General features: G+C 36.6%; 1 protein-coding gene and 2 pseudogenes across 2 annotated transcripts; 2 read left to right on the top strand and 1 right to left on the bottom strand.

Annotated features, from left to right (window-relative positions):
- Window positions 1-15647: 15647 nt before the first annotated feature.
- LOC149195876 (uncharacterized) lies at window positions 15648-25233 on the bottom strand. Of its 2 annotated transcripts, XR_016255190.1 has the most exons (4): window positions 25157-25233; window positions 16316-16402; window positions 16130-16222; window positions 15648-15957 (listed from the first exon to the last, which is right to left on the bottom strand). XR_016255190.1 is itself a non-coding variant. In XM_089408902.1 (3 exons), the coding sequence occupies exons 1-3, from the start codon at window positions 16442-16444 to the stop codon at window positions 15760-15762; spliced, it is 420 nt and encodes a 139-aa protein (XP_089265028.1). In that variant the 5' UTR covers window positions 16445-16777; the 3' UTR covers window positions 15648-15759. The 2 variants fall into 2 exon arrangements, 1 of the variants encoding a protein (XP_089265028.1); XM_089408902.1 differs by lacking the exon at window positions 25157-25233 and having other exon boundaries at window positions 16316-16777.
- On the top strand, window positions 21538-23160 carry LOC149195878 (putative potassium transporter 12 pseudogene; annotated as a pseudogene).
- Window positions 23892-24640, top strand: LOC149195877 (scarecrow-like protein 1 pseudogene; annotated as a pseudogene).
- Window positions 25234-72089: the final 46856 nt, after the last annotated feature.

The following is a 72089-nucleotide window of genomic DNA, read 5'->3' as shown; positions in this document are numbered from 1 at the left end:
TGCTCACATGATTTGTAAAGTCAGAAGACCATGATGAATTCACATATGAAAAGGAAGATTTCAAGAATTTGAATGATGATCATGTAGCAAAACAAGTTCATATATCATTCTAAAAAAAACAAATTGGAGACTCCCAATCATGTGAATGTTGAAGAGGTGGAGTCTAAGTAGCAACAATTACAAATTTTATCTTCGAGAAGCTTGATTTGGAATAACAGACTCACAGTGGTTTAATAGCAGACATGAAGAAGTTGTCAAAAAATTGATCAACAATATAGGTAGTTTAGTCAACATTGTGTATAATTGAGCATCATATTTGAAAAGAAAAATCATGGATTGTTTTGTGGCACTTCAAGATCAAGATTAGGGAGAATTGCAGAAGGACTTGTTGAAGCATATTGATAGGTGAAATCAAAATGGAAAGTTTTGAGAGGCACAACAAGATGGGGGGGAGAAACTATCAGGGGTAGAAAGGAAAATTGTACGAATATAGAGGGAGATATTTCGTCAGGGGGAATTACCCTTTTCCATTGATGTCAAAGAGAGAGAGAGAAATCGGGAGAGGAAGATCAGAAGCATGAAGATAGGGAGAGAAATAGTTGTAGGGGGAGTATGTGTGTTGCAATCAATTACAAAGGGGGAGATTGTTGAATGGTATTTTCATTGATGTCAATGTCAATATTGAACGCTTTTAATATACAACAATGGATTGCATTAGTTGGAAGTACTAATGGACAAGAATCCTGTGAAGAGAGGAAGGGAATCCCAACACCTAGAAGCCCTAGCGATGTGATCAAGATGCCCTGCATTTGTTGTGGTAAGTGAATGGGAAGATCAATGATTTTTCTTGCAAGACCATCATCATCAGATAACACCCCTCATGTCATTTCTAGCGTTAAGTGACACAACATGTAACTCCTCGCGGTTGAGGATATATGCCTTCTAAAACTTGAAGCCTCAAAAGTGTGGTCAAGGTGCCCCAAATGAATGGTAAAAGTAGCTCTTTGATTGGTCCAATCTTGGCTTTAAGAAAAAATAAAATTAAGTGATGGTTATGTTGATTTTTGGGAAAACATCATGAGTCTTGGTAGTTGCAAAAGGGTCTCCATCTCACCCTTTATGTTGATCAAATCAAACCCTAAAAAGAAGTAATATATAATTTGAAATGGCTTGAAAAATGGGTGTTAGGTGAGCTCCATAACTTAAGGATGTTTTAGGGAAGGTCAGCCCTCATTTGATGCCCCTCCTTCTAGTATATATAGGTAACTTAGTTTCCCTCTAAATGCGTCAATTTTATTTCTTTTTCTGATGTAAATCTCCCTGATTTTTGAGGCCATGGGAAACATTGATTGTCTAAAGAAGGAGGTTGAGTTTATAAGGGTTGTCGGCTTAAATGTTTTATATTTTTGTATTTGGTGATTCACTGGTTTCTGAGGCATGATATAAGGCATGGACAAAATTTGTTTGAGGACGAATTAGGCCATAGTCAAGGGACAAATTAGCCCCGAGGTAGATTGCAGTCAAGGGTCGAATAAGCCCTGAGGCAGATTGCAATCAAGGGATGAATTAGCGCTAAGGTAGGTTGCAGCGAAAGGCTAAATCTGAGGTTATTCTGAGGTAACTTCGGCTTTTTATAAGGCTCATTTTGAGACAGATTCTAATCTATTCTATGGAAAATTTTGGGGCCATATCAGAAGTTATTTTGGCTTAGTATGAGGACAGGCATGTGGAAAAATCCAAGGTTTACAGTCTAAGCTCCAAAAAATAATATTGATGTTGTTCAAATACCCTTTTAATGTGATTGAAGGGCTGAATTAAATTTGGGTATAAAGGCTGGTTAAAACTAAGTTCAAGCCTTAAGAAGAAGGCATGTTTCGATTGCATGAAGTAGGTAGGGGGAGGCATGTCTAGACCATAAGTTGAGGATAAGTCATATTATCTAAGGTTGAGTTCTAAAGATAGTTATAAAAAGCCATAAAGTTTTTATGGACTAAATTTTGATGCTATTCTAATTCTGTTATGAGGGTTAAATTATCAAATTGTTATGGAGACAAGATTTGGTATCATTGTGTACTAAATTTGTTGGCTAAAGTAACAATATAGTTCTTAGTTGAGGGTTATGTTGGACAAATTTGTTGACCTGAGAATTGTAAAGTTTATTTTTGTTGTATGGTGAGAACAGTTAGACTCATCTATATCTAATAGTTCTATGGAATGTCATATGCCTTAGATGTTGTCAGATGATTTATGCTAAAAGAGTTTCCCTCATAACTTGCTTGACTATGGCCTATAATTAACACCAAGTGTTAAAGATATGGTATACCTAAGAAGTAGAATAGAACATATATCTGAACTTGTTTGCAAAGTAAGTGTTTTTCAGAGTTATTTTGGAGTTCTTATTGAAGCATAGATCCACTATTTATCATTCATGGACTGAATTGTTGTTAAGGTTGTTGATGATTCTCTTAGGGCTCGATAACTGTTGATGTTGGAGATGAGGTTGTTTCTTGTTGAATCTTAGAGATGGATAAGTATAGCTGTAGCTGCCATACATTGCCATGAACCATGTAATATCTATGTTTTGTTGATGTATTGTCACAACTATAGTTGTTGTATTGTTTGGTATGATGCTAATTCTCTAGAAGTTAAGAGTATGCTAGAGTTGTTTGATGAACAAGTTATTGAGTCAGTAAGTGATATTGGGTAGAATTGTTTGATGAGGCGGGGTTTGTATGGACATTAATGAATTGCAGGGTTCAGTAAGTAGAGATATGAGTTGCTACTATTTCTAGGGTATGCTTGCTACAAAGAGCTTCTATTGATACTATGCATAGCTGAGAAAATAGTGTTCATATTGATGCTAATGTATCCACATTACTACTAGAATATTGATAATGTGCATTGACAATAGTGGTTGGAGTAGTTGTTATGAAGTGCAACGATAAGGTGTAGTGGCTAAGAAATGTGACTAGTGTAATCTATCTTACTCATTTATCTTTCTATCTTAAGGGTGGCAGGGTGGTGCAAGGCAAAGATTGAATTCACCTTTAGGTTGGATCCTGAGAACACTTCAGAGTGGCAGGGTGGTGCTAGCGCAGTAGATTGATGCTCGCAGAGTGTTGGAGCATGCTTCTAGTTGGATTGGAGCATCCTTTCAGTTGGAGCCTCCTTCCAGTCGTTGTTGGAGAATCTTGGAAGTTGAAGCTTAATATTGATGTAATCTTTAAGACATGTATTTAAAAACATTCGGTATTTTTTTTATCTCGGAAGGGTTTCCACATAAAAATCTCTTGTGTATTTTCTATGATGTTATGCATTGTTGAATGATGTTGTTAATCTTTAATGTTTAAATGATATGATTAAAATTGTTAAAAAATGCCTAAGACTGATTCACCCACCCTCTTAGCATTGGTATATTGTTATTATAAATGTGAAATATTTATAAATATTTGTTTACTTTTAAGAGTAAAAGAGTACTATATATAACTTTTTTTTATTATATTAGGTGTGTTTAATTTGTATTTATAGTTTATAAATAATTATTTCTTTTTATTATGAATGTAAAGGAATTATAACTAGTGTAATTATATGAATTAAATGGTTGGTAGATGTTTATAAGCATAGATTCGTGATAAGCATCAACACACTTATCTCATAATACATTTGGTATTATCAAAATGATAAAAATGATCTAAATTATAAATTTATTATTATTATTATTATACACACACTTAAAAAACATTTAATAAGATTCTTAATCATGGAAATTCTTAGTATGTAAATAGGATTTGTTACAATATCATGCCAATATCACGATTTATCTATACCACATGCCCAAAAAACTAGAATGTATATATATATATATATATATATATATATGTAATTTTTTTAATGAAATTGAAGAACAAAAATGACATAATTACTTTTGAAATAAATCTTAACTCTATATATCTCACTATTATTAAAAATATTCAATGAATATTCCATAAGATTAAATTTCTACCCACCTAATACTTATAGTTATTGATAATTATGTAGACAAAATGTAAATTATCAATAATTATTAGATGGATGGTAGGGATTTAACCCCACAAAATATTCTAGAACATCCTTAATAGTAGTCACAAATCAAAAAGTAAGATTTGTCTCCAAAGTAATTGTCCTTTTAATTAAATTGATTAATTATATCTACGTTTAAATTATGCAATATATATGTTTACGAAATAATAGATTCAAAATTTAAAAAGAAATAAGAATATCATATGTACACCTCCATAATTTTTTAGTAAGGAAATGGATGCTTGTGTTACAAATAAACTGATTTCGTAATCGAAGGGACATGTTTGGCCCTTTGTGTTTAAGACTCGAAGAATAAGTGACTCTTAGAAAATATTTCATTGCTATAGGGTTAAGACCTCTCAGCTCTTGCTAAATCATAAGTTATTAGTATAACTTTTATTAAATATTTTGAAATAGTAACAATTAGTCTTCTTATCCACTTAAACTTAATTCCAAAAAACATATTTAACACATTATAATAAAACTCAAAAAAATACATTTATTCATCATAGCTCCAAATCACATCACATGCTAGATTCAATATACTTGACTTCCCTTGTTGCTCTTTCCGTGCCCAATTTATGGAAGCATGTAATACATGTAAAGTGGTAGTTAAAAATCATGTATAAGGTTTGCTGTTTTTTTTTTTCCTTTTAATTACCAAAGGCCTGTTGATTTCAATGTGCGGGTCATTTCTAAACGATTTTACACAAGGATGAAGTTTGTGTAAATGATAGGTTCACACACGGCATTTTAGGTTGTCATATCAAAAGCTGGTTTGTTACATAAGAGTCGCTTAGGTTTTAAGATTTTGCAATTCCCAGAATTGCAGGGTTTATTTTCACCTCTGACAAGTAATTTTATGGTGGAAATGAATTAATTATTGTACCTTTAATATATTATACAATCTATTTTGTATCAACATAGCGTTCATGGCTCTACCTCCTTTCACAATGAAAGATGGGATATGAGATTTCAATCAAGTTAACTCTAAACTTAAGCCTGTGAGAATATGTCCATTGTGCATTCTTTGTATCTAAATAATCCTCTACTTACTTTATAATCCTTGATGATTGTTAGTTGATAGAATTTTCAAATATCAGTTAACTTTGTAGTAAATTAATTTAAATAATTAAGAAAGATGTGTTTTTTTTCAAAAATAGTAAGTGGAAATCTAGAAATAGGGTATTTATGCTTTATAGGTTTTAGAAAATGAGATTTTTGTTTTACAAATAGAGGTTTTGTATATCAATTTGATGTTTGGTTCGGTAGTAACCTTAAAATTTTATTAATATTATTATAAAAATTAAAGGAGAATTCAACTATCAATATTTTTTCCTTTTTTCATTTTATTTTGTGATAATGAGTATGTTGTATGATGAGTTGCTTCCTTACTATGATTGGGTATGTCACCTCTGGTTTCATTTACTTAGATTATCTTTGGCATCCCTACCATGACTCTATTTATTGTCTCTGGTTTCATTTAACTTAAAATTATTATTTTTTAATTGTATTCCATGCATATTTGAATTCATATTTATACATTTTAAGTAATTATGACCCAATCTTTTAAGCAAAGTTCTAAAAATGAAATTTCACTCAATCAAGTTTTCATATATATACATTGTAATTATGACCAAATCCTTTAAACAAAGTGTTAAGGATAAACTTCCAAGTAATCACTTTTCATTGTGAGAAAAAAATGATTGAACTTGACATGAAGTCAAAATAAAGTAATTTAAATGTTTTACATTTTTGTCTTATTGGTAGTATATTTTCTAATGAGTTGTTGGTTATAAATTGTTGGAATTATATACTTTAGTTGTTAAATTTGTATAGATTAAATGTCTAAAATGCTTTTCAAGTCTCTGAATTCATTTATGCATTTAAAAATGCATTTCAAATAAGAAAAATAGCAATTAAACTTTATTCATCAAACTTTTGAAACAACTACTATAAGCCTAATTGTTTTCATGCAAAGAGAGGTTCTTTTATTGGAAATTTAAATCTAAATGCAAATAATTACAACAGTTAAATTTGACTAATCAAACCTCCCACATTACTCATCAAACTTTTCAAAAAGTTACTATAACCCTAATTGTTATCAGACAAAGAAAAATTATTTTATTGGAAATTTAAATCTAAATGCAAAAATATACAACAGTTAAATTTGATTGATCAAACTTCCCACATTACCACTATACCTGTATTTTTCAAATAATAACTATATCATAAAATATTGAAATCCCATTAAACATCACCAATATAAATTATAACTTTTTTTTAACAAAAACAATTTTATAAAAAATTTAAATATCAATTAAAAAAAAAAAACTCCAAAAACACAAAGTCTATATCTTAGCAATTAAAGTCTCATCCCTTTGCACCACTTAAACTATATAACCAACCAAGCACATGAAATGGGATGGAAAAAATTACCATCTCATCCCTTTGGCCCACTTAAGCTATATAACCCACCAGGCCCAGGAATTGGAATGGGCAACAATTCCCCATATTCCCAAGGTAAGGTAATGGAAACACTTCGTTGCCCAAAGGTCTATATTATACTTTTAAGTTGATCGCAGATCTCATTCCAATTTTAGTTAAATAGACATCTCACAATTTTAAACCTAAGAACTAATTCTCTAGACAATTAGATTTCATCATGGTTTACAGAGATTAAGATGGGCCACCGAGAATTTTTTTCCTTATTTAGAGATCTACGTTTCTGTGGATCAACCTATTGCAGCATTGTCTCACGGTCTCTTTGTTAGTCTCTCTTGGATTTTGTAAAAACAATTACAGAAGCAAAACCGTGATATAGTTCGTTTTCATTTTTTCGATGATTGGGTTTTGTAAATGGCCTTTGTATTTAATGTTTTTCAAAGCTACATGAGATGTTAAATTTCATATACAATGTTACTGTGTAAAATGAAATTTGAAGCATATTTTCATGGAGTCCCGCCCATCCTGAAGTAGAACACAATAAGATTTGCAATGCCATTCAATTCATACAGAATACATGCAACAAAGTATTTTACTTATTATAAGATATCCATGGCTCCATCTCCTCTTATCATGAAATATGGGATATGAGTTTGCACTCAGGAGCATTGAGCTTTGCAAGCTACCAAACTTGCGAAATGGGTTCATACTTTCCAGAAGAACATTAAATGGTACATTATTTCAGATTGTACATCTTTCAATTGGTTGAGAATTCAATCACCAATGTCCTCTGCCATGAGCATTCACACAACACACAACATCCATACAGTCAAATGTCCTCTGGCAGCTGTTACGGATGTTTGTGAAATGTCAATCAATTACTGAACAAGAGTTCCAGAATGAACAACATTTTGTCGAAAACGATGGAACTGACAACAATACACAAATGCAAGCATAAAAAAAAAATCGCAGGCGGAGGAGTTGCCCTGAAAGTTATGGAATTCCGGTCATATTTAGAGAAAATCTGGCAAGGATTTTTGTAAATCCAAGTTATAGTTGTTAAACTTTAGAGAAAATCTGGCAAGGATTTTTGTAAATCCAAGTTATAGTTGTTAAACTTCAAAATTTTAGGTGTCCCAAAAGTTTTTAATGGTACTGAATCCATTTCCACCATCAAAAACACGATTCAAAAACTGAGTCTACAAGATTTTTTGGATTTTTTTGCCTGGATTTTGACCACTTTTGACCACTTTTGACCCTCAGAACAATTCCTCCACCTAATTAAACAACTCCAAACACAAATAGCATATATTTGATCAAATTTAATATTAAATTTAATTCAGAAACCTTTCTATCACATTTAAGTATTCTCGAGCTTCTCTTTTATGGATTATTATTAGTTTCGTGAATTTTAAAATATGTAATTTTTTTTGTATTTAAAAATTATAAATAAATCAATTTTTAACTTTGTTCTTTATTGTAGATTTTTTTTGTAGTGAAATCAATTTTTAACTTAACTTTATAATTGTAACTCTATAATTATTTGATATATAGAATTTTATGAACTTTAATACATATTTAGCGAAAATTTCAAATCAACTATTAACCTTTAATACATACTTAGTCCTATAATCATATATGAAAATTTCAAATCAACTGTTAACTTTATTCCATAATGCTGCACAAAATCTTTAATCTAGATAATTTAAGCTTGATATCCACTCCAGTTCCCTGCCATGGCTGTATGCATCATCTCTGGTTTGTTTCATTTAGTTAGAATTATTTTTCTCATGCCATGGTTATACGTATCACCTTTGGTTTTATTTAGCGAGGATTATTTTTTTATTAAAAAATTTCATTTTGATTTTTCTTATTAATATTTTATTTATATTTCAATTAATATTTATATATTTAATTATTACCCAAATTTTTAGGTAAAGTTTTAAAGATGAAATTATGATGTTAAAATGAGTCTTTTGAGTATTTTAACATTTTTGTGTGTTCAAAGATATATTTTCTAATGAATTTTTCTTAAAGTTTACAGATTAAATTTGGGTTGTTAAATCTATTTAAATTGAATGTTTTAGGGGATTTTCAAGATTATGAATCTCTTTATGCATTTAAAATTGCATTTTAAATAACATATATAGCATTTTCACCAATAATTGTATTGCCAGATACTACTCAAAAGGACAAAAATGTACAACATTTAAACCTTGTTGATAAAACCTTCCAAATTGTCATTATAACTCCATTTTTTTTCATTTAAAAGGACTACTTCATTGGAAATTTAAATCTAAGTCCAAAATTATACGACAGTGAGACTTCGTTGATCAAACCACCTACATTTCCATTGTAACCTCCATTTTTTTAAGAGAAACGAGCTACATTATGAAAATTTTAATCCAAGTGAAGAAAATACAAAACCTATCTCAAAAATTGCAAGCCCTACTTCTTTTTTTTTGTCAAATAAGAGTGGAGCCTTCTATTAACCACAAGAAAGATTACATAATTTACAAGGCCTTACAATGTAAGGACCAACACGCACTATCCCTATAAAGGGTAACCAACTACACTACCCGAAAAGGAAACCGAAAACCTCGACCTAAGGTTTACAAAAAAGTCTCCATCCAAGATCCTGTGAGATCTGATGGTCACGGAACTATCGTTTTGGCAACAAGCACCCCTTTTACCCGGTTCACGGACCCGATAAAGAATGTGAGTCAAAGTTAAATGAATGTTCGGGTCTGGTTTGAAACATAAGTTTTGATCACTTTTATAACCCGAAACCCATACGAAAAGGCCCCTAATGATCTGTCGTTCCTCCGAGATATCAGAGCGGAAACCTGCACAGTCTTTTATTTCCTTTTCGGACCCAATGAGGATTATAAACCACTTATCTATAAAGCATCGGGTCCGTTTTGGTGGTTATCCTCTGATTACTTTTCCACCCGATGGCCATTCGATTACAAAGGCAGTCGGGATCCATGGCCATCGACCTACTAAGAGGCCTGCTGTTTACCAAGTGCCTCTCCCTTGCGGAAAGCTCTGTTTTATGCATTTTTCTTATTTTTTTCCATTTTTTTTATTATTATTTTGAAAATAAAACAGTTAAGAATGGCTTACAGTCCCGCTTTCTCCGACTTCCATTAGTCTTCCTTCTTGTTCAGTCCTAACAGTATGGAAGTTTTCCATGTCTTTGTCTGCCTATCTTTGACAATCCTCACACAATTTCCCCAAGGGTGTTGAATCCCATGCATACCTGCTGTAACTTTCTTTGCAAAACACTCCTTCATTCACCAGACGATCAGCTAGCATATTGGCTTTTCTTCGCACATGAACAAAGTTGGTCGTTCTCAGGGTTTGTAGGTGGGAATGAATGCGCTGAAAGACCTGCAAAAGTCGCCAATGTTTTGATACTTTTCCAGGTGCTTTTCCATTGTAGATATGCTTGGCCGCATTACTAACCAATTCCCAGTCAGCTTCAATAATGGCATTATGAGAACTTGACTCAATTAGAATTTCCAGGCACTGCTCTAAGGCCATGAGCTCTGCCATGTTATTTGTAGTAGTTCCCAGATGACTATGAAAGATGTCCTTTATGCACCCCTGCTCATCTCTGATGACCCTACCAAAACCAGCCATCCCTGGGTTACCTTTAGAGGCTCCAACTATGTTAATTTTCAAGAAACCATGAGGAGGAGGTTGCCAAAAGTCTTTACCAACATTTATCTGGCTTACATCCTTGTGTATGCTCTGGGGAACTAGCGATTGGAGACCCAACTACAGCAGTATACGCTTGTCCTGGGGTAGAGTCGGCTTCTCAGGAGGTCTCCCTAACATGGCACCAACAGTATCTTTGAGCTATCGTAATATCTGTGCAATAGTGTTGTGGGTTGAACCAGTTTTGCTTTTGAAAATCCTACCATTGCATTCTTTCCAGATGTCCCAGATTAGGAAGCCTGGAACCAGAGTCCGAGCGTTGTTGATGAGCTCATTGCCTAAGAAGTTTCTTCTCCAATTCCTCAGAGTGTTGGTAATACTGAGGCCATCCCTGTCAGTTTGTCTGAAGACTGAGGCCACCCAATCCCACAAGGTTGAGGTGAAAAGGAAAAGGTTGAGTAAGTGTTCCATTGTCTCCTCTTGTGTACCACACAGATAACATTTGGATGGGCCAACAAAACCTTTCTTCAGAAGATTTTTCCAAGTTAGAATTTTCTTTTGTTGAACCAACCAAATGAACATCTTTATTTTCATCCAATGCGGGTTCTGCCAAAGGTCCTTCCATGCCTTATCAGGGTATTGATAATCACACCCTGTGGCTATCTACTTGGCTTATTTGAGGTTAAAGTTACCTTCTGTGTTTCTTCCCCATCTTAGTTGGTCAGACAAGGATGAAACCAAAATCTTCCTTTGTTCCAAGTCCATAGCAAGAGAGTTTGCCTGAGCTTTCAAAGGGCTCTCTTCCCTTGTAGCCTAGATCCTTCAAAGTTCTCTATTTGCCATTGTTCCTTACCTGATCCCAAAAATCAATTACCATGCATAAACCTTTGTTGTCAGTGTCATTCTTGAGATCAGTTAGTTCTTCCCTAAATAGGTTTGGTTCTTGCTGCCAGCTATCCTCCCAGAATCTTTCCAAGTTCCCATCTTGGATCTCCCAAAAGTTGTGTTGCTGGACAATGCCTCTATTTTCCCAAGCAAGATTACAAATGTGGGAGCCCTTGATAAGCCCAGACATTCAAATATGATCCCTCTCCTACCAATTTTGTGCATATTTCTGTTTCCAAAGCTTGGCCCATGGGGATGTTGATTCCTTGAGCCACCTCTACCAAAGCTTTGCACCTGAAACTCTACTGAGGGTTTCTGGGTCATGAAGCCCCAAACCTCCATGGGCCTTAGGTTTGCAGAGCTTATCCCAAGCTACCAAAGCCCATTTCTTTTTCTCTTCCCCTTTGCCCCAAGAAAATCTCTTTGAATGTTCCTGATCTGTTGCAAAACTCCTTTAGGAACAGGAAGAGCTGACATCATGAAAATGGGTATGGCCTGTAGGACAACTTTTGTGAGCACAAGGTGCCCTGCTAAATTCAAAGATCTGCATGTCCACTTCCGGATCCTATCCTAAATTTTGTTAATGACCGGCTCCCACACTCCCCTGCTTAGAGGTTTTTCTATAAGGGGCATTCCAAGGTACATAGAGGGTAACTGATCCCTTTGGAACCCTAGAATTCTGGTAAGGTTTCTTTGAATAGCAATATCAGTGTTAAAAAAGAAAACTTTTGATTTGTCAAGGCTTACCTCTGTACCAACGGCCATGGCAAAGTCATTCAGGATTTGTTTAAAAAAATTGGCTTCCTTGACCGTGGGAATACCCTGTAGCATATTTTCATCCACAAATTGTCGGTGAGTTGAAACCACGCCATTTGTGGTGAGTTTCAAACCCTGGATTCTTCCCTCAGCACTTGCCATTTTTATCGCTCTGCCTAGCCCTTCCATTATGAGCACAAAGAGGAAGGGGGAGAGCAGATCTCCTTGTCTTAGTCCCCTAGAAGGCATGAAGGTTCTTGAGGGCGATCCATTAAGCAGGGTTGAAAAATTGGCCAGGGATGTAAGGGCCATGACCCATCTGATCCAATTGTGGTCAAAACCATAAGCTTTCAGCATTTCTCTGATGTAAGACCAACTTAGCTTGTCATAAGCTTTCGCTAGGTCAAGCTGTATGATCATTCTAGCTTGCTTGTTGCTTTTCAAAGAGTGTACCATCTCATGAGCTTGTATGATATTGTTGAGAATCTATCTTCCTTCCACATAACCAGTTTTCTCCTCTGAGATAAGAGTTGGAAGAAGGGGCTTGAGTCTGTTAGCGATCACTTTGGAAATAATTTTGTACCCCACATTACATAAAGCTATGGGTCTGAAGCTATCCGGTGTGATGGATTTTTCCTGCTTTGGAATCAAAGTTATGAAAGAGGCATTGAGAGCCTTCAGGACTGATCTGGATCTTCTTGAGTCTTCAACTGCATCAAGGATGTCTTGTTTGACTATTTTCCAGCATGCTTTGAAAAAGTCCACATTGAAACCATCTAGGCCAGGAGCATTCCCATTTTGCATCTTGTTGATAACTTCCCTAGCCTCATCTTCAGATACTAACCTATTGATATTATGATTGTCTTCCCTTGTTACAAGCTTGGGAATGTACCTTGTGAATCTTTTAATAAACTGTGACCTGTCTAAGAGAGGCTCCTTTGCAATGCTAAGCAAGTGTTGAACTAAGACAAATTCCATTTCTTTGTGGGTGACGAGCTCTTTCCCTTGAGAATCTTTGAGTTTTAAAATTCTGTTATGTGACCTGTGACTCAAAGTTGACTTATGAAAAAACTTTGTGTTTCTTTCCCCTTCTCTAATCCATTGTACTCTCGATTTTTGTCTCCAGAAAATCTCCTCTTGCCTACACCTATCATCCCATTCCTTCTGAAGAACATCAACTTGAGTATTCCTTTCCTCGGTAAAGCCATCTGTGATCATAAGCTGATTAATCCCCTGAAGTTTTTGTTCAACTTCTTTTTTGGCTTTGAAAATGTTACCAAACTATTTTTTGTTCCAATCTTTGAGTCTGACTTTGATGTGTTTAAGTCTTTGTTGTAGCATGTACATTTTAGTGCCTTGAAAGGGCAACTCTTCCATCCACCATTTATCAATATTGCTGGTGAAGTCAGAGTGAGAGAGCCAGACATTTTCAAACTTGAAAGGTCTATTCCTCGTTGTACCCATAAAAGTGGCTTCAAGCTGGACAGGCCAGTGGTCTGAGCCTCGAAATGGACGGATAAAATATGACATGTCAGGGCCTGTGAGAAATAGGTACTCTGAGATGAAGAATCTATCTAGTTTAGAGGCAACTTGAGAAACCCCTACTCTCTTGTTGTTCCAGGTGAAAGTGTCATTTATTCTTTCAACATCCACTAATCTCATGTTATTTATGAAGTTCTGGAAGGTAGTGGAGTCTCTGTCTAGTGTTCTGTTGCCACCTTTTTTCTCTGTAAGAGATTTGATCATATTGAAATCTCCTACCAGAATCCAGGGTATATCAGGATATCTCTCTCTTAGCTCCTCAAGGGAAGTGAGAAGCTTGAATTTGTCTTCCAGTTTTTGAGGAACGTAGACGTTTGTAATCATGTAAATATCCTTATCACCCATAGGTTGTATTACCAGTGAAAGATAGTTCCTGGATGCTTCTGTGTCCAAGATTCCAAGTTTTTGGGGATCCCCACTACAACAAAACCAACGATTTGCGCCAGATTTAGTGCCAGATTTTAGTGCATTTTTTTTGTAATTGTGATGAGCAACCTGGCGCTAAATCTGGCTCTATTGTACAATTTTTAAAGCGTCCTTTTTTGCACTTGATTTTGCATCCTTTTTCACGCTAGATTTTGCATCATTTTTTACACCAAACTATGCATCATTTTTTGCGTCAAATTTTGAACCAAGATTTGCATCTTATTTTATGACAGGTTTTGCTTCTAGTTTTGTGTCATTTTTTGCATCTATTTTTCATTCTCTTTTGCTTCCTATTTTGTGTCATTCTTTGCTTCCATTTTTGCACCATCATTTGCATCAAGTTTACACTGTATTTTGAATCCAATTTAACATCTTTTTATGCATCCATTTTGTGTCAGTTTTTGCATCTAGTCTTATGCCAGGTTTTGTATCTAGTCTTACAGTGGTTTTTGCTTCTATTTTTGCACCAGCTTTGGTGCCTATCTTTGCACCATGTGTTGAATTCGATTTAGCACCAAATTTTGCATCCATTTTTGTGCCCATTTTTGCATATTTTTTTGGACCATTTTTTACATCCACATTTACGTTTGATTTGTCTCCATTTTTCCCATCTCATTTTGCACCATATTTTGCGTCATTTGTTTCATCCAATTTTGCATCATTTTTAACACCATCTCTTGCATCTAATGTTACATCATTTTGAGCATCCAAATTTGCATTTATATTTGCATCTTATGTTGAGTCATGTGTTGTGTCCACCTTTGCATCTTATTTTGTGTCTAATGGTACATTCAATGTAGAGCCATTTTTTACATCTAATTTTGTATTTGTTTTTGCACCAAGTTTTGCATCCAATTTTAAGCTATTTTATGCCCCTTTTTGCACCATTTTTTTGTGTCTACTTGTGTCCAATGTTGCACCATTATTTACACCGACTTTTTCATCCAATTTTTCATTTTTTTGGTGTCTAGTTTTACATCGTTTTCACCATCCAAATTTGCATCTTTTTTTGCCTCATTTTGTGTCCACATTTGCATATAATTTTGTGTTCGAGCCTAAATTTGCATGTGATTAGGAATCATTTTTTACATCCAATATGGCATCCTTGGTTTCACCTTTTTTCAGCCCCATTTTGCATCTTGTTTTATGTCTTTTCTTACATCTTTTTTTTTTCCTTTTTTGCACCCAAGTTTGCATCCCAAATTTACACCATTATTTGCATCATCATTTGTCATATTAATTTGTAACGTTTTTTGCTTCTTTTTAACGCTCAACTTTGCATCTTATTTTACATCTAATTGTTGTCTTTTTTTGCATCTAATTTGGTGCCCATTTATGTGTCCTTGGTTTTGCCCAATTTGATATCCTTTTGTATGCCATGTTTTGTTCCCTTCTTTGTGTCAACTATTGCACATTTCACTTCTAATTTAAAACACTTTGTATGTCAATTGTTTGCATTTTGTATTAATTCCTAGTTTAACATCCAATTTTACTTTCAATTTTGCATCCATGGTTACATCCGCATTTGACTTCTTATATAGAGTATATTTTTCTTTACATATATGACCCCCTTTATAGATTCATAGTGAAATATATGATAGTTTCTAAATATCATTAAAGCAGATATCACAATTCAAAATCATTTGTAAAGAAATTTAAGAGAAATTGACAACATCCATCCAAAAAAATAACAATGTGTCATTAACAATTTTCAAAACATGTATAAAATAGCAACATAATACTAATAAAATCAGTATTATTTTTAATCAAAACAACTAAAATTCAAATATGATTAACAAATCAAAATATTTCATGAATATCGTTATTCTACGATAAATTAACAACATACATAAATCAAACTCATCGTATGATTACAAAATCAAAATGTCTCATTGATATAGGGTAAATTCACAACACCCATCTAAACATAACAATGTCATTCTACACAATAATTTCTTCATAAAAAAAAATGCATGTGCATGCCTAGCTACCACCACCAAGATCATCCTCATGATCATCTTGACCATCCTCATTACTCTGATCCACATCATCACCAACACCGCAACTATCATCATCATCTCCTCCTTCACCACCATCATCCTCATCCTCATCCTCATCATCTCCTGATATATGTTGAACATAATTTGGATCATCATCTTGGCAATCATTACCTATAGCATTCTGACAAAAAAAATCAATATTACATGTTAGTATTAATTACATAACACAACGCATATTTTTTTTATACAATGTTAACCATAAAATGAGGTAAGATATAATATCTAATAGTACTAAAAAATAAAATGAAAATATGGTTTAAAAGTATATTGGAAATCCAACTAAGATTACATACCATAGAGTCCATCCAAACAACAAATTCAACCCATCTCTTTTGCTGCAGCACCTCCTTTTCCAAATGATTTGGAGGTCTTCCATATTTTAGTTCCTATCAATCAGTAAATAGGGAGAAATTAGATAACAATGACTTTCTTCTAGTACAAAATTTATTAAAAAAATATCACATGTTTAATATACTTACAAAGGTTGTTATCAGTGCTTTTAAACCTTTCTGGCCACTACGATGAGTGACTTTTGTCTTGGTTAACCTCGCCTTGGATGCCTTGTCCTTAAACATAAACCAATTCAATTTATTTTCACACAAATACATGTCTAAGATACTTATAAGTATTAATACATTCTAAATAATGTTTAATGAAAAATTCAATACCTGAATGCTCTCATTTCCGGCTTTTCTTTGTGCATCCAACTTCTCATATGATTTTACAAGTTCTTTCCATACTTTAAAAGGTATGTCAATAGGTCTTTGTTTCAGTCTTTGATCTTGAGGCATTTTTTTAATTTTTCTTGTTTGGTTGCAACGAAACCTCTTACAATTGAGCGACATTTGCAATTTTATCTTCTTAACCGACCAACCGGTACCAAATTCATTCTCTATGTCTTGTACCACCATCTTTTTTAGGTGAAGTGGAATCTTGGAGAATGTGAGGTAAAGATCTTAGAGGCTAGATCAGTGTGAAAGAGGGAGAGAGCCAACAAGTACCATGGATAGTGAGTAGGTTTCATATCTATAGTCTCTTTATTACAGGATGGTATAACATTACTAATCAATGAGGCACATAGACCAGTGTACATGTTTCCACCAAGAAAGCTCATAACACAAAGACTAATCGCCCGGTTGGATTCTTCCCTGCACCTGCTTTGGCTGGATCGAATCCCTATATCAGGAGTAGTGCCAGCGGGGAGGTGGGCCGACATCTAGCTAGTCCAAATCATCCATCCAGGCACATCAATCTCAATTTTATGTTTAAAGTGACAGGCAGGCCCCTGACTTATAAAGGGTTCATTCATGCGCTCGTTCTCGCTTATTGATCGGATTACCTTATGGATGCTCGACACCTTGATGAGGTCTGACCTAGATCGGATGCCCAGCTATATCAGATGGGCAGCGAGATGAGGGATGTTTCTGCTCAAGCATTGATTGACTAAGCCAATTTTTTCCTACAGGATTCCAATCGGGGCCAACAGGATAGATAGATTGGGCTGATTCCATCCATAGGTTCAAATTAGTGCGTCGCCCTACTTACTATTATTAGGCGACCCCTATTCTTATTTGAGCTCTTCCAACCTTTTCACAATGGCAAGCAATTAGCAAATCCACAATGGTTGGCAAGAGCTCCCCCAGCTTATTCCTATAGCTATGGCCAGATCTTCCAATCACCTGGGAAAGCCGAACAAAAGAAAGTCAGGGGCCCTACCGCTCCAGGAGCAATCAGCCAGCACACCGGTGCTCCACCTACTGGCCAATTTAGATATAAAAGGAGGACGTTAATACCAGTTCCCCATTCATCTCAGAATTCAGATCTTTTGACCGGGAATAAGAATCTCGCTTGACCAATCTTGCACATAAAGACTCGTTACGTAACGTATCCTCTCTCTTGCGACCGAAAGGAGCTAAGGAACCAGTAACTAAGATGGGTGGGGTTCATGAAAGCAGTAAAAGGAGCTAAAGAGGGATCTCCTAGTGTCCAAACAGGACTAACTGCTTAAAGACTGGGATCTGCTAATGACAGATTGCTCACCCGGGGTCTCAGGATCAACATGAAAATATTGAAACCATATTCCACAGAAGTGAGATCTTGAAACCATCCAGCATTCTCTCCCAAGTTCCCAGCATCTAGGAGATGAAGGTTGGTATTTCAAGTCCTTCACTTTCATACCTCCGATGAGTGGATTATCCAGAACGAGGTTTCGAGAAAGGCAGGCAAAAAAGAAAATGAGAGTGTTTTCTGTATTCGGTAGCATCTGAAGTTCTGGTCTCCAACAAGCTAATCACTCCCACTAGAAAGCCATTATGAAATTTCCATATGTGATCTGTATGTTTCTACACTCAACATCTGCATTGCACTCCTTATAATCCATCTCATAAAACCACTGTATCAATGCACACTAAGCTCACCAGAAATCTTTCTAATAATGACCATAGCTCCTGTAGGGATGGTATCGCCATAATGCATGCCACAGCAGTAACACACTAAAGCCTACTAAAAGAGAAAGCTTGGATTGTGGTGTGACTCCCTAGCATATGTGATAAATGTACCAACTGTACATTTCCCATTTCTCATTGGGTGACTCAATTGTATTTCCAATCAGTATATTTTTGGATATTTTTATTGGTAGCTTTTTGGGATGTTATAAAGACGAGCGAGGCCAAACAATTAATTTAACTGTTATCATTCCAATTAAAATATCATCTAAATTTACAATTGAATTAGATTCTGCTACCATCATTAAAACTAAAATATTACCTAAATCTACAATTGAATTAACCTCAGCAATAAATTTACAGGACACAAACGGGCCCTCTTCACGTGCAATCCACAGTTTTCAATCAATCGTTGATGCACTAGTCAACAGTGCAAATCTAGAGCAGGCTGTAATCGTGATATTGCCAAAATCATACATAATTCATTCTGGCATCTGGCCAGTGTGCAAGACACTGCACCATCCAATGAAACCACTGGTGTACAGTACAGTGACCGAGCGGCTGTGGACAAACATTTCAATGTGACCACAGACATGGTCAAAACTAATCCAAGCTTTTCAAAGGTGTGTTGCTTTGACAATTAGAGGTAATAATCTTCTATGCGGTTCAATGGCTAAGACCTAACCAAGTTTCCTACTAACGAAATGCCATTCTGCCCTGAAAATGTCACTGGGTACTTCACCAAGCTCAGACCATGGATAACTAAATACATATTAATATTAATAGGTTTAATATAATGTAATACACCATTATTATATACAACATAAGTCAACTAACTTCGAGATGTTCTTAAAAATATATAAAATCATAATTTATAATAATTAAATAAATATAAGGTTGGTGTTAAAAGTGTTTATATTATTTTTTGTTTGTTAGTTTTAGTAGCTTTGATAACTGTACAATTCTAACCAGTGTTTTTCAGACTGGTTATGATTTGAAACCCTGCTTCGTCTGAAACCCCAAGTGTAGAAGATAGTTTTGGTTTTGAAATGCTAATAGTATTGACAGTGGATGTCAACAATATCACTGACTGCCAGAACAATCTGCCCATGCATATGCTCTTCCTTGATTATGATATTGAAGATAGGCAAAGGAAATTATACCAATGAGATAGATCTATGCTTCAGAGAATGAAGATCAATGGATACTCCTGGACTTATTATGGAGACTGAAGACACAGCAAAAGTATGACATTCCTTAGAAGTGAAGTCAGATGATCTTTGGTATCATAGAGATTTGTTCCTTTCACTTCTTCATAGGCACCTTACTAGCTAGTGCCAGTGAGAAGTATCAGTGAGTTCTGAGGGAGCAACATATCTTTTCTTACTATGCCAACTATATGCCCTAGACTTGAATCTAAACGGCGAATTGTCAACAATGGTGTCTTGTCACTTAGTTTTGATTTTCAAATGCTAATAGTATAGACAGTGGATGTCAACAATATCACTGACTGCCAGAACAATCTGCCCATGCATATGCTCTTCCTTGATTATGATATTGAAGATAGGCAAAGGAAATTATACCAATGAGATAGATCTATGCTTCAGAGAATGAAGATCAGTGGATACTCCTGGACTTATTATGGAGATTGAAGACACAGCAAAAGTATGACATTCCTTAGAAGTGAATTCAGATGATCTTTGGTATCATAGAGATTTGTTCCTTTCACTTCTTCATAGGCACCTTACTAGCTAGTGCCAGTGAGAAGTATCAGTGAGTTCTGAGGGAGCAACATATCTTTTCTTACTATGCCAACTATATGCCCTAGACTTGAATCTAAATGGTGAATTGTCAACAATGGTGTCTTGTCACTTAAAAAAAAACTCAACAGTGCCTTGTGGATCTTAAATTCAATGAGTTTATTTATGCTGGTCTCTGTAAGATTACAGTCTTCATTAGGAGTTTTTTCCATGGTCATATAAGATGATGCCATTTGATGTTATTGGTTAGATTACATATAAACAACGAATTCTCAACAATGGTGTCTTGTCACTTAAAAAATACTCAACGGTGCCTTATGGATCTTAAACTCAACATGTTTATTTATGCTGGTCTCTGTAAGATTACAGTCTTCATTAGGAGTTATTTCCATGGTCATATAAGATGATGCCATTTTGACGCTATTGGTTAGATTACATATCTATGGAGTATCGATTCCATATTAACTATGGATCAATGCCAAAATATGTCGCAGAGAAGCAATGCAGATTGATGCCATTCAGTCAAACTGACTTTGTTGTAGAGGAACGTGTCAGTCGACCTGTGTGTTAATGTTATACATAATGCAGAGGAACAAAGTCTTATACATCGTGAGCCATATGAACTGTGTAGAGCCAAGAGCCATCAGTAATAGATTTGGCAGTAACAACATACCAAGCAGCTCTGCTATTGCTGTTCAATGAAGCTACGAAGCTGAGCTGTGTAGAAATTAAATCTCAACTAAATTTGGAAGATGAAGATCTTATTTGACTTCTGTATTTAGTTTCATGTGGCAAGAACAAGATTCTTCTAAAGGAACCTAGCACTACAACAATATCTACAAGTGATAATTTTGAATTCAATCCTCCCTTTTCGAACAAGTTGAAAAAAAATTAAGATTCCACTTACAGATATGAATGCAAATGAGATGAATAGAGTGATTGAAAATGTAAAAGAAGACAGACATTTCATGAAGTTCTGGTCTCCAACAAGCTAATCACTCCCACTAGAAAGCCATAATGAAATTTCCATATGTGATCTGTATGTTTCTACACTCAACATCTGCATTGCACTCCTTATAAACCATCTCCTAAAACCACTGTATCAATGCATACTAAGCTCACCAGAAATCTTTCTAATAATGACCATAGCTCCTGTAGGGATGGTATCGCCATAATGCATGCCACAGCAGTAACACACTAAAGCCTACTAAAAGAGAAAGCTTGGATTGTGGTGTGACTCCCTAGCATATGTGATAAATGTACCAACTGTACATTTCCCATTTCTCATTGGGTGACTCAATTGTATTTCCAATCAGTATATTTTTGGATATTTTTATTGGTAGCTTTTTGGGATGTTATAAAGACGAGCGAGGCCAAACAATTAATTTAACTATTATCATTCCAATTAAAATATCATCTAAATTTACAGTTGATGGCAGTGAAATGGAAGGGTAATCCCCAAGGTGGTTTGTTGACGATGATCAGTTATGACACAAAATGAGGCGTGGGCTCGTTCTGAAGACCAAGTGAGTGGATTCCTTTGATGTGGAGGCCATGGACGTGCCCGGTGTTCATAAGGGCCATGATAAGGACCTTTCATTAGGACGGACGCTCGACTTGGCATTCCAAACACTTGGAGTGGTCTATGGAGATATGGGTACCAACTCCTTGTATGTTTTCACTAGTGTATTCATCCAAGCTCGTACCAAAGGAGAGGAAGATGTTTTGGGTGCATTAGCTTTAGTGATGTACACAATAGCCCTCATCCCTTTGGCTAAATAGGTGTTCATTATGCTCAAAGCCAATGACAATGGTGAAGGGGGGACATTTTCCTTGTACTCTTTGATTTGCACATATGCGAAGGTCAATCTGCTCCCCAACCAACAACCATTAGATGAAAAAAATTCCAGTTTCAAGCTCAAGTTGCCCACCCCGAAACTGGAAAGATGATTAAGAATCAAAGAAAGCCTTTAGAGAAGTACAAAATTGAAGACCCTACTGCTACTCTTGTTTCTCATGGGTACTTCCATGGTAATTGGGGATGGCATACTTACACCTGCAATATCAGTCATGTCTGTTGTTAGTGGCATGCAAGATGAAATATCTAGCTTTACGGAAGACACAGTGGTCATTGTCTCAATCATATTCCTGGTGATCTTGTTCAGCATAAAACAGTTTGGTACAAGAAAAGTAGGCATGACATTTTCTCTGGCACTCATGATATGGTTTTTCTCTATTGGTTCTATTTTAATTTACAATATTATTTAACATGACATGAAAATTTTAAGGGCATTCAATCCTGTTTATATCTATTACTTGTTCAAGAGGAACACTATCAAAGCATGGATGTCCCTAGGAGGTTGCGTGTTATGCATAATAGGAGCTGAAGCTATGTTTGCTGATTTGGGTCACTTCTCAGTAAGATCCATCCAGATAGCCTTCACATGTGTAGTATTCCCATGCCTACTATTGGCTTACATGGATCAAGTTGCATATATTATGAAGCATCCCTCTGTGGTGGAGAACGTATTCTCTGCTTCAATTCCAGATGGTTTTATCTGGCCAGTCTTCGTGATAGCTAGTGTTGTTGCCATGATTGCAAGCCAGGCAATGATCTCAGCAACAATTTCATCTATTAAATGTCCATGGCCCTAGGATGCTTTCCCAGATTGAAAATAATTCACACATCCCGATGGTTCATGGGTCAGATCTACATTCTTGTCATCAACTGGGTTCTAATGATAATGTGTGTCTTGGTATGTGATTGTTTTAAGAGCACGGTCGAGATATCAAATGCATATGGAATTGCAAAGGTAGAGATGATTATGGTGACTACAAGCCTAGTGACTCTTGTCATGGTTCTTATATGGGCAAAAAATATATTCCTTGCTATTGGATTTCCTGTTCTATTTGGATCAACTGAGATAATTTATTTTTCTGCAGTTTTGATGAAAGTGGGGGAAAATGGTTGGATAAATGGTTTTTGCCACCTGCTTCCTTCTTGTGATGTACATTTGGAACTATGGAAGTGTTCTGAATTATCAGGAGTTGTATATCTTGTTGGTCATGGAGATGTCAAGGCTAGAAAGGATTCATGGTTTCCTAAGAAACTGGTTATAATCTACTTCTATGCTTTCATGAGGGCAAACTGCAGGGTAGGCCCTGCAAGCCTCAATGTACCTCACACCAATCTCTTGCAAGTTAGCATGACATATACTGTCTAACTTGAAGGTTTCCATGAATCAAACATGCTGAATGTTTTTCAAGGACCAAGTCACAACATCAATATGGTGATGGATAACAAAGATTTCCTTGAAGGTGGCAGAGATGAAGTGAATTTTAATGTGAAGTTAATAATCATAAGTTTTGTTGTCGACCAAGATCTTCATTACTTAGTCCTTGATTTTGTTTGATAGAGAATAATAGCCATTCCTACGATTAATCACTAATATTTATGAACAAAGACACCATTCTTTTTTCAATGAAGATGATAGGTGGTATTTTATATGCATGGTTAAGCCTAAGATAAGCCATGTTTTCTACATAAGAAAGTTATATTAAGTTATATCCATGAAAATGAAAGGAAGATGACATTGCATGTTTCCTCGTATAGCTAACCATCGCTCAATAACATTGGATGCTTCTCCACCTCATTCATTACATCATTGCTTAAGAACCTTGGATGCTTCTCCATTTTTTTTGACATCATGTATTGATTATGTTGTTGTTGGAGGTTTTACACTAAGTTTTTCAACATCGAGCTTACTAGGGCTTGCACCACCGGGGTTATTAGTAAGAATCTCATGAGGTTTGCATAGCCATGATTATTAGAATCAAAATAGTGTAGGAGGATGACAGAGTGTAGGAGGATGCTATCGCATCATACCGAGAACCTCCAGATTGGCAAAACTTTGGGCACATGTAATGCCTTATAAACCACTTCGTCCATACACACATAACTAGGAGGGGAGTCTTAATGTGGAATCAAATCCCAACATAAGGATAAGCCACTATATCGATGTGGACTCAGATGTCCAACCATGGATACTTAAGATAAATCCATATGAGGTTTTAGTAGTAAACTTTGCATTCCAACTGCATCACATGCTCGATCAAAGTGTGTCTACAAAGAACTCATGTGACCGGCTTCTGAGGATGGTGAAGTCTCTCAACCCTAAAGTAGTCACAGTAGTAAAACAAGAGGTTAACACTAATAATACACCTTTCATCCCCCAGTCCATGGAAGCATTAAACTATTACTCATCAGTGTTTGAGTCGCTAGATGCTACACTTAAAAGGGATAGCAGAAATCGTATGAATGTTGAAAAACAATGCCTTGCCTGAGACACAGTGAACATAATTTCTTGTGATGGAGAAGAAAGGATTGAGAGGTATGAAGTTACAGGAAAATGGAGAGCTAGAGTGACTATGGCAGGATTTAGTGTATATCATCTCAGTGCTAATGTTAAGGACATGGTTAAATCTTTGCTCTGTTAATCATATTGCAATAGCTATAAGACTAAGGAAGAAGGAGGAGCTATGTATTTACTATTTTGGATGGTTGGACAAAATTCTCATTGCAACATCTGCTTGGCATTGAGAGGCAACGACTATAAGAATGTTCTTGTACAAGAATTTGTTATAATTTATCAATACCATTGTTGAAACTGCATATGACTTTCATGTGTGTCAGGGAAGAGTTCAGAAACCTGACACAATAACTTATTATAGGGGTAAAAGATGAAACTAATTTAAGGAAACAATGGTTTTTACCTGTCCTGTTCAACCAGGGATAAGATAGTTATTCATTTGTATTTTGCTTCCTTATCCAGGTAGACAGGAAAATGCTAAGGCTTGCTAAAATCAATGATATGCCTGCCTACACAGTGGGTAATTGGATAGAGATAGTTACTATTTAACTTTCAGGAACTTATACTTCACTAGCTAAAAAGTTTTGGATTTTTTTTCTTATGACCTTGAGTACAGAGTCTCATAATCAACTAGAAGAAAAATCAAGTCTATCTTTCAATTGCTTGAACCAGGACTATATCACGGATATTGCAGCAATAAAAGAAATAATTCCATTCTATAGAAAGGTAGCATAGTAATAACATACTTGAGTTTTCGGGGTGCTTCAAACAATCTCGTCCTAAAGATAGGATTCCAGGTTGTTTGCAGATTTTAATTGGTGAGGTTGGCTCTAATTTTGGAACTGTGTTGGCTCTGCTGCAGGTATCATTTTGCCCCAAATCTTCGCCAAGCATTTTTCATGGACTCACTAAAGGACTCTCATTTTCTGCATCCTTCATATGAGTAAACCTTCGACCCAGCACTGGTTTTCAATACAAACTTTCAAAGAGAGAAACTGGCAGTTTGGAGCAGGTTACAAGACCTCCTTCTATAATGAACAGAGATGACCCCGGAATGTGGCAAAAGTTCTCCCCTTCAGCCGGTGCTAAAGAAAACAAAGAGCTTCTCTCTGAAATCTCTAACGGCGTGCTTGGATGGCCTAATCTGACCAAAACTACAAAAATGTACCATGAGTTTTCCTCTACGTTGTTATATTATGAAGGATAGTGTTTCCCTCAATTACTAACCGTTCCAATAGCCCCTGCTTCCTGATCCATTAGTTTTGACTTCTCCAGACACTAAAGAGCATTAACGATTCTATTCCATTACACAAAGATGAGCTGGAAGGGAAAACCCTTCGGAGCACAGTATTTCATGTTGAGGTATCAAATTCTTGGTTCCATGGAAATAGAAACCGCATGAAGATATCTACGAACCACTTGAACATCAAAAATGTTCAGTCTCAAAACTCTGAAGTAAATTTGTAAAGAATGTAGCATTAGCTTTCTTGGCTTAGTGAAATCCCTAATTTTCTATCCTATTTGCCTGTCTTAAAAATCTCACGAAAACCTGTAAAGATTGTGCCATTGTGTACACTTAGCCTCTAAAAGCCCTAGCTTTCTATCTTCTTCTGTGTAATTTGAATAGAACACCATCAAATACCAGAATTATCAATTCCCATTCTCCAAAACTTTTAAATGTGCGGAACTGAGACAGAAATCATTCAATCAAACCACTCGAAATGCATCTGAATGTTGATCCATTAACTTAAAGAACTTCTTCCCAAACTCTGCCATTTTTTAAACAAAATTTTGAGCACAACCTTGTCTAGTCCATTTATAGAGAGCGTTAGTTTATGAAATCTTGCCTGTAAGCCAAAATAGAGTCAAAATTTTCCATTGAAAGCTCAGAATAACTGAACCAGAAATAACCCTTGTGAAATTTGCTGCTTAAAACATTGTTTTGAGCACGGCCTCTTTCTTCAGATTTATTTTAGATAATACGGTAGCTTATTTAATGAAATATTTCCAGAAAGTTGAAATATGGAAAATTTTTCCAATCAAGAACTCTAAATAATTTCATTAGGACAAGGCGTAGAGGATTCATGACGGCGACAAGAAAATAATGGCGCTTTGCAATTTTAGAACTCTCTTGCAGAAAAATACCTTTTCTGAAATCGTTTTGACCACGAAGAAATGCAAATGAACTGTTGGAAGTCGTGCAGAGAGAGATCTGGTGGCTCGTGGATCGATTCTGGGGCAATGTTTATGCGATTGCAAACCATGATTGTTCATATGCGAGCTATTGAGCTCGTTGAGAGGGATACGCGCAATGGCGCCAAACTACCAAGAGGATTTGAATTTAAAGGCAGGATAGAATATCTACCGTCTGATCATGTCATCGACGGCCATATATTTGTGTTTCAGTAAAACGGATTTTCAAAGAATTTGAAATATTATACATTTTATAGAATTTGAAATATTATACATTCTATTATTTAAGCTGAATAATAGTTTTACTTTGGAAAAATAATTGGGGACATCAAATAAAATATTGATGCGACGGACATAGAACTCCGAAACAATAATGCACCCTTCTCTTACTCCAAAACAATAATGCACCCTTCTCTAGCTGATGTGTCAATGCTTTCTTTGAAGTGGAACTTAAAGAATTAAGTAATTATTCATTATTAAATTGGGATTTTATATAAATTAATTGATTATTTATTAATGTCAATTTCATTTTATAATTTTATAGTAATTTTTAATAGATTTTTGTTAAAGATAATTATTTGAGCTATTATTGTATCAAGATTTTTGTTGTGTCTTTTATTATTATATTTTAATCCACTTTAAACATGCTCAAAATATGTTTTCATCTTCATTTGTGGAGATTATCTACTTGCATATTCAAAAAGTTTTGATGTAGTTTTTGCCTTGAAAAATGATTATTGTGATTGTAATGGTGAGAAATTATTCTATAAACAATGTTAAGTGTTATTTAGAATAAATGAGAAATTCTTTTTGAATATATAAGACTAATCTTTGAGAGAATAGATATATATTCCCTAATTATCACATAAACAAGGGGTTAATCTTGCATTTAGTGCTTTATCTCTATAGAGTTTCGCTAAACAAAGGGAATACCTCCTCCTGCATGACTTCGATTGTCCCTCCCTCTTACAGGATTGCAAAGCATTAAGAATTGAATCTTCTTTATTTTAAAGATGTAGTCTTGTCGAATATACCAAAAACATAGTAGGATTCTTTCATTATTGACAAAATCAAGCACATGTGCAAGGGAAGTATTCATCTATGGATGGTTAACAAGTTCATTAATAACTACAAGCAAACGCTTCAAACTATGTATTTAATGATCTCTAGTCCTCATCTAAAGAGTTCAAGAATCAAATAAATTCCAACCTAAGTTCTAAGTATATGGTAAACCTCTACTCTAGAGGTTCTATTATTGTAAAATTTCACAACTATGGAAGTTGTGGCAAGGTCTCAAAGGAGGGACTTTCTTTTTGGGGCAAAACTAACATTTTTTCAAAAGATAGTTTCTATAATTGAATCCATCTTCAATATCCATTTCTTCAACCCCACTCTGGATTTGAATATTGAATCCCCCCTACTTATTTTGGGATGAGATGATCTTTCAAAAGCTAACATAAATATATTGGGGACTTACAACAATATACAAACTAAGCAAGGAAGGGTATACACACATGTGTTAGAATTTGAATTGAAGTTGACTTGAGCAAAGGTATAACAATGCATATTTAATTAAATATTGGTGATTTTAACAACCACGTCCATTAGATTAAAATAATGATACTTTATGTGTATCTATATGCAAAGACAAAATACTTGAAAGGCACCTTCCCAACAACAAAGGTCATTATAAGAAAAATGGAAAAATAACAAGTTGATGGGTGGTATGATTGAATGAAGAATCAAAGGGCAAGAAAGAAGAGACATCCAAGTTTAGTCCTAATAAAATATCTTATGGCCCCTTCCAAGGAGTGCGTTATTAAGAGGGACACAAACATGATCATGGAGTTTGTGCTAAAGTCTTATGGGAGAAATAGGAAGCATGTGAATGAGATATTATGGATTTCAAAAGAGAAATCATGTTATTCAATCCAATAGAAGCAAGGGGATTGGTGCTACTTGAGACTCCATAAGCTCTAAATAAATTGGTGAAAGCAAGAAGTCTAAAAGATAAATGCAAAGAAAGGAATATCCATCTATGTACAAATCTACAATAAATAAATTCAAAATTATACAGTGTTTCCATATAGACAATGTTAGGTCCCTATAACACTAGTGATTCCCCCATTACTAGTGTCATTGTGGCCCTTACTGTTATTGTTGTGCCCTTATTGTCCCCATATTGTTATTATTGTGCCCCATAGAAGCCCACTATTGTTATTTTTGTGCCCTTATATTATTATTGTTATGTTGACTTTGATTATATTGTGACCCCTTAGACTCCTATATATAGAAATGAGGCTTTGTCATTTGTATCATCCAATAATTGTTCTTTTGTGTAATGTAAAGGAGGTTGCCCCCTCGAAGAGGCTGATTTCTAAGTTGTTGATCTATCTTTTCTATCTTTTTGTGAGTTGGTTTCATAACAGACAACCTAGGTTCGAACCCTAAAAAGTGTAGGGTCTTTGTGAGTGTTTGTGAGGGAATGTGTTTGACATCACATAATTGGATTCCCTTCATCATCAAAGAGACATGTGTCCCAAAAGTCAATTTGGTTTAAGTGGATGTTAATATGATACATTGTATATTTTCTGAGGGTAGTAGCACAATTGGAAAAAAGCATGTTGGCAAGCCCTTGTGTATCCAAGTGATCGAAAGTTCAATCCCCCAGACATATCTCACCAATTGAACTTAAAAAAAATATGATACATTGTATATTGCAAAGCCATTAAGTTAAGTAATGACCTTGGCTAACCCAAATATTTAATTAGAATTTAAGCTCAAACACAACATTAGAAATGAAACCTTCACTCTAGATCTAAGGATATAGGGGTCAACATTGGATATTGGGTACAAGACAAGGTGATCAAATGTATCTCTTGGACTAGCATTTTTTACAAAGGAATACAAATTTTAATGCTTATATTAACATGTATGTATAATAATAATAATTAAATAGTCACTCTTTAGTTCATGGATAAAAGTGTTGGTGTGGAAGGAAATCTCGAGGGATGTTTCACTATAGTCATAAAAATTGCATTTATTGTGGCACATGGAGAACTTATTAATTGGGTGTAGCTTTAAAAATGGATAGGAGTGTTATCCTCCCCACCTAACTGCAATTCCTACAAATGACATATTTAGTGATTAATGAGTATATTGTTGTAATAATTTTGAACCCTGTGTTAAGAAATCCCTATGCAATCCAATTTAACTTAGGTACCATTATCAAAATGAGGAGAAGTCATTTATGGGTTTCCTTAGAATGTGTATTTCAAGGAAGAATGTGTACTTTATGTTGAAAGGTTTTACGGTCTTTGTGTTTTAGTGTACCATGTCATGTTTGGCATTGAGCGTTGGGTGTGTTGGAAGCCAACTCTTGGTAAACTCAAATACACTTGTCCTAAGGAGGGAGTTGGGGTTTTAAGGTTCTCTGGTTGTAAAAGCTTTCAAAGTCAATGTTTTTCATCCTCTTCTTGCATATTGCAGCCTCAAGGCCATTCGATGAGTTGGTGGTCATGCTTAAGGTTTTCATCCTATTCTTGCATTGTGCTTAAGGTTGATTGGTACCTTGTTCCATGAATTATGATCAACTTTGGGTCCTCTTTCAGTAGACACCTCCTAGCCACAGTATTAAAGGCAACATATTGGTTTCCTTTACTAATTTTAGCTTGTAATAAATTTAGATGTAATGGTTGTCACACGCGTTCATATACAACTATCTCATAACAAAGCTAACACAAGCACTTCTACCCATGCCTACATCACATCACAGAGGAGGAATCAATCAATATTATTCAATATCCCGCATTCGAGTATCCCTCCTTTGAGGATTCAATCCAACATTTATGGAGATAAGGTCATCCATTTACAATAACTAGCTTTGCCATATAGCATGTTCATATTCCTATTGTCATGGCCGAAAGTACCACCGACATATATCTTATGCAATACGAATAAATAATTAGAATGCCTCAATGGATGCAATTCATCCTATAATCCATAATGCATATATTAGATAACACGAACCATAGGCTCTACCGTTTCAAAACAAAATCATTTATCATACATAATCAATAATCCGTCTGCCACAGTTGCATGACATGTTAACATGTGTATCTTAGGGATTATGCACAATTAATCAGAAGTGCAGCATTGGATGCATAGCACAAATAACTTGTACCATAGTTTATACAGTCGAGCCTTAACCACAGTTAACAAATTTTCATAGCGGCTCAAGCACGACTATTCACTATCTTAACAAAAGACAGGTTAACACCAATTCTACATAAGATCCACATACTGTGACTGTAATTAGAATTTCATTTATGTGCATCCATAAAATCATCTCATTAACGCCACATTCAATGCATTTAAAACTCAAGCAAATTCTCTCATATGCTAAGGAATTTATAACATAGAAGGTAAGAAACCAACATACAGAACAATCCACGCAAGTGAGTCAAACTAGATCAAAAGAGAGAACGACACTTGGAAAACAGAGCACCGCTACCCAACCTAGAAATGACTCTTCAGTTCACCACCGAGTCGAGGTTCTTGCCATGGATCAACCGCCTCCAATTGATCTATGAAATGGGTATTTAGTACCTTCTTTCATGATATGGTTTCCATTAGCGGTGTCTCGCTTTTATGGATCTTTTTATCCATTTGCGTAGGCTTATCTCATAAAAGCTCACCTTTCTCTCCCATGAGGATTTTCCTCATAGAAGATTGCCTTTCTCTCCCGCACAACTTTTATGTTTTTCTCAATGGATATTTATCTCCAATCCATCCAACTTATCTAGAATTAAATCGAGAAGCTTTACCATGAAAGAATTATCCTTTCCCATTCACCAATGTGATTTGGCAAGAATCTCATCTCTTGGTGTCTCGCTTTTCCAAGTGATTAATTTATTAATAAGGTATTTACTTTTTATATTACACATCATACCTAGCTTTTCTCAGCTTAGGTTTGCAAAGTTTGACACACAAGGGAGGGGTGTTACATTTTGGATCCCTCTCTTTCCTTAAGATCCCTCCAACTGCAGCTAGAGTTCTTAGATGACTGTAAGGAGGAAGCCCCTATTGGAAAGGGACAGACAGTTTGAAGGTGTCTATCTTGTTGGTAATTCCTATATCGAAAAGTTGTATTTTCATAGTCCAAGGGTTGGGAATACACAATTCCCATCCACTTGAGCTCAATTTTATCTCGCAAAACTTCATTGGGATATACCTAAACACATATGCAAACATAGGTGAAAATGCCTTTCAAAAGTCTTTCCCTGTCTACTTTGACGAATCTTCCAATAAAATTGCCCACTTTTTCTAAGAGATCTAGATGGGTAAAGTGAATGGGAAAACTGGGAATCTTACCCATAGTAGAGTAGTCATCGGCAACATAGTGAGAGGATTGAAGTTGGGAAACCATGGCTTCACTAGAAGACCAACTCATCCCCAAAACCATGGACCTTGGTCAAGGATTTTTTTCTTATCCTCAAGACATTTGAAGATCACCACAAAAAAACATGGGTCTACATCCACCCAAACCGGCGTTCATCCAATCCTATCATAATCGAACAGAAAAACGCTACTTTTTCAATAGAAAATGGGGAATAAAAGTATCACCCAAGGATAATGACCATCACATCAAGCGCTCAATCATAAGGGAGGAGCAATAATTTGACAATCACACATCCTTGATTTCTATTGATTTAACTCTGAACACTCACGTAATATTCTCTTGCTTGGCGAATTAAGCACCACTGCATGGAATGGACGAGGATTGAGCCGAACCCTGGATGAAGCCCACTTCATTCTCATCTAAACACAAAACTATATATACGTCAAAGCTATTACAATAGATTCTGACTGTCAACACCTCGAGGTTCTATTTATATGTGGCTACCTTTTATGGTTACTATTGAATGTGTGATTGGCAATAGTAATGGCAACTTAGGGCTGCCAAATTTCCTTCGATTCCCTCACTACATCCTAACGCAAATAGTTTTTCAATGCCTTGGTTGTCTTTCATAACTGGTAGGCAGCGTCTTCTTTGATATTTCTCGATGGTTTTAATTCCACTACAATCACAACTTTCATTTACATAAACTTCGTGTTTTCGCACGAGCGACGATTGTTCCAAGGTGAAATGTCACTTGGATGGTTTCAATGTTGTTGACCCATCATAACTAACTAACGGATATGCCCATTACAATTTTATACCACCCCATTATCAATATCAATTATGCATGGGAACCAGTTAAAGCAAATTTTCACATTAATTTTATATGAGCATGAGAACATGTGTTAACAAGCAGCCCATAAAGCCTCATTTTGAATGCCATAGTCACTTAGAAGGAATTCCTCTTGTAGTAGCATCCTCCCTACTAAACTTTGCTAGTGCTAACATTAGAACCACCATTACAACAAGATATCTTTCTAGTGTTGACAACACCATTATAGTAAGATACCTCAAGAGAGACAGAAAATTTAAAAAGTATGATAGTAATACGTATCCATAAGATGGTATTGAAACTAGTAATTGTTCACGAATCCATAAGATTGTAAGGTCATTCTCATTATCATAATCATTGTCATCATCATCACCATCATCCTTGTCATTGTTATTGCCATCATTACATTATCATCATAATCACCATTCATGCCATCATCATCATCATTATGGACATTGTTTGCAATTGTTCATAATTGTAGATGTTGTAAGAAATATCATCGACCCAAAAAATGTGATCAGTGCTAGAAAAGGGTTGTTTAGGACACATTGATATACGTAAGAGAAATAACAACTCTATTTTTGACAGATGATCGATGATGATCATCATCACCACCATTATCATCGTCATTGTCATTTTTATCATCCCCATCATCATCATTAATGTAATTTCTATCGACATTGTTGTAATCATGCATCATCATCATTCATGCCATTATTGTTTTTGATGATGACCTAGATGAAAATGATGATCATGACACCAAAGATAATGCTTATGATTATGACAATGACAACATCTAAAATTGGGAAGATTCGCCAACGTCATTAGCATCGTCATCATCATAATCATTGCCATCATCATCATTGTCATTGTAACCACTATCGTCTTTATCATCATAATCACAATTCATGTCATCGCCATCATCTTCATTTTCATCATTGTCAATATTATTGACATTGTCATCAATTGTTCATAATTTTCAATGCCATAAGGAATATCATCAATGCAGAAAATATGATGAGTGTTGGAAAAGGGATGCAAAAGCGAACATAGAAATGGGGGCAACAATAGAAGTAAAATTGGATGAAAAGTGGATACAACATAAGTAGATGCACAACAACATGAAAAACCTGACACAAAAGTGGATGCAAAAGTAGATGTAGTTGTCAATGAAAAATTGGATGCAAACATGAAGGCAAAAGTGGAAGCAAACATGGGTCTAATGGTAGGTGTAAAACTTGGCACAAATTGTGGTGAAACAAATGCGGATGCAACAACGGAAACAAAAGTATATGCAAAAATGGATGAAACAAAAGTGGATGCAATAGGGGATGCAAACGTGGAAGCAAATGTGGTTGCAATGGTAGGCGCAAGATATGGTGCAACAAAAGTGGATGTAACAATAGACAAAAAATATGCAAAATAAGATGCAAAAATGGATGTAAAAGTGGAAGCAAACATTGATGCAACAGGAAAAACAAAATTGGATGCAAAAAATGGATATAATGTAAGTAGATGCAAAAGTAGATACAAAACGAGATGCAAAACCCAATGCATAAACCTGACATAAAAGTGGATGCAAAAATAGATGCAATATTTGATGCAAAAGAGGATGTGAACATGGTTGCAAAATTGGAAGCAAACGTGGATACAACAGTGAGTGCAAAACATGGTGCAAATTGTGGCATAATAAAAGTGGATGTAATGATAGATGCAAAAAAAGAATCAAAGTATGATGCAAATGAAGATGTAAAAAGGGATGCAAAAAGTGAAATTTAAAATGGGTGCAACAGTGGATGCAAAATTGTGTGCAAAAGTGGATGCAATAGAAGTCGATGCAAAACGAGACACAAAACCCGATGCAAATCCCGGTCCAAAATTGGATACAAAAAGGGATGCAAAAATAGATGTAGTAGTTGATGAAAACCTAGACGCAAATGAGGATGCAAACGTGGATGCAAAATTATAATCAAAAGTGGGTGCAAAAGGAGGTGCCAAACTAGGCGCTAATTGTGGCACAAAAATATTAGATGCAATAGTGGGTACAATAATAGATGCAAAAGAGGATGTAAATATGGATGCCAAACAAGAGGGAAAAGTGGATGCAACAAAAGTAGATGCAAAATTTTATGCAAAACTAGACACAAAACTCGATGTAAAACTTGGCGCAAAAGGGATGCACAAATGGATCAAAAAATGGATGCAAAAAATGATTTAAAAAAGGATGCAAAAAAGGATGCAAAAGTTGATGCAAGTGTAGGTGCAAAAAGTGGATGCAAATGAGGATGAAAAAGTATGTCAAACAAAATTAGGTGCCAAACTTGATGCAAAACCTAGAACAAAACCTGGTGTAAAGGATGACACAAAACTTGGCATAAAATTTGGTGCAAAACGTGGTGCAAAAGCTATTGCAATACCTGGTGCTAAACTTGGTGTAAGATTTGGTGTAAAACTTGATGCAAATTTTGTGTCAAGTTTTGCGCCATATTTGATAAATGGATGCAAATAGCACCAAAAATAGGCTCTAGATGCAAAAAAAGAAGTAAAAAGGGACGCTAATCGCTGGTTTTGTTGTAGTGCCCAAAGCGTAAGAATCCCTCCTGTCGAGTTGTCTACCTTAACCTCTAAATACTCATACCTGCTTAACCATTTGTTGTGGATTTCTCTAATTTTATCCATCAAGCACTTTGTTTCCAGAATGAAAACCATGTCTGGTTTTTCTTCTTTTATTCTACTACTGAGAGTTCTTTGTTTCCTTTTACTTCTTAGGCCCCTAATATTCCATGTTGTGAACTTCATTAAGATAGGTTTCTAAAAGAGTAACTAGTAAGATCTTTCATCTTACCTAAGTTGATCATGATTTTTCCACATTCTATCAGCAGCTCATTCTATCTTTTCCTTCCTCTTTTCCTTCCCGAGTTCTTGGAAGAGTGCCCTAGTGTTTCCTCCATTGTCTTCATCCCTCTATTTTCCTAGTTGTCATGCTTTTATTTTGACTCCAGAACTCTTCGATTATGATCACCATAAGAAGAGTTGTTGAACCCTGTCAAACTCCTCGTTTGGTAGGGAGTCAAATCCTTTGGTAATACCCTGCTCCAGAAACTTTTCCATATCCAAGTTTACCTTCTCAAGAATCTCCTGTAGTTCATGATCCTCCATTCCTACCTCACTTGGGGTCATCTCATGGTCCCTGCTGAGCTCCACAATGCTCAGTGCATCATCCTATTGCTAGTTGTTCTCTGGTATGTCCTCCATGCTAGTATCCCTATTCTTCTCATTGGTTTTAGTTTCTTATTTATGGTTTTCCCCATTGTTTCCTATATCCTCTTCTAAGATTTTGAAACTATTGTGGCTCAGTTGTCCATCCTTGTTGATTTTCTTTTGGTTCTACTTTCCTCCTTTCCCCTTACCCCCCACCTTGCTGAAACCCTCAAGATCTTTGCTTGTGGTGGTTTTTTTTTTGCTTTCTGGTTTGTTTAATGGGCAGTCTCTGTATAGGTGCCTGTGTTCATGGCACTTATGGCATATAAATGGGACATGCTCAGAGTCCACCGCCTACACCCATTCTTCATCATAAAATTTTAAAATGATCTTGTCTGGGAGTGCCCCAGATAGGTCCATTTCCACACAGATCTCGGCGAAGGAAGTGTATTTGCCTCTTAATGTCACATTTGATATCTTTATAAAATGCCCTAGTTTATTGCCGATAGCCTTTAAAGACTACGACAACCAATAATATAAAGGAAGGGAGTATAGTCTTATCCATACCAGTACTGAGGTGAACGTTTCTTGTTCTGGGACAAAGTTCATCACCCATGGTCGCATGTAAAGGCCTGCAGCAACGTAGAAATAGGGTCCTCCCTCGAACACTTTGTATTTATCTTCTAAGCTCGTGAAAACCATCGTAAAGAAACCCTTAGATCCGAGGTGAAGGTTTATTTCCCCCTTTGGTTTCCAGTGGTTCCTTATCCATGCATCTAAGGCCTTCTACGTTAGCCAAATCCCCATAAATTTGCATATGATCACATATTTTGTCATGTGATCTTTGTGCATCTATAGCGCCGGGTCACTTAAAACGACCCGAGGAGTGATGGTCAACTTGGGTTTGCAGTCGCATGTCACCCTCAAAGGTGCAGCTTTCTGACTGCTACCCTCTTTTCTCTTCTCCCTGCTATCTTCCTCATGATTCACTCTCTGTTCGTGAGGTTTAGTATTTCTCGTGTTAGTATCCTCTGTTATCACCTCTGTTGGTTTATTGAAGCGATGCAGATCAGTTTCCTTGTTTCTGTTCACGGTTATTTCACTGTAGGAGGGAGCAGAACTCCCTCCTCCATGACCCGCCATGGTTACCAGCACCAAGCCTTGACTCAAACCCTAGCTTAGATTGTAGTTCTACCTTATTCATCTATCCACAAGCCCTACTTCTTACCACTTAGCTTTTCTTCACAAAAAAAGAACAAAACTTTAATTAAATAAAGATGTTACATCTAGCAATGATCCTCTACACCCAATCATACAACTACAAAGATCTAGTGTGGAAATCAAATAGTGAGGACCAGACAAAAGTAAACAAACATATTCCCAGCCACAGACAAAAATTATAGAGCATACAAAGGTCAGGGACCTCATCCATCAATGCCACCCAGAAGACTGAAAAGAAAGCAAAAATGCCTCTACATAAGGCTGTGTATGACCCAGAGATTGAGGGGATCATAAACCTAGCAAAGAAAAGAAAATTAAAATTTCGCTTGCCAAGGGCTAGAGAGGAATGTAAATCAAACAAAAGCATAGTCGATCATGCAAAAAGGAAGGATCCTAAGTTGATGACAGAGTCCTAATCCAGGCATTTGTAATGAAACATCCCAAGTTGCGCCAAGGTCCCATGCTTAGAGAGGTGGTCCGCCAATGAGTTATGCTCTCTAAAAATGTGGTGAAAGGATAAGGAGAGGAAGAAAGCCTTCATTGAACTGATTTGCTCCAACCAGTGACCCAAAGATGGAACATCAAGAGAACAAGAATACAACGCACAGTCGATTGTCACTTTCAAATCCCCAAATATGACAATCTCTTCCACCGCAAGTCATAGTGCACAACAAAGGAATCCCCCAAGGACCAACAACTCAGCACGTATATTAGTACTGAAACCCCAAAACCACAATAAGTGACAATGCTGGGAAGGGGAAAGGGAGATGATTGCTCCACAACCACAAACACCACCCACAGAAGTGCCATCAAAGTAACCCATGGGTAAAATGTGACCAATAGTATTGAAGGTTCTACCACGCTTGGAGTTGTTAGATATATGAGGTCCAATCTCCAAAAAATACCCAAAAATTCTAAGTGAAGTAAACCTCAGATACAGAACAACATTGTCAAAATTGCATGCATTCTGACAGCACCAAATCCCCCAGAGAAAACATAGAGGAATATATATGTACTGCATGTTGTGGATTTTCCAACTTCAAAGGCATGAGAAGATAGAGGCTTTGTCCACTAAACTGTCAATGTTGAGCATTAAACTTCCTCCCAGGAAACAAGGGAAAAGGGGTAGTCCAGAAATATATGTGCAACATTCTCCTCAATTGATCTACAAAGACGACAAGAACCAGGGCCCAAAAATCCTCTTTTAGCAAGGTTGTCCCAAGTAAGGATGCGGTTTTGGACAACCAACTAGGTGAAGTATTTCAACTTCATTGGAATCTCCCACTTCCACATCCAAGCCAGCCAAATGGAGAGGGGGTCTAGTTGAGGCCTAGCAGAGATATATAAGTATGCTTCCTTTGCATAAATATCACCTCCTTGTACGATGCCACTCCAAGTGATCCTATCCTCCTCCTTTGTAAGAATAACTCCTGCTTGCATAAGATGTATATGAAAGGACTCCCATTCAATGTAGATCTACATGAAACTATAACTCACCTGCCTACCTCCAGTATGTTGAGGGAAATCATTCATCATAAACAACCCCAATGTGTGACAACAACTGAATATCTCGAATATGTAGATATTGAATAATATCCATAGAGAGGGAGTGGCACCCCTCCATACCAACCATAGCATCACGGTCAATCTATATTTTTTTGCCCCTTCCAGCTAGCCATCTAAGATTGTTTCAAATCCAAGGTCGAACTTTCATCAGGCTACGGCATACTAAGGAGGCCTTATTCTTCACTGGAGAACCTCCACTAATCCAATCTTCCAAATAGGAATTGTCTAGATATTTCTCTCTAATTATGCTTTTCCAAATGCCCTGCCCCACCAAGGCCCTCTAAAGGTTCGATGTAAGAAAGGCATAATTGAAGTCATATGTGTCCTTAATACCCCAGTCACCGATTTCAAATGGTTTGCAGATATTGGCCAGCGAGGATGGGTGGATTTTCTTCTTATTTACGGAGCCAAACCAAATGAAATCTGCAATAATAGAGTTGATTGTATGGATGACAGCCATGGGGAGATGGAATAAGTGTATCTAGTAGACAGAAATTCCCCGTAAGACTTCCTTTGTCATAAACATCCTCCCTCGCAGGGACAGCCACTTTTTTTCCCACCGAGATAATCTCCTTTCAAATTTCTCTAAGATCTAGTTCCAATCACTCCTCTTGAAGTTACAGGGCTTCAAGCAGAAACCCAAATATTTAAACCCCTCAACCAGGGATTTTAACTTGTTAGACATCACCATGGCGAAGACAAAATATGAAGCATAAGCATTGAATGCATATATTATTCACATGATATACATTTTATAATACATTGGAGTGACTGTTGGATTCCATATTCCAAGGTCTCTTGGACTCCCTTTGATTGCTCACATTCCACTCCAACCCTTAGAGGATTAGGTGTCCAACATTCCCCCCTTAATCTGAATGGGTATGTATGAGTCCAAGAAGAGAGATGCTATACAAAAATGTGCAAAAATGCATGGTAGCAGTAGGTTGAATGTGCTCTCTGTAATGTTGGTATAAGGGGATGGTTTAAGGAGTGGTTTTTCTTCTTATTTATGGATCCAGACCAAAGGAAATCTGCAATAATAGAGTTGATTGTATGGATGACAGCCATGGGGAGATGGAATAAGTGTATCTAGTAGACGGAAATTCCTTGTAAGACTTCCTTTGTCATAACCATCCTCCCTCCCAGGGAGAGCCACTTTTTTCCCACCGAGATAATCTCCTTTCAAATTTCTCTAAGATCCAGTTCCAATCACTCCTCTTGAAGTTACAGGGCTTCAAGAAGAAACCCAAATATTTAAACCCTTCAACCAGGGATTTTAACTTGTTAGACATCACCATGCCAAAGACCAAATATGAAGGATAAGCATTGAATGCATATATTATTCACAAGATATGCATTTTATAATACATTGGAGTGACCATTGGATTCCATATTCCAAGGTCTCTTGGACTCCCTTTCACTACTCACATTCCACACCAACCCTTAGATAATTAGGTGTCCAACATCCCCCCCCCTTAATCTGAATGGGTATGTATGAGTCCAAGAAGAGAGACGTTATACAAAAATGTGCAAAAATGCATGGCAGCACTAGGTTGAATGTTCTCTCTGAAATGTTGGTAAAATGGGATGGTTTAAGGATGACCATCAACATTGGAACGTTTAGTGTAGTTCCAAGAAATATTCCAAACCTGGCAAGAATCTGAAGTCTTCTGCTAGAGGAAGTGCTCCTAATGCTTTGAATGGGAGAACTTCAACCTAGAAAGGGAGGTTTGCAACCTGCGTAAAAAAAAGATAACCTCAACCTGAAAAGGGAGGTCTCAACCTGCGGTGATTTAAGGATGACCCCAACTTTGGAATGCTTAATGCAATTCTTGGAACTCTTCCAAAGCTGGCAAGAAGCTGAAGTCTTTTGTTAGAGGAAGTGTCACCAATTCTTTGAAGAGGGAGAATCTCAGCCTGAAAGGGGAGGTCTCACCCCGCATAGATGGTTTAAGGTTGACCACCAACCAAAGGCATGCTTAGGGGCATCTTTGTCTCTTGCTATAACTTTGAATTTGGTATGGCAGGTTGTGGCTCAGGCTCGCTTGATGTATCTTTGAAGCTTGTATATAAACATCACTTTCCCCCTATCATATACAAGGTGAGAAGATGGCGAAAACTCAAGTGTGAGACTGTTCAATACTCTAGAACGAGTTCTGACATGTGACTAGAATATCTTCTTGGTTGTTGAACCCATTGCCAAGAAGCGATCCATCCAAGGTGAATCTTTGTTCTTGTAGGAGGTTTGTTTTTGAAGCATCTATTTGAAGAGTGAGTGGTTTATAACAATGCTCACATGGATGAAGATCAAAACAATGATCTTTCAAATGGCCAACTTTGTCACAATGTTGGCATTTAACATTTTTGTTGTTGCTACTGTAGAAGAGGAGCATAATTTGGAATATCTAAAGGTGAATTGTCATGAAGTAATCCAACGCTCTGAAACTGGATGAAGTTTGAGTAATATGGAATATGAAAGGACACATCCTTGTCATATCCAAGACCAGTTATGTGGTTGTTGTTGGGCCATGAGAATGGTATAATTCTTCTCCCTTTTCCTTGAATAAACGTTATGTTTTTAAGTAGTTTTCCTTTAATTTGTAATGATTTAAGAGAAAAAGGATAATGAAAGCAATTTGAAGATAATATAGTTAGTTTGAGTCTTTTAGATATCGAAAAGGTTATAATTTGAGTAAATTTTTTTGCAGATCAGTCCAATCGAACGATTATTGTTCCCTCGAGATATTGGAGCAAGATTTTGGATCAACTGATGCCTTATTTGTGGCAAATTATAGCTCGACGCCTGAGCATGATCGAAGAATGAAGTCAAAGGAAACTAATCATTACTATTCGAAGATCTTATGGTTAAAAGAGCAATCCTGAGAATCTGTCAATTCTCAGGATAGCTCCATATTCAGTTTTTAATGTAATATATAAGACAACAAGTGAAATGACAGAGAATATTTTCTTATTATTACTTGTTCACTGTACATTGCATACATCAATCTGAATTTTAACTTTCTCAAGATCATTTTGTAAAAGTCTCTGAAGTTAATGAATTTGCGCAAGATCTTACCTTAGTCCTTAGTATCGAATTTATCTAAGACAGTACTTCTGGAGACCATGGGCCCAGTCACCGGAGGTTCTATTGTCTGTTATGTATCATTATTAGTTAGTTACTTTTCCACATTCACATTAGTTGTGTTTCTATTCACTTGCCTTTTCTTTTGTGGTAGATAATCGATTGAATTCTGTATCTTGTAATTATGTTATGCATCTCCTAAAATTTCTGATTGGATTGCCTTACATGAATGTAAGGTTTGAGTTTGTGAATTCCGTAAGTTATCTTTAAGAAGTAAGATTTTTAAGAATTTGTGTGATTTACTAGTCTTCCTTATGCGTAGGATTTGTTGAAGGATAGATAGAATGGTTGATGAATTAAAATAGTCTTCTTTCATAAGATTGTAATTGTAGGAGTAATTATTTGCTGTCATCATTTGTCTCTGCAACGATTGAATTAGGATAATGTTTAATGTAACTTTTCCGTAGCAATCATTTTACACTCTTTCATAATTTAAGAATCTATTCTTGCATATATTGTGTTGATAGCCTTGAAATAAGAGAAAAATCCCAGGTTGATAAGATTAATGAAGGTAGGATTAAGTTGATTTTAAAGATTCATCTTAGTGCCCAACATTTTGGCATCGTTGCCGGGGAGGTTTTCAAATCATAGGTTGTATCTTTGGGAGACTGGGTATAGAAGATGGAAGGTAAGAACCTAATCATGCGACAAGTAAAAATCTTGAGCCTAGCGCCCACTTGCAGCTGATACGACTAGGCTATGTAAGTGTGTATGACTAAGAAAAAGAATAGGAATCATGTAGTAATAGAAAAAAGCCAGTATCAAAATCCACAAAAACCTAGGGACTAGTGAGCCTTGGGAGAGCGACCTTCATCAATGAAATTATTCGAAAAGCTGAATCTCAAGCATCAGTAGGACCCCGAACAATATCTAGGAAGGGCTCTACCGTAATCCCTCAAGTAGTAGAATCACCAACTGCAGCTCATGCTGAGATTCACAGTAAAACTGAAGGATCTGAGAAAAGCTTCCAAAGCACATTTATTCAACACTCTAGTCCTTCACAAGAGGGAAATTCTTGCAATTTGAAAGAAGGAGAAGGAGAAACTAGTGGAGCAGATCCACAATCCTCAGGGTCAAGATCTCCTATGATCTCGATAGAAGAGAAACCGCCAGAGATCCCAGACTTAGGCAGCATAGTAAAACCCCCTTGAGAGCCAAGTAATATCCATAACTTCCCTGCTCAAATAATACCTCCTGATCAAGAAATCCCTGAAAATTACTGGCAGATTTTTTATCAAATGGCAACCCAAGGGCAACAAAACCAAACTTCGACATTGGAATATCTTATTGTCAACCCAATGGCTAATGCCCCAATGAAGGCTATCCCTTTATAAAATATCCCAACCTTTCATGGGATGACCTCAGAGGAAACAAACGTCTTTTTATTTGAGTTCGATGTGTTATGCAGAGATTATGATTACACCATCGAGTTACACAATTTTGAAAATGTTCCTTTCTACTTTAAAAGGAGCAGCATTATGATAATTTATGGGCTTAGGAGGAGGCACTATAAATTCCTCAGATGCTATGAAAAATACCTTTCTCACTAAATACCAGGATTATCGTTGAACCAGGGACCTAAAGGATGAAAATTTTAAAATGAATGAAAAAGACAATGAAACCTTAGAAGAATATATTGAGAGATTTCAGTACAACTTACAAAGATCACCTTATACTACTTTACCAAATGAAGTACTGAAAGCTGCTTTAATAAAAGGCATGAAGGATGAATGGATAGAAACACTGAATTTAATGGGTCAAGGTGATGTTTACCAAGAAGAATATGATAATATTGTTAAGTTGTGTATCAAGTTTTCACGTTGCAGTACACGATCCAAATCTGGAATATGGGATCCCCTCACCCAAATTAGTAAGACCACAAGTGGTGGTCTAACACGAATAGAAATTGGTAATCTTGTAGAAGATTTTAAAACTGACATTTCGAGCACACTGACTACATAGTTAGATATTTTGCAGGCCAAACAAAAGCAAGTTGAGGCAGATCAAGCATTGGCCATATTCTTTCCACATTGTTGAAAGAAACACATTGAAAGGGAATGCCCGCTAGACATGGTTCGAACTTGTGTTATTTTAACTAAGGAACATTCGTCAGAACAATGTTCAATGCTTCCAGGATTAAAAGTTGTATTTAAAGAAGTTGAGGAGGAAAGAGAACCTGCATACCTAATGACTCAATGTCGACCATGGAAATCATGCTCTACATGTATGATGTAAGATCCCTCCTTATTTTATTTTGGGCAGTATATTCCATAACATAATCTTGGAAACGCATGGCAAGGACAATCACCCTTCAATCCCACTTGGAAATCCCAATCATATCCTACATCACCATGGTCAAATAAATCTTTTGTTGGATCAGGATGGCCAAATTCGCAATATCCTACCCCATTATGGTAGAATCCAGTTACCAATTCTTATCCCTCACAATGGTCAAATATACCTGCATAGAATCCAATATGGCCTCAAACTTGGCAGTGCCCTACGAGATTGGTAAATCCACCCATAGGGATGATCCCTCAACCTCAACTGACACTACAGGATCCATTTCAGTTGCCTCCTAATCCTCAAACTCCAGTGCATCCTCAACTGTCAGCTCAGCCAAATCCTAACCCCAATAATAGACCTGTCCAATACGTGCAACTCGTTGAGAATTCGGTCTATGAAATAAATCCCTTAGGATGTAATGAGCTTCAACTAAGATCTGGATGCATTATTTCTTCTGAAGAAAATAAGAATGATCAAGAATAAGAAAAAAATAGAGAAGAGCAAATTACGATAAAACATTCGATTGTGGTTATTTCAGAAACAGAACCAATAGGAAACATAAGCAAGCAACAGGAATCTGAGAAAATCACAACTAATTCCCCTCCATTCCCTGAAAGACTCATGATAACTAAACCATCCATCTACCCTGATTTTGATATTGTAGGGGAGTTGAAAAATCTGTGTATAGAAATTCTACTCCTGCAGGCTATACGAGATATCCTGATTTATGCCAAAACAATTAAGGAATTATGTGGGAAAAATCTTGGGATAAAACTGAAAGATCCACCCACAGTTCACATTGTAGGAACATTATCTGACCTTATTTTAGGAAAACAACTTCTTGTTAAATATGAAGACCCATGAATTCCAATCCTGACTATCCAAATATAAGGTTGCACTTTTCCAAACACATTGGTAGACCTGGGAGTAGCTATTAACTTTATGACCTACGAAACCTATAATATCTTGGGTATTACAACTTTAAAACCAACCTCAACACTACTAGAATTAGTTGATAGGTCAGTGGTCAAGATGAAAGGAACTTTGGAAGACATTATTGTCTCTATAGACTCTTGGGAATATCCTTTAGACTTCTTGGTCATGAACCCAAAAAGTAGACTAGATGGACATCTGTTAATATTAGGAAGACCATGGTTAGCAATAGCAAATACACATATAGGATGTTGAATTGGAAACATGATGATTGCGAAAGAAAACATTGTCAAAAATATTATTCCGTATCCTCCAGCTCAACCTAGTCTGCCTGCCAAAAATCTTCAGTTACACCCTCCTAGATATCAAGAAGAAAATCTACGCTCTCCCCTTTCTTTAGATGAAGCTTTGGGACTTAAAAATAAATTAGAAGATGATTTAATCAACAACTTCATCAATAAACCAGCTGCTATCAGAAACCCAACATGCCAAATGCTAAAATCTGATCCACAAGGAGACCCCTTAGAGAATTTAAATGACAATCATATTCCCACAACTACAGTCCATAACAACATTCCAATTGAAATAGAACCAGGAAAAACCCTTAATATTAATGTTGATCTGGACAAACATCAGCAACATAAATTAATTCAGGTTCTCTATAAGTACAAGCAGGATTTTGCCTGGGACTATTCAGACATGAAAGGTCTTGACCCGCAGCTGTGCACCCATCATATCTATATCAAAAAAAGATGCCCGTCCTATCTGACATCCCCAGAGGAGATTGAATCCGCACCTCAGGGATATTGTGAAACAAGAATTGCATAAATTGTTGGATGCAAACTTCATATACCCAATTTCAGATAGCCAGTGGGTTTCCCCGTTAGTAGTCGTCCCTAAGAAAAATGGAAAATGGAGAATTTGTGTAGATTATAGGGAACTCAACAAAGCCACCCAAAAAGACCATTTTCCCCTTCCTTTCATAGACCAAGTCCTTGATACTTTAGCTGGGAAGAAATTATTTTCTTTTCTAGATGGTTTCAGTGGTTACAATCAAATTCAGATTGCTCTGGAAGATCAAGATAAAACCACATTTACCTGCCCATGGGGTACATTTGCATACAAGGTTTTTACCATTTGGACTATGCAATGCTCCAACGAAGTTCCAAAGAGAAATCTTGAGTATTTTCTCCAACCTAATCAATGAAGGACTCGAGTTGTATATAGATGATTTCACCCCGTCTGGGAATGACCTTTGATCAAGCTATGAAAAATTTAGAAAAATTCCATGAATGATGTATTGCTATCAAATTGTGTTTAAGCGATGAAAAATGCCATATGATGATGACTAAAGGTGTTGTTTTAGGGCACTATATTTATGTTGTAGGGATTCAGGTGGATCCAACTAAAATTGAGGCAATCCTTAAGTTACCTACACCCTACACACAAACTAAGGTATGAAGTTTTCTTAGTTATGCAAGGTACTATCGCAGATTTATAGAACACTTTTCAAAGATTGTTGCACCTTTATATACTTTAATAGGAAATGTCAAATTTGAATGGTATGACAATTGTGATATTGCGTTCATAGATCTCAAAAAATTCGTTTCGATAGCACTAGTGTGAAGACGAACAAACTAGGAGCTACCTTTTCACATCTCCACGGATGCATCAAATATAGCCATAGGTGTTGTTCTTAGACAAGAGGAATAAAAGAAACCTTATGTTATCTATTATATTAACAAAACCCTCACTTTTGGCTAATTAAACTATACAGTAATAGAAAAAGAATTTTTATCTGTTATACATGCTATCAATAAATTCCGACATTATATAATAGGCTACCCAATTTTTATGTATACTGATCACTATGTTATTAGATATTTAACTAATAAACCCATTACTAATTTCCGAGTGACACGATGGTTATTGTTGTTGTAGGAATTCGATATCACCATTAAGGATCGACCAAGAAAAGAAAATTTTGTGGAAGATTTCCTATCTTGAGTACCTAAGGTAGACGACTGTCAACTAGTAGACGACCAATTTGCGGATGAACACCTATTCACAGTAATAATAAAAACACTGTGGTACCCTAATGTGGCAAGTTACTTGGTGGTAGAAAAATTTCCAACAAATTTGTCACCACGAGAAAGGAAATTGATCATACAATGTAGCACATGCTTTTCCTAGATTGGTGGTTATCTTTTCCACACTAGTTTTGATTTTCAAATCCAAAGGTGCATCAGAGAGGCTGAAGTTTATGACATTCTGAGGGCTTGCCATGACAAACCCTCCAAAGGACACTTTGCAGACCGATAGAATGGACATAAATTTCTTCAAATGGGCTATTATCGGCTCACAATATTTAAGGATGAAAAGAGTTATGTTCAAATGTCTGATAGTTGTCAACAGATGGGTTGTCCTAACCAAGATGATGAAATGCCCTTACAACCGCAAGTGGTGGTGGAACCATTTGAAAGATGGGCACTTGATTTTTTTGGCCCATTTAATGCACCATCAAATCAGAAAGTGTACATATTGGTTTCATGGATTACGTAACTAAATGGGTCGAAGCAGTAGCTTTTCCGAGAGCCATGGAGGAGGCAGTGATTAATTTCTTGTTCAAACTATTTGTACAATACAGATTACCAAGGGAAGTAATAACAGATAGAGGGCCACAATTTATAGGACATAAAATTTCAGCCACCCTCCAGAACTATCATATTAAGCATAGAGTTACTTCTCCATATCACCCCCAAGCAAACAGACAAGTGGAAAGCACTAAAAAAGTCCTAGAGGCAATTCTAACCAAATCGTATCTACAAATCATTGAAATTGGGTAGCCAAGCTTCCAGAAGCCCTATGGGATTATCGGACAACATGGTGGAACACTACTGGTCACTCGCCATATCACCTTGTCTTCGAAAAACAACCAATTTTTCCAATAGAATTCGAAATAAAAACTCTCAATATTGCAAGGGAAATTGGAATAGATCTGACAGAAGCACAAACCCAGTGCCTACAACAACTTAATGAGTTAGATGAAGCATGTCTATTTTTTGTCAAACACACTACTATTATACAACAACAAAGAGCTAAATGGCATGATCGACTGATTAAAAAGAAATCATTCCAAAAAGGCAATTGGGTGTTGCTATATGATTCCAGGTTTCAAGATTTTCCAGGGAAATTATAGACAAGGTGGCTCGGGCCATATGAAATCAAAGAAGTCCACAATAATGGTACCATAACTCTAAACACTATTGACGGATCTGGTACCTCTTTTTTAGTAAACAGACATTGATTATGCCTCTACCACCAACCACTCACGAAGGAGTCTTTCTATCATGAGGTAAGTAATGATCCTACTTTCCAGATTATAGCTGACTAGGGTGGCAACCCAGCAACTCCATCTCTTTAAAAATCTGATTTTATTTATCATCTTGTATATACTGTATATATTTTCTTTAGAGTTGATTAAGTTCTTATTTTCTTATTTTTCTTCTTTTTTCTTCTTTTTTTCTCTCTATTTTTTTTCTTTCCTTGTCCTTTTCCTTATAAGAAAAAGGGGATAAAATACTTTAAGGCATTTGTTGTTCCCTTTATCACGACCGTTGTTCCCTTTATCATGATTGTTTTTCCCTTTATCACAGTTGTTATTCCCTTCGACACAGTTGTTGTTCCCTTCGGCACATTTGTTGTTCCCTTCATCACAGTTGTTGTTCCCTTCGGCACAGTTTTTGTTCCCTTTGGCACAATTTGTTGTTCCTTTAATTGTCATTGTTGTTCCCTTTGATTGTTGATTCCTTTTAGTCATTCCCTTTGCACCAAGTTGTCTCTATTTTCCACACAATTGACGACAATATTTAAAAGTGAACTTAAAAAGAATTGATCTTTACTCTATCATGGTGTCAAGAATAATGTCTTATCTAACATCCTATGAAGAACATTTTTTTTTTTCCTCTGGCACATCCTATCAATTTAAATATTTGTTTTATATTCAAAGTTTTCTAAAAGAATCATAAACTGTTCATCATCTATCACCACCATAGTAGTTTCATCTTTTGTGTACATCTTTAAATGGTGATTCTCTTTTAACACAACAAAGGACTGATACATACTTTATTTGGCATCTTCTTTTTTCCTTCCGCCATCCTTAAACTCTTAAGGAGATGATGAGCCACCCTTGATGATAAACAGATCAGTTTTCAAAAAAATATGACACTTAAAGTTAGATATTCTCAAAGGATAGGGGGTCTCATCATGAGCCAACCTACCATGATCATAGGACAATAACATAAGTGACATTCCCACTATGGCCACCAAACCAGGGTAATGGCCTTTGATGCTAGTGTCAAAAGGACAAGAGGTCTCATCACAAGCTGTCTTGTTCACTTCGTTATGATCCAGTGAGTGGCATTGTTGTTATCTGGTCACCATGCCAGAACAATGACCTTTTGAGAAAAATCATTTAAAATAATAATATGATCTATCATTCATAGGACACTGGCTCATCTACAGGTTAAAAAGGAAACCCTGTCGAGGCTATGGACACCTGCTGGCAGCAGTGGCTCTGCCTGTGGCATTGGAATATATCTTGAATTTCCTTATCATGATTATGTCATTAGTCCTCCTTTTTCTTAATAAAGAGATCACCATCATCAATATCTACACTTATCTTTTTAGAAAACAACTAAAGGTGGTATATTAACTATGACATGAACAAATTCTAAACTTTTGGACCTCCGTAATATGCATTTTACTTATAAAGGAATGTCACCCGATATATGCTTTTATGATCTTCAAAGGTTATTTATTAAGGCAATATTTTTACACATGGTATATCGTTATAATCATGCTTTTTAAAAGTTCCTAATGATTATTGTACATCAGAAATCCATGCATTTATGACAGTTAATTAATTCTTCTATCTGCGATAATGACTGCTTCTGTGTGAACATTTAATTTCCATAACTTTTCTGGTCGTGGTCAACCTTTCCTATTGGGAGGGGGTAAGGCATAGCACATGCATGACGTGACTAAGCACAATTAACAAATATGGCAAGTTTTGTCACATAAAAGCACATTGGACGATGTTACTCTGCCATATTGCTCATTCTATTAGAAGAATTCCATATTGAAACATCTTTGCATATAGTTTCTTTGAAACAATCTCTTCCAAACCAACAACAATGGGGGGTAAATCCATCCGAAATGAGCTTGTTACACTACGGGTGACCGAGCAAGCCCAAAGAATCTTAGAGAGGGTGGGTTGGCTTGAATATTTCACCCAATTGTAGGGATTTGATAATGTTGTGGCTTTAGAATTTTTACAGAATTTGTGTAATGAAGTCACAACGGTTAAAGGTAAGCGAATACCAGTCAATGAAATGATCCTGGTGGAAGTTATAGGTCTCTCCACAGAAGGAGAGAAATGGATAGACAAGCATATCAGACTCTAAAGTGCGATGGAATTGTTTACAAACCCTGGTGAAGAATTGGTCCCAAAGGAAAAGGATTCAACCCCAAGAAATCTTCCAAATCTAGCAAGAAGCTAAAGTCTTCTTCTAGAGGAAGTGCTCCTAATTCTTTGAAGAGGGAGACCTTCAACCTGGAAAAGGGAGGTTTGCAACCTGCATAAAAAAGGGATAACCTCAACCTGAAAAGGGTGGTCTCAACCTACGGTGATTTAAGGACGACCACCAACTCTGGAATGCTTAATGCAATTCATGGAACTCTTCCAAAGCTAGAAATAAGCTGAAGTATTCTGCTAGAGGAAGTGTCACCAATTCTTTGAAGAGGGAGAAGCTCAGCCTGAAAAGGGAGGTCTCACCCCGCATAGATGGCTTAAGGCTAACCACCAACCAAGGGCATGCTCAAGGGCATCTTTGTCTCTCACTATAACTGTGAAGCTGGTATGGCAGGTTGTGTCTCAAGCTCACTTGATGTGGCTTTGAAGCTTGCATATGACCATCACTTCCCCCCTATCACATACAAGGTGAGAAGATGGTGAAAACTTGAGTGCGAGACTATTCAATACTCTAGAACGAGTTTTGACATGTGACTGAAATATCTTCTTGGTTGTTGAACCCATTGCCAAGAAGTGATCCATCCAAGGTGAATCTTTGTTCTTGCAGGATGTTTGTTTTTGAAGCATCTATTTGAAGAATGAGTGGTTTTATAACAGTGCTAACATGGATGAAGATCAAAACAATGACTTTCATATGGCCAACCCTATCACAATGTTGGCATTTAACATTTCGTTGTTGCTACTGTGGAAGAGGAGCATAATTTAGAACATCTGGAGGCGAATTTTCAAGAAGGAATCCAACACTCTAAAACTGGATGAAGTTAGAGTAATATGGAATATGAAAGGACACATCCTTGTCATATCCAAGACTAGTTTTGTGCTTGTAGTTGAGCCATGAAAATGGTATAATTCTTCTCCCTATTCCTTGAATAAACGTTATGTTTTTAAGAAGTTTTCCTTTAATTTGTAATGATTTAAGAGAAAAAGGATAATGAAAGCAAGTTGAATATAATATAGTTAGTTTGAGTCTTTTAGATATTGAAAATGTTATAATTTGAGTAAATTGTTATGCAGCTCAGTCCAATGAAACGATTGTTGTTCCCTCGACATATTGGAGAAATATTTTGGATCAACCGATGCCTTATTTGTGGCAAATTACAGCTCGACACCTAAGCGTGATCGAAGAATGAAGTCAAAGGAAACTGATCATTACTATTCTAAGATATTATGGTTAAAAGAGTAATCCTGAGAATCTGTCGATCCTTAAGATAGATCCATATTCAGTTTTTAATGTAATATATAAGACATTAAGTGAAAAGACAGAGGATATTTTTTTATGATTACTTTTTCACTGTATATTGCATAGAGAAATCTAAATTTTAACTTTCTCAAGGTCATTGTGTAAAACTCTTTGAAGTTAATGAATTTGCGCAAGATCTTACCTTAGTCCTCAGTATCGAATTTATTTAAGAAAGTACTTCTGGAGACCATGGGCCCAATCACTAGAGGTTCTACTGTCTGTTATGTATCATTATTAGTTAGTTACTTTTCCACATTCGCATTAGTTGTGTTTCTATTCACTTGCCTTTTCTTTCATGGTAGATAATCGATTGAATTTTGTATCTTGTAATTCTGTTATGCATCTCCTGAAATTGTTGATTGGATTGCATTACATGAATGTAAGGTTTGAGTTTGTGAATTCCGTAAGTTATCTTTAAGAAGTAAGACTTTTAAGCATTCGTGTGATTTACTAGTCTTCCTTATGCGTAGGATTTGTTGAAGGATAGATAGAATGGTTGATGAATTAAAATAGTCTTCTTTCATAAGATTGTAATTGTAGGAGTAATTATTTGTTGTCATCATTTGTCTCTGCAACGATTGAATTAGGATAATGTTTAATGTAACTTTTCTGTAGCAATCATTTTACACTCTTTCATAATCTAAGAATCTATTCTTGCATATATTGTGTCGATAGCCTTGAAATAAGAGACAAATCCCAGGTTGATAAGATTAATGAAGGTAGGATTAAGTTGATTTTAAAGAGTCATCTTAGTGCCGAACACTTGTTATGGAAAAGCTCTTCCCAAGGTCTGATGATGGTGTTGGGAAGTGTACACAACTTTGTTCCTTCATTGGGCACTAAATCTGAATGAATTTCAACATTATTGACTTGTGTTGATGGGAGTATGTATCAATGTTCTGAACAAAAATAGGTTCTAAATGACAACTCTTATGTTTTAATTCTTTTCGCTGAAGCTGAGATTCAAGGTAGAAAAAATCTATTTATTCTTGTGCATCTTGAAGACATATTTGAATGTCTGTGAGAGAAATTTTGTTGACTTTTAATGTATCATGGGTAGTAGACAATATCACAGTTTTGAGGAACTCTAATACTGTTGACTTTTGTAGCATCATATGTGCTCTAGCCTTGAGATTTTGAAGAGAGGCTAAGACACAAGAATTCTCCAATACCCATAAATCATTTGGGAAAATTCCACCTAGAGATGATTTAATTAAAATAATAACTTTTTAAAATGGTTCCCTTGTCTAAACTTAGGAAATCTAGTTAATTAAAGGATATTGATTAAATCTGGTGTGAATCTTCTAGAAGAAGATGAGGATCAACTCCCAGTTAATCTTAGCATTTTATTATGTTTTAATCTTGTGCTCCAATGAGAGATTATACGAAGGAGCTTGATGGGCACTTGGGGAACACATCGAGTGAGAGAGATCAAGAGATCAAATTTCTCAAGAGTAACAATGTTGAGTTTCCTGAGTGAGATCGAGTGATCTTCTTGTAGTGAGGGGCATGGATAGTAGTCCAAAGGAAAGTTTTCCAAATCCATAAAGTATAAGGCAGAGAAGGCAAGAGAGATTTAGAGAGGTAGTGAAGTGCAATGCAAAGGCAGTGCAGAGCTTCTAAGGGAGTTCGAAATTTAGCTAGGAGAGTTGAGGTCTAGTGCCAGAAGATGGGGTGTGAGACCAAAGGGCTAGAGCGTCGAATTTCTAGACAACAAGAGATCAGAGGAGGGGGTGATGGAGAGCCCAGAGATTGTGATGAAAATCTGTGTAGCTTGATGCAAAGGCAATGTGGGGCTAGCCTTCTAGAGCCTGATCAATGTCAGATCTCCAGAAACAGTGTGATATTTTTCTCACTAACTCTTGTCAAGTTTATTCTCTGTATCATATTTCCAGCTTGGGAATCTAACTATTTGTACTTAGAAACTACTTCATAATAATAAAACCCTCAGCTGCTACACCAGTTTTCGCAAGTTGGGTTTTTCCGGGGACATTGTCCAAAAACAATAGTGTAAATGTGTGCTTTTAATTCTCTCTAGTGCAGTATTTAGTTTCTGCAATATTTATTTTGTGTAGGCAACATTGTGTGTATTTTGATATTTGTTGTAGAAAATTGCAAGTAATTTGTTTAAAGGAATTTAATAAATAGCAGAAATATCATCAGTTTGTTGTAGTAGGATTCAAGGTCATCGAATTTTCACATGGTATCAGAGCATAGATTGTAAGCTAAAAAAATCAAAGTGAAAAGGAAGAAGGAGGTTTGAATTTCTGCCTCGGCAGTAGTTCGAAACCCCGGAGGCAGCACAGTCCTTACACCAAGGAGGTTGATTTTTGAGGAAAGATCGATTTCTCTGAGTGAGTCGACAAAGAAATTCGATTTTCTAGATCAAAATTTTTTCAGAGGCAGAAGGGAGCATTGTATTTTTCCTTGCCAAGTAGATCTTCAACTAGGAAATATTTATTTTGCAGCAATTGTTGGTAAGGAGAGAAGAGCACACACTTAGGAAATTCCTTCCTTAAAGGAATTCTAGCCAAGAAGTTCAAATTATTCTTAGTAGAGCAACAGTAGTTGTGATGAGGATTTCTCACTCCATAAGGGAGTGTGAATAGCTGTTCAATAGTTATGCAGAGGAGAAGAGCAAACATTTTGACTGTTTCAGGAGAGATGGAAACAGCTGGGTTGAGAGAACAAGATTGGTTGAATGAAGCCTCCAACTATGTGATTTGGAAGGCTAGGATTTCCTACCTTCTAGATGAGCATGATCTCAAAGCTTATGTCAATAGTGTGGTAGTTGTACCCGTCGATTCATATGTGCTCAAGAAGTATAAGAAGGAGATGGAGAGAGCTAAGAGATTCATTCTTAATGGGGTTCAAGATCATGTGGTATCTCACATAGCTAGAAAAGATACAACCCGACAAATGTGGGAGGAATTAGCTACGCTATACGAAGGTTCTTCCAAGCAGCGGAAGATGTACTTGGAGGAGAAGTTGAGATGCACGAGGATGTGAAAAGGAGAGCATGTAGACCCCTTCCTTATTCGACTTTAGGATGTCTGAGATTAGCTGGCTTCAGTAGGATCAGCGCCCCAACCTACAGAGTTTGTTCAATTACGCTAAATAGTGTTTCTGAAGATTGGCAAGTTTTCGTCCAGAGTATTTTCGGCAGAGAAAAACTATCGGATTGGGAACGTGTGTGGGCTTATTCGTAGTAGGAGGAGATGAGGCATAATCTGGTGAAGGCCACCATCAGTTCCAATAGCAACAATGGGACAAAGCAAGTGAAGGAAGAGAAGGATGTGGCCCTTGCATCAAAGGGGCAGCAAGAGCAGTGCAGAAGAAAGAAGGACATTTCGAAGATCAAGTGCTTCAGGTGTGGTGAGTTTGGCCACTACAACACTTAATGTCCTCTCAAAAACAAGGACAAAGAGGAGAAGCAGGATCAATAAGCTGCATCTACTAAGATCAACAGGATGTCCTCTAGACTGGAGAAAGAGTTTTCCATGATTGTTGAGTTACCTCCAGGGGTGAGGTGGGGTAATCTAGAGTTGTAGCCCCGAGAGCTACAAAACATACATGATTCTTGAGGATCTCCACCTCATGAATTAGTACCTTTCTATGGGAGCCCAAGACATGCAGTAGAAGGATGGAGTAGTGGGAGTTGGTGCAACCAGGTGCCAGAGTGAAAGATACAGTAACTAGTAGCAGGTCAGAGACTGAGCAACGCAGAGTAGAGTTGGAAACAATGTAGTTGGCATAGTGCATAGTCAACAACAATGTAGAAGCTTCAGTGACAGTGCAAAGGCTAGCAGTAGTCAAAACTCGAATGGAAGATCCATCATACTGACCACATTTGGTTCAGTATTTTGGTTTCTTTTCCATTGTAGTTGTTGCAATTGCAGCAACAATAGATGGAGAAGGTTGCAGTGCAGATGTCATGTTGGCAGCAGTTCATCAGGGCCAACAGCACCACGGATGCAACAATCAGAGTTGTGTAGTAGTTGGTTGGCAGAAGTATCCATACATCATAAGCACAATAGCAGATGGTGCAGAGACAAAGTGATGCTTCAGTGGGTTGCAACACTAGATCACATTTCTCGCTAAGAAGGAGTGTTGATTTTTGTAGCATCGGATGTGCTCTAGCCTTGAGATTTTTAAGAGAAGCTAAGACACATGAATTCTCACATACCCATAAATAATTTGGGAAAATTCCACCTAGAGATGATTTAATTAAAAACAACATTGTCACTTGCGTGTGTTATTTCTTTCTTGATCACTACTTGTTTCCGCATATAATTTAATTAGTGAAGGCTACACTTGTATTTACTTCAATATTTACAGTGTAACATAGTAAATAACTTGCATGAATTAACAAGTAGGAGAAGTAATATCATTTTGTTGCAGTAGGGAATTTGGGTCTCCAAAATTTCACAGTTGGTTCTCCAACGAGAGACTATAAGGAGCTTGATGGGCACTTGGAGAACACATCGAGTGAGAGAGATAAAGAGATCAAATTTCTCAAGAGTAGCAGTGTTTATTTGCCTAAGTGAGATCGAGTTATCTTCTTGTAGTGAGGGGCAGGGATAGTAGTCAGGAGGAGAGTTTTCTAGATTCAGAGAGTATAAGGCGGAGAAAGTAGAGAGAGATTCAGAGAGGCAGTGCAGAGCTTCAGAGGGAGTTTGAAATTCAGCTGGGAAAGTTGAGATCTAGTGCTATAAGCTAGGGTGTGAGATCGGAGGACCACAAGGTCAAATTTCTAGACAACAGGATATCAGAGGAGGAGGTGATGTAGAGCCTAGAGATTATGATGCAAATTTGCATAGGTTGACACAGAGGTTGCGCAGAGCCAGCGTGGGGCTAACCTTCCAGAGCTTGATCAGTGTCGGATTGCCAGAAACAATGTGATATTTTTCTCACTAACTCTTTGCCAGATTATTCTCTATATCATATCTCCAATTTGGGCATCTAACAATTTGTACTCAAAAACCACTGCATAATAATAAAACCCTCAGCTGTTGCACAAGTTTTCCCAAGTTGGGTCTTTCTGGGGACATTATCCAAAAACAACTGTGTAAATGTGTGTGCATTTATTTCTCTGTAGTGCAGTATTTAGTTCCCTCAATATTTATTTTGTGTAGGCTGCAGTGTATGTATTTCAATATTTGTTGTAGAAAACTACAAGTAATTTGTTTAAAGGAATTTGACAAATATGAGAAATATCATCAGTTTGTTGTAGTAGGATTCAGGGTCACAAAATTTTCACAAATACTTCATTGATTATGGCCATTTTCATTAAAAAAATAAGGTGAATCTCACAAATATTGATTCCAAGAATGAAGAAATTATAGTAATCAATGCATTCACCATGCATTATTCATTGTTCAAAGCATGTAGTTCACCTTTCAATGCACAAAGATGAAGGACATACCAGATTTCAACGCAGCATACATGCAATACATTTTAGACTTTCAACACACCATTCTGACGTTGCATTACCACTATTCAACATTGCATCAACGTTATGTTCAACGCTCCATTCCATGTTGTATATGAACCAATGCACATAGAATAATATACCCACAGAGACTGAACTACACATGGATCTCCACATAACTCAGAATTCAATGGTGAATGTCCAACACTTATACCAGATTGTTTGAATTTTTTCTCTTCATACGCTAAAATACCAAAAAAGATTACGCAACTTGTGAAATAAAACTAAGGTGCTTCAATTACTTCCAAACCCTCTTGTCGACTTGGGTTATGCGTTGGCGTGCTGGAATATTTGAAGGGCTCACATTAGGCTTGTTTTGAAAGTGTCTTTGTAGTCATGAAAACCATATGAAATCAATACAAAAACAAACATTCTTGTCGTCTTGCTCGGTGTATGCATCACATTTTTTTTTATTTTATTTTTTTTTGTGTCGATTCTTCTTTCAACAAAAATTAATGTTTGTCTCAATCTGGGATTGAAAACTTCTAAGAGAAAAATGTTGCAAATGTGCCCAAACAAGTTGTTACTCGAGCTTGGCAGTGAAGATGAAGAAATGGCAGTGAAGCAATCATGTAGTGATGTTAGGAGTTGAGCTATGGTGGCACAAAATGATGCCTTGAATCAGATTGTAATCTTGTTTGATCAGCTACCATAGTGTGGATGAGCTTCTTGAATGGGATTCTAAAATGAGAAATTCCAATGATGGTTTTGATGTCATATCTTGATTGGATGAGGCCTCAAGGATAACACCATTGGGACTCAAATGTGTGGGCATGAAGATCTTAACCCTACATATCTTATTACAAATCTCAATGCCACTATGGGACCTAATGAAACCTGAACTGAGCTGCCCAGAACCATGCAATTCTACACTGAATCCACAAAATGCAAGGCCATAGAATAATGTAGCGAATGTAAAGTATGCATAGAGAATTAGGTAATGGACTAGCAAGGTAGGTTTGACCAGCTTGGAAATGATGTGATGAGAAAGATTGGCGTGGAGGAAGAGTAATAGACACATAGTGCTATGAGAGAGAATAAGGAGGAACGATTCTGCAGGGGCTAGTAGAGCAGCAACAAAAGTAGAACAGAAATAAAGGAGTTACGAATGAGCAAAAAATACCTTTGGAAAATAGAAAACTTTAATTTAGCTTCAAAGAAATTCAGTAGTGTAGGTCAGTGGAACAATGCACAGTAAGAATTATGCAAGCACACAACAATAGCAGTTCTAACACGTAGGAAGGTAGAACTGACATTTAGGAGTCCACAAAACAAAGTGGCTCAAATTAGAGCAAGGCCAAAATTCTCCTATAAATTTAATACCATGTTAGACATTACCATGGCGAAGACCAAATATGAAGGATAAGCATTGAATTCATATATTATTCACATGATATACATTTCATAATACATTGGAGCAACTGTTGGATTCCATATTCCAAGGTCTCTTAGACTCCCTTTGACTACTCACATTCCACACCAACCCTTAGAGGATTAGGTATCCAACAAACTTTAATCCTATTAATTTGACCTCCACTTCCTCCACACAGTTTGCAATCATCTCTCATTTCTCCTTGTTTAAGAACAGGCTGGAGGCGCTGCCAAACTTATATAATATTTAGGAAAATATATGTCATTCATCCAGATTTATCTCCCCAATCCCAAGAATGTCATCCACAAAAATTAAGTGGGATAAGTGAATGTTTGTCGATATTTTGAAGCCCTTAATTCTACCCTCCTCCTGACATATTCAGAGCTTTGCTAAGCCCTTCCATCACAAGAATAAAGAGAAAATGGGATAGAGCACATCCTTGTCGGAGACCATGATGGGTTCTAAAAAACTTAGTGGGATGCCCATTAATCTGAACAACAATGTTAGTCGAGGAGACACGTGCCTTGAACCAATCAACATGTCTTCTTTGAAACCCACATGTATGGAGGATCAACCTTAAAAACTCCTAATCCACCCTGCCATATGCCTTGATGAGGTCAATCTTCACCAGGCATGCTTTCAATTTTTTTATACTAATGGAATGGATAAACTCTTGGGTAATCCCAACAACATCCTATATTCTCCTTCCTACAAGAAATCCAAATTGCTCCAAAGAGGTATGCTCAAACAACAATTGTTTAATTATGATAGCAATCTCCTTGGAGATCATTTTATAGACTACATTACATAATGATATTCGTCTAAAATCATAGAAATGACATGAATTAGTGATTTTTGGGATAAGAGTGAAGAAGTTTGCATTTATAGCACATGTTATATGCTCCTGGAGCCGCGACTCCTCTACCATCGGTATAAGATCAGAGCTCATGAGATCAAAGAAGAAGATGTATAGTTCCCCAACAATCAAGCCCAGGGCTTTTATCCTTGGATAGATCACTTAACACTCCTTTTAACTCTTCAGCAAGGACTGGATCGTCTAATCAATCAGAGTCTGCTTCATTGACCATGCATGGGAATAGATTAGCCAGCTCTCATTGGTCCCTAAAGTTTGAATCAACAGAGGCCTGATATTGCTTGTGAAGATCTTGGACTACCTCCTTATGTATATCCTTCAAGGTCATAATAATATCATTATGTTGGTTCAGTATATGCCAAATTGAATTAGCACACCTTCTATTGGATGCCACTTTGTGAAATAAGCTGGAATTTTTATCCCCACCTTTGATCCATCCCATTCTACCTTTCAATTTCCATTCATCCTCTTGCAATTTAAGAATTTGATTCTTCCTACCTACAAATTGAGTCAAGATCCTCTTGTTTTGATAAAAAAATAGACCCGTGATTGATGGGGCCATTAGAGATTCTATGTGCTCTATGTCTCAAAATTTGTAGGGCGGCTTAGACACATGCATTCTCCAATACCCATAAATAGTTTTGGGAAATTCCAAAGGGAGACATTAAAATAATTAATTATTTTTAATGGGACCCTAAGTCTAAACTTAGGAAATTAAAATAATTAATGGGTATTAATCTAAACTATGGGTGAAACTTCTAGAAGAAGGTAGAGATGGAGTCAATATGATCCTAGCCATTGATTAGGATCTAATTTGGGTCGTTGATTGATCAACGGGAGGATTATAAGAAGAGGCTTGGTGGGCACTTGGAGAACACACCAGAGGCAGATACTCAGTTATCTGAGTAAGATCGATTTTCTCACTGGTCGAAGTTTGGAAGAGAAAATTGAATGAGAGGGATATTTTCAAGTGAGAAAGAGAGAGAGGGCATCAACATCAGTTAGGAGTACAAGGCAAGAAGACACAGAGAAGGGAGAGCCAGTGCAGAAGTGTGACATAGAAAGAGGCAACCCAGGGTAGGTTAACGTTTGTATTGCATGAGCAGTCTGACGTTGGGCCAGCATGAGGAAAAGTGACACAGGAAGATGCAGAGGGATTCATAGGGTTGAGGAGCACCTCTCCTGGATCAAAGATTTGTCAATAAAGCTTTTGTAAATTATCTCACTTTTGTTTTGTTGGTTGTATATTGTAAAAGAGATTTTTGTTGAAGAATAATAAAGGAACCCTCATATGCTACACCGGTTTTCCCACATTAGGTTTTTCCAGGGACGATTGTACAAAATTAACTGTGTTATTGTGGTTATTCTTGTGTTGTTATTACATTCTCTTTCAAAATTTTATTTGTGAAGACTACAGTAGAATTTATTTTGATATTCACCATAAGAACACTGTGAATAACTTATTTCTAAGTTAATAAGTAGAAGAAATAATATTATCACTGCAGTAGGATTTCTATTTTGAAATTTTCACATGGTATCAGAGCAAGGTTAAGCAGGAGTGCAGACTGAAGAGCCCTCATTAAGGAAAAAGAGGGAGTTCAAAATTACTACAAAGGCAGAAAATTGAAAACCCAGAAATTGCATTGTTTTCTAGAAACGACACAGTTTATTCCATAATAGTTGCTGGGGTAGGATAGCGTTAGAAAACAACACAAATATGGACACTCAAAGCAACTCAAAATTGGCTTCTAGACTAGAAGAATAATTCGCATGCCTCGAAAGTTTTGCATCAACAGATGTTTGGTATATTGATAGTTGGGCTTTAGCTCATATGACTGGAGTACGAGAACTTTTCTCGAGCTATCAAGAAGAACAAATGAATTTCCATATTATAATGGGAAATCTGACAAAGTGTACTCCAGTAGGGAGGGGCACCATAGCATTTCAGGTAGAAGCAGGAACCAACATCCGAGCCACCAATGTTTTGCATGTGTCGGGATTGGGAATGAATCTGATTTCAGTGTCCCAGATACAGGACAAGGGATATGATTTATATTTCATTGGAAAGAAAACATACGTCAAGCATCCAAGCTGGAAGAAGAAAAGACAAATTGGAACTCGAAGCAACAAATTGTATAGGTTGCAACTTGAGTCTCCAATGGCACTGATAGGTAGCAACTATGATGGTGAAAAGGAATGAAATGAATTATGGCACATGCGAATGGGACATTTACACCATGGAGCATTGAGGATGCTCAGAGAGACTGTTACAAGAGTAACATTCCTTCATAGTGAACATGATGACTTATGCAGAGGGGGTGTACTAGGGAAGTACGCTAAAGAAGTTTTTTCTAGAAGTAACAATAGAGCAGAATGTGTATTAGGATTGATACACTCAAATACCTATGGTCCTATGTCCACAAGAGATCTTAGTGGTGGCGAATACTTCGTCACATTTATTGATGATCACTCCAGAAAAATATGGATCTATTTCTTAAAGACCAAGGATGAGGTCTTTGATAATTTCCGAGAGTTTAAAGCTCTTTTTGAAAATATGACAAGGAAAAAGATAAAGGTACTACGTTCAGATAATGGTGGAGAATATATGGACAAATACTTCACACATTTCTGTGCAAAGGAGGGCATCAAAAGAGAGTGGACAACTCCATATAATCTGAATCAGAATGGAGTAGCAGAATGGAAAAATAGAACTATTTCTGGGGCAGCCAAAGCTATGTTGTATGATCTGGATCTACCTAGGTATCTATGGGCAAAAGCTTGCAACACAATAGTGTATATCCAGAATAAAACTTCTCATAAAGCATTGGGGAAGAAAACGCCCAAAGGGATCTTCACGAGGAAGAAGTTGAAAGTAAGTCATCTCAATTTATTTAGAAGCGTGGCTTATTGTCACATTCTAGACGAGAAGTGCAGTAAACTGGATCAGGCTGCAGAAAAGAGATATCTTGTAGGATACAACGAGACCTCAAAGGCATACAAAATCTACTTTCCTAGCAGTAGGAAGATTATAGTGAGACGAGATGAAAAGTTCATGTAGGATAGAGCTTTCAGGAAATCTCATGAGATGCCTATAGAAGATCAGTTAGAAGATGTTCCACTAGTCCAGGAGCAGTAAGGGCAGCAAGGAGGATAGGTAGGAGGACAAACATCTGGATCGAGTACAGTGACCAGTACCAACATCTCCTCAGAAGGAGGAAATCCAGATAGTTATCAGCAGATGGAACAACGGGATCAGGAGGAGGAGTTGATTGAGCCTCCCACCACTAATGGTAGAACTAGAAGATAAGTACGACAAACACTGAGGGATGCAGAGGAGTTTGTTGGAGCTCCTAGAACCAAGAAAAGGCAGTGTAAACAACCTGATAAATACTAGGCATTGGTAGATTAGGTTGAAGAACCCTCTAGCTTTTAAGAATTTGTTCAACACCAAGTATGGGTGGATGCCATGGTATAATAATACAACTCTATCATGACGAATGATGTTTCAGAAGTTATACCTAGACTAGAATATAGATCAGTTGTAGGATCATGATGGATCTACAAGATCAAGTATGTTGCATATGGAAGTATAGAGAATTACAAGACTAGGTTTGTGGCAAAGGGGTATGCTCAGAAAGAAGGAATAAACTATGAAGACACCTTCGCCCCAGTTGCTCGACACACCTCTATTATATCTGTTATATCCCTAGCGGCTCAAATGGGATGGGAAATTCACTAGATGGATGTCAAGACAAAATTTTTGAACGAGGTGATAGAAGAGGAGGTGTATATAGAACAACCCGAAGGATTCAAAACTCATGAGAAGAGAAATCATGTTTTCATATCAAAGAAAGCCATGTATGGGCTTAAGTAGACACCTAGAGCATGGTATGGTTAGATTGATAGTTACTTGAAACAGTTGGGATTTGTCAAGAGTGATGTTGATCCCAATCTCTACTATTTAATGGTAGAGAATGAGCCTCTTATTCTGGTATTGTATGTAGATGACTTGTTCCTAACTGGGTCATCCAGGCTCATACAATATTACAAGAAGAATTTTGAAGCTGAATTCGACATGAAGGACTTGAGGTTGATGCATTATTTTCTAGGATTGGAAGTTTGGCAGAATAATGGAGATCTTCCTTAGACAAGGAAGATATGCTACAAAAATTCTAAAGAGATTTAGAATGCAGGATTGTCGACCCATCTCTACTCCAATGATCACCAACTGGAAGAAAATAGATGCATAAGGAGACAAGGAAGTGGACCCCAACTTTTATAGGCAACTCATTGGGTCGCTCATGTATTTGGTTAATACTAGGCTGGGCTTTTCTTTGTTGTCAACACTCTTAGTTAGTTCATGTTGGAACCAAAAAGGGTGCAGTGGGCAGCAACTAGACACATTCTTAAGTATGTGCGTGGAACAGCCGGATATGGGTTGAAATACTCCTGAGGGGAGGCGCCAGATTGAATGGGCTCATAGATGCATATTGGGGAGGTAGTTCAGTAGATTGAAAAAATACCTCGGGATACTCCTTCATTTTTAGATCAGGGATGATATCTTGGTGCAGCAGTAAGCAGAAATTAGTAGCCCTGAGCTTAGCAGAAGCAGAATATATGGAAGCCAGCACAACTATGTGCGAAGCTATATGGCTCAGAAAATTGCTTGTGAGCTTGTTCAGAAAAAGGATGGAAACGACCAGGGTTTACTGTGGTAATCAAAGTTGTATCAAACTATATGAGAATCCAGTATTTCATGATCAGTGAAAAAACATAGATATCAAATGTCACTTTATCAGAGATCGTGTTCAGTGTGGGCTAGTACAGCTACAATATGTCCTCATGGGAGATCAAGTAGCAGACATACTCACAAAGGCTATCGGAAGGGCCAAGTTCACTCATATCAGAGAGTAGATGGGTATGGTAGAGAATCCATTTCAATAGCAGCAGTAGTTTGCAGTACACGATCAGATGGCAGTGGCAGCGCCAATGACAAAACGGATGAAGAAATTCAAAGGGAGTTGCAGTACGAATGCAGTGTTGATAGTGGCAGGTTCAGTAGCAGTATAAATGCATCATTTTTATAGTATTTGATGGACAACAGGTCAGACATCACTAGCATAGAGGATGATGTTATGAATTTAGAGTGATGCTTCAATAGATTGCATTGCTAGAGCACATTCCTCACTAAGAGGGATTATTTATTTCTGGTAGCGTCAGATGTGCTCTAATTCTCAAAATTTGCAGGGAGGCTTAGACACATTCATTCTCCAATACCCAGAAATAGTTTCAGGAAATTCCACCCGGAGACAGTTTTATTAAAATAATTAATTATCTTTAATGGGACCCTAAGTCTAAACTTAGGAAATTAAAATAATTAATGGGTATTAATCTAAATTGTGAGTGAAACTTCTAGAATAAGGAAAATATCAAGTCAGTGTGATCTTAGCCATTGATTAGGATCTAATCTAGGTCATTGATTGATTAATGAGAGGATTATAACAAGAGGCTTGATGGGCACTTGGAGAAGATACCAGAGGTAGATACTTAGTTACCTGAGTAAGATCGATTTTCTCATTGGTCGAAGTTTGGCAAGAGAAAATCGAATAAGAGGGAGAGTTACAAGTAAGAAAGAGAGAGACGACATCAGTATAAGTCAAGAGTACAAGGCAATATGACACAGAGCTGGGAAAGCCAGCACAAAAGTGTGACGCAAAAAGAGCCAGCGCATGACAAGTTGATGTTGGGACTGCACGAGCAGTCTGACGTTGGGCCAGCATGAGGAAAAGTGATGCAGAAAGACTTTGAGGGATTCAGAGGGCTGAGGAGAACCTCTCCTGGATCATAGATTTTTCAGGAGAGCGTCTGTAAATTATCTCACTTCTATTATGTTGGTTTTATATTGTGCAAGAGATTTTTGCTGAAGAATAATAAAGAAACCCTCATTTGCTGCACCGGTTTTCCCACATTGGGTTTTTCTGGGGATGATTGTCCAAAAATAACTGTCATTGTGGTTATTCTTGTGTTGTTATTGCATTCACTTTCAGAATTTTATTTGTGAAGACTGCAATAGAATTTATTTTGATATTCACTATAAGAACAATGTGAATAACTTATTTCTAAGTTAATAAGTAGAAGAAATAATATTATCACTGCAGTAGGATTTCTATTTAGAAAATTTCACATTCTATACTATCTCTATTTCAGCTAATTCCTTAGATAGCTCCATTTTCCTCTTTTGGATCCATACTTTCACATTAGCCTTCAATATGCTTAGCTTATGTGTTACCAGTTCCATTTTATGATCAGCAGAAATTTCTACAAACATTGTCCAAGATCTGTTGACTAAGTCCACAAAATCCAGGGAAAATTTTAAGAACCTCCCTAAATTTATATGTATAATAAATGGGCGAATCCCCATGATACATAGGAAAAATGGAAGGCAATTTTATTAATAATATAATATGTATATATAATTTTTTTGGCAAATCTCTCACCAGATTATATTATCTTGTAAAATCATGGAAAATCAATAAGAAATGGCGAATCACTAGTACAAAATGTTGAATCACTAAGAAATCAAAGGGTTTTTGCAGTTGCTTGGCACCAAGAGGGTATTCAAGTATAAATTGTAAAAGAACTTGATCACATTGTCCGCAAATCAGACAAGCTTGACTAGTTACCATCAAGCGCGCCACTATAGCGACTAAATAATATAGATCTGAAACCAGTTGTTGTCGCTTAACAATTGCTTTCAAAAGTGATAGTGCAATGATAGTTGAGATACTCTCTAAATTGATAAAGAGTGGACATTGGATAAGCATCTTTAATGGATCATTTGAGATGGTTGTATTTTCATGTCTCAAAAGCATAACAAGTAAATTAACAGAACACTACATTAAAGGGCTGTCACTCTTTCTTGATGTTAGGAATATATTAAAAACTAAGGCAATATTGCTACTGTTAATAGAAATAGATGGAAGGGGAAGTATCAATAGACAAGCCAAACATTTCACAAAATGTGATATAACTCCACATTTCACATTTCACAAAATCTTTCATGTAGGTTGAAGCTATTAATCTCAAGACTAGGAATACATCTAGGGTTTAGGTATATTTCAGTTAAAGTAATGTCATGCATGTGTCCAAATTCATTGTGCCTTCTAGTATATAAAGGAGAAAGAAAGCGTATAGTTTTTATTTCATTCAATTTATTAGAGTGGGGAGTAGTGAGTGAAGTTCATTCAGTTTTTCAGAGTGGGAAGTAGTAAGTGAAGGGTGCAATTTAAATCTTTCCATGTATTTCCTATTTTCAACAATAATAAATGTTGAAAATAATAGCGAGTGAAGGTCTTCTTGACTTGTGCCTTAGTCAAGAAAGACTTCAATGTGTTCTTATTTTTTCAATTACGAGTTCATGGAAAAGGATGAGTTAGTTTGTTCATGTGCTAGTTGGAGGCTCAATTATGTGGCTCTCCAAGTGCGAGTTTATATTTGGAAAAAAATGAGTGAGAGCCTCAATGTCTAATTGTGGCAAGGATGAGTTAGAAGAGTTAGTTTGACTCAGTTAACAAATCAATCACAAGACTGAGTTCTAAAAATAAACTTTCCAGTTATAGCATGATCAAATAGCATAAAAGGAGGATGAAGGCACAAAATTCAACAATTATTTTGTGCACAAGGTTGTGAGAAAATACAATAGCTCACAAGTTTGTGAGAAAGTGCACAAGAATTGTGTGAGATTCATGCTTGTGGTGTGCATATTATTAAGTAACAAGTGCACAGAGATTAAGAGATTTGTGCTACAAAATAGGAGGCCTTGTGCGCATGAGTTTAGGAGCCAAGAAGAGAGGCTAGTGTGCAAGGAATTCGAGATTGTTTATGTGCAAAGGATAGGAGTTGTGATCAAGTAATGTCCAGGGAAGGTCTAGGCTAGGTTAGCAGGAGAACAACTCTATTCTCAATAAAAAATTTTCCTTGTATTTGATCTATATACTCTATCAATAAAATACCAAAATAAGGAGAGGGTTTTCCCAGTTGGGTTCCCAAGAAAATTAGTGTCTCATGTGTAATTGTGTCTTTAAATTGTTTCATTCCATTGCTTCTATTGTTGAGAAATTTTGTTTCTTGGTGAAAAGAAAATTAGTTTCAGATTTTTCATTTAAGTAGCAAGCAGAATTTCAAGGAAATTTGATAATAAACATGATGTGAAATGAGTTTTAGCTATATGCATGTGTTGCTACTTTCTTCAACGTGATGTGTTTCAATTCCTAGTAAAAATCAAATTGCAATTTCAATGGATATTTTAGTTTTTGGATTTTCTAATTAAGTAGGTTTGAAATTAGATTAATGTTATTACCATCTTGGTCTACATCTCTTAGAAATGGTGTCAAACACACTAACTCTTAAGTAGGGAAAAATAAATGTACCCCCCTATTGACCCAACGCTGAACATGCCTTAAACTAAAATTAGAGCATAAGAACTGAACACTAAAGTATGTAATATGAGCTTGTGATCTCAATCTCCTTCACTCTATGGAAGAAATGATAATCTAACAAGACCCTTCCTACCTATTGAAGACTGTAACCACTCATTTTTACCCAAGTTTGCCATCAAATATGAAGGCCCTAGAAAACGTTCCAATGTAGTTGTCTCTCTCTATAGACCCTTGAGGAAAAAGCCAAAAGGATCACATCATCAATGAAAAGAAGAACAGGGATGAAAAATTGCACCCATTGTTGCCATATGTATGCCCATTAAGGAAAAACTCCAACTCATTGATGTAAATCCCAATCAAGGTGGGAGATAGTGGACACCCTTACTTAACCCAACTAGTGCTCTTGATAAACTTTGTATGCTACATGGAGACAATCCAGGATAGACTCGTACAAGCACTTGATTTCTACCTAGATAATATAAAAAATGCCAATGTCTCTAATCCTTGAGAATAGGCATGTTTGAATGTGTGAAGTGGCTTGGCTTAGGTATATAACTTTTAAATATTACATGAGGCTCGAAGAAGCTAATAGACATGAAATAAGTACCAAATATGGTTTCTCCATACATAAAAGCTACAAAAGGTAGGAAAAGTTATTACATGAGCTCCTCTAATACCAGTTTTCAAGAAAATAAAGGATCTAAGTCTATTATTTTAGTGCACATATGATGGTACTCAATGCACAAAAAAGGTTTCTCTTTGAGTCTCTCCCAGAAATTGGGATAACCACAAATGAAACACGTAGATTTAGAGTGAATTAAATATATCTGCTGAAACAATACCCATGTATAACACATCATCAAAAAAATATTCCCCAACTAAATATTAACAACGAACATCAAGTAGTTTCCCTTCATCCATAATATCAAACACGCTACACAATAACTTCTCATATAGCTGAACATTCAGATGATAACCATCTTCCCAGTGGAAGATTTCACCTGACATATCAACTCTTGTAGGTCTTCCAACAAGTTCAACAACAACTCTTCTCAAAGCCCTTAAAGCTTCGGCTTGTTGAGTTGAACCTGCTGAAGAAGGAAGCCCCTAAGATCATGAATGAAAAATAATCCTTGTTATGGTTCTAGAGTAATTTAAACACAAATGGATTGCAAAATTTGTACTACCAAATGTTGGTTTAAAATTTAGGATGATTCTCATTTGATTCTTTAATTATTGACCTCCTTTGAAAAACATTCAGGGAGAGTTACCTCTCATAAGCATGTACCTCAGCTTCTTCAATCTTCACTAAGAGAGATCTGAATTCAACTTCCATACCCTCAAAATCCTTAAGTCCAAATGCAGGATGATTTAGAAGCCCTTCTTCCAAAACTTTTATCTAAAACAAATAAAAAGACAAGCAAGAGTTTAACATTGTACCACGATAACAACCTTGAGTAAAAATAATCCATGAGGTGCAACTACTCTAAACCTGTATACCACCTGTCGCTTTTTCCACCATAAATATGACTTTCGTCAAAGAACTCATTGGGTGATATGTTGCACAAAATATCTAAAGGGACCAAAAGAGTACATTCTATTGGACACTATACTTACTGTAGCAGAAAGCAAACCCTCTCTTGTTCGCATATCCATTGTTTATGAAATATGTAAGTAAACTACCACATTGTTTTCAAATAAGAAATCTTGTTCACACTGTAGGTTTTAACCCCGTACAGAAATTACCTGCATACGAATTCTAAAACACAGAAAATAAACAATGCGAGAGCATAACACATAAAACACATATACACAAAGATTTTACCCTAGATCCCAAAACCGGGACTACCAGCTTGATTTTTCATTATATTCCTTTCAATGTTACAATACATATTTATACATGCCGAAGCATCCAATACCATGGATCGAAAACCATCGCGTCCAAAACTATGTGTGAAAATCATGCACACAACCATAGGTAGGTCTGCCCAACCTAACATAGGGTCCAAAACCAAAATTTTACATGGCGCTACCCTGGACCCCATAGAGTGGGGTTACCTGCACCCCTCAAACCCCCTGTGACTCCGCCCGCTACGCAATCGGCACAACGAAGGGGGGCTCTGCCCCCTTCAACCCCCCGGTTAACTGCGTGGGCTAGTCGTGATAAGAATATAACACAACCCAACATTCTCCCACTTGTTTTTTTCTTTCCACAAGGGGCCACAAGAGAGCTTAGTCATTTATCTAGCCCTGCAACACCCATTGTTTCTCTACACCAAGAGAACTTCTCAGAGCTCACAGATTTTGTCAATGCATCTGCAGTATTCTTCAAAGTGTCCACCTTTACCAGCAACACCTTTTTGTCTTCTATCATATCCCTCACAAAGTGATACTGAACATTAATGTGTTTTGTCTTTGAATGATATGCAAGGTTCTTTGCCAAGAAAATTGCACTTTGGCTATCATAGTCTATCCTTATAGCTCCCTGTACTAACCCCATATTTGAACACAATCTCTGCAACCAAACTGCTTCCTTGCTTGCATGAGTGGCTTCCATGTATTCTGCATCTGTAGTTGATAGTGCCACTACAGATTGTTTCTTACTCATCCAACTGACTGCACCTCCAAATAGGTTAAACGCATACCCACTTATAGTTCTTCTCTGATCCAAATCTCCAACCCAGTCTGCATCAACAAAGCCATGAATATCCAACACTCTATCCAATCCTGGTCTTTTTTGGTAGTACAAACCATAATCACCAGTGCCACACAAATACATGAAAACCCGCTTCACTGTTGTCTAGTGCTCCTTCCCTGGTTTTGACATAAACCTGCTCAATACTCCCACTGCATGTGCAATGTCTGGTCTAGTACAGACCATCGCATACATTAGGCTACCGATTACACTTGCATATGGAACATGGAACATGGAACATGTCCTCTTCCTATTCTTGTGTCTTGGGACATTGTTTAGTAGATAACTTTACACCTACAAGAATAGGAACCTTCACCGGTTTACTATCCTGCATATTAAACCTTTGCAATATTGTCTCGACATACTTCCTCTGGTTTAACCAGAGCTTCCTCTTTGTCCGATCTCTTTTAATTTCCATGCCCAAAATATAGTTTGCAGCACCAAGATATTTCATGTCGAATTTGGAGGACAAATGGGTCTTCAAATCCTGGATAATTTCTTTGTCATTTCCAACCAGCAACATATCATCCACATACAAGACCAGATAAATAACACGGTCACCAATTAATTTAAAATACACATAGTGATCTGCTTTGCTTCTGGTGAAGCCAAGTCCCTGTATAAATGTATCAAATTTCTGATACCACATCCTTGGTGACTGTTTTAACCCATATAGAGACTTCTTTAACTTGCATACCAGTTATTTCTTACCCTTCACCGCAAAGCCTTCAAGTTGATTCATGTAGATCTCCTCTTCTAGATCCTTGTGAAGAAATGTTGTCTTCACATCCATCTGTTCTACCTCAAAATCAAAAGTAGCAACAACATATAAAAGTAACCTAATAGAAGTTACCTTGGCAACAGGAGAGAAGATATCACCAAAATCAATTCCCAGCACCTGGGAATAACCTTTTGTTACCAACCAAGATTTGTATTTCTCCATCTTTTCTGTATTTGTCTTCTTCTTGAACACCCATTTGCTGCTTGTTAGCGCTTGAAATTTCACCTCAGGCTGAGAAAGGTAAACCTCAAGGCCACATCAAACCACTTAGCCTCGTAGCTAGCCCTATGGGGCAGGAGAGGGCTCTCTCCAATCTATCTCAGCAAAAGGTCTTCAAAGGGCTGAGATGACTTTAAAAGAAACTGATTTTAGGCTAGTAAATTGATAAAAAAGGATTTTTAATAAATGATGGGGTTTTTC

This window comes from Pinus tabuliformis, chromosome 2_2 (genome assembly GCF_031772625.1).
Source record: "Pinus tabuliformis cultivar Carrire ecotype Pingquan chromosome 2_2, CPIR1, whole genome shotgun sequence".
Lineage (NCBI taxonomy): Eukaryota > Viridiplantae > Streptophyta > Pinopsida > Pinales > Pinaceae > Pinus > Pinus tabuliformis.
Note: the sequence above shows the minus strand (reverse complement) of the source record. Positions and strands in the feature narration are given on the sequence as shown.

What these genes read in the sequence shown, in the direction of transcription:
- LOC149195876 (XM_089408902.1), bottom strand. Translation starts at nt 16,444, where the DNA reads ATGTATTTGTGTGAAAATAAATTGAATTGGTTTATGTTTAAGGACAAG. An exon ending in AAGCACTGATAACAACCTTT is followed by an intron (nt 16,223 to 16,315) that starts GTAAGTATATTA and finishes ACTGATTGATAG; the next exon opens with GAACTAAAATATGGAAGACC. An exon ending in TTGTTTGGATGGACTCTATG is followed by an intron (nt 15,958 to 16,129) that starts GTATGTAATCTT and finishes TTTTTTTGTCAG; the next exon opens with AATGCTATAGGTAATGATTG.